This window comes from Seriola dumerili, unplaced genomic scaffold (assembly GCF_002260705.1).
Source record: "Seriola dumerili isolate Sdu_G_001 unplaced genomic scaffold, Sdu_1.0 BDQW01000017.1, whole genome shotgun sequence".
Taxonomy (NCBI): Eukaryota; Metazoa; Chordata; class Actinopteri; order Carangiformes; family Carangidae; genus Seriola; species Seriola dumerili.
Genome location: NW_019174272.1, coordinates 12,789,718 through 12,861,806, shown reverse-complemented (window position 1 = coordinate 12,861,806; position 72,089 = coordinate 12,789,718). Strand labels below are relative to the sequence as shown.

General features: G+C 41.0%; 3 protein-coding genes across 6 annotated transcripts; 1 reads left to right on the top strand and 2 right to left on the bottom strand.

The window, feature by feature from the left end:
- Positions 1-37,018: 37,018 nt before the first annotated feature.
- ccdc125 (coiled-coil domain containing 125) lies at positions 37,019-50,505 on the bottom strand. 3 transcript variants are annotated; one of them, XM_022756461.1, is made up of 12 exons: positions 50,360-50,505; positions 48,888-49,158; positions 46,467-46,528; positions 46,293-46,379; positions 45,285-45,362; positions 43,546-43,631; positions 43,385-43,467; positions 43,046-43,158; positions 41,186-41,290; positions 40,435-40,585; positions 39,814-39,932; positions 37,019-38,159 (listed from the first exon to the last, which is right to left on the bottom strand). In XM_022756461.1, the coding sequence occupies exons 2-12, from the start codon at positions 49,138-49,140 to the stop codon at positions 37,767-37,769; spliced, it is 1,530 nt and encodes a 509-aa protein (XP_022612182.1). In that variant the 5' UTR covers positions 49,141-49,158; positions 50,360-50,505; the 3' UTR covers positions 37,019-37,766. The 3 variants fall into 3 exon arrangements, with proteins under 3 accessions (XP_022612182.1, XP_022612174.1, XP_022612184.1); XM_022756453.1 differs by having other exon boundaries at positions 50,403-50,505; XM_022756463.1 differs by lacking the exon at positions 46,293-46,379 and having other exon boundaries at positions 50,403-50,505.
- Positions 50,506-51,056: 551 nt separating this feature from the next.
- Positions 51,057-66,408, bottom strand: rad17 (RAD17 checkpoint clamp loader component). Of its 2 annotated transcripts, none has more exons than XM_022757295.1 (17): positions 66,250-66,408; positions 65,803-65,883; positions 63,693-63,923; positions 63,004-63,078; positions 62,634-62,775; positions 62,214-62,350; positions 60,542-60,594; positions 60,140-60,265; positions 57,945-58,014; positions 57,737-57,848; positions 57,458-57,634; positions 55,739-55,842; positions 55,501-55,647; positions 54,637-54,765; positions 53,276-53,396; positions 52,941-52,998; positions 51,057-51,804 (listed from the first exon to the last, which is right to left on the bottom strand). In XM_022757295.1, exons 2-17 carry the CDS (start codon positions 65,842-65,844, stop codon positions 51,618-51,620), a joined length of 1,911 nt encoding a protein of 636 aa, XP_022613016.1. In that variant the 5' UTR covers positions 65,845-65,883; positions 66,250-66,408; the 3' UTR covers positions 51,057-51,617. The 2 variants fall into 2 exon arrangements, with proteins under 2 accessions (XP_022613016.1, XP_022613024.1); XM_022757303.1 differs by having other exon boundaries at positions 51,058-51,804; positions 62,634-62,772; positions 66,250-66,406.
- A 52-nt stretch (positions 66,409-66,460) lies between these two features.
- Positions 66,461-70,412, top strand: ak6 (adenylate kinase 6). Its single transcript, XM_022757316.1, has 6 exons — positions 66,461-66,563; positions 66,643-66,717; positions 67,509-67,601; positions 67,842-67,900; positions 68,218-68,363; positions 70,082-70,412. The coding sequence occupies exons 2-6, from the start codon at positions 66,681-66,683 to the stop codon at positions 70,269-70,271; spliced, it is 525 nt and encodes a 174-aa protein (XP_022613037.1). The 5' UTR covers positions 66,461-66,563; positions 66,643-66,680; the 3' UTR covers positions 70,272-70,412.
- The last annotated feature ends 1,677 nt before the right edge of the window (positions 70,413-72,089 follow it).

Sequence of the window (72,089 nt, the reverse complement as noted above, 5' to 3'; positions counted from 1 at the left end):
AAATAACATTGTTCATATTTTTAGAGACCTCCCCCAAAATTTCAAAAATCATGTTTTCAGAGGAGCGCATGACTTACCGAGGGGAGCCGAGCTCCCCTAGCGCCCCTGTGGTTCACACACTGCTCTCAGTTACTCAGAGACTATTTGTTCTAGACCGAGGTCGGAAACCCGCGGCTCTTCAGCCCCTCTGCAGTGGCTCCCTTTAGCTTTGACTAAAAATAACATGGAAATAAATAACAGTTGACAATCTGTCAAAGGGAACACCTCTTATCTTCGAGTTCAAGGTGATACTGTGACACTGAAATAAAAAAATGTTTTAATATTTCTTCAATAACTAACATCCTACTACGTTTATGGCCAGCGTTTTTCCCTGCAGGGGGCTAGTCTTGAATTTCCAGCCCCCGCCCTGGGCAAGCTAACCATGGATATAACCAAAAAAGAAAAGTCTCATAGGAAAATAGAGTGCTTAATTCTGCATGGACAGATTCATTTTCTTTTATTGCCAACGATGCTGGCTTACCTGTATGCTTGATATAAGGCAAACAATAAAAAATGTTGAAAGACATTTCCAGAACGAGCACACAGCATTTGCTGAAAAGTATCAAGCTGGAGAAGAGAGGGAAAGAGCAATTTCACATCTGTTGCAGAAAGCTGAGCGGAGCAAATATACTTTCAAGAAGTGGATCAAGTCTCCAAACTCAACTACTGCCGCTATTATTGTGGCAGTTCAGGAACTATCCTCTGACTTCAAAAACAAATGTGAAATTGTTCCGAAAGTTAGAGATATGTCTCTCTCTACAAACACCATCAAGGACAGGGCCATTAAAATGACCACAAACATCATCCAGTCAGCAGATTGAGGACATCATTTGAGCTTCAGCGTACTCAATCGCCTGCGATGAGTCAAGCAATGTAAACGATATAGAGCAGACAGCACTGTTATGCAGATGCGTGAACTCTGATGGGCCGCAGGAAGAAATCATTGAGTTGATACCGCCAAGAAGTCAGGGGGGAGGGCATTCGTGAGGTTGTTGTGAATTGTTTAAAAGCCAAAGAAATAAACAGCACCCAGTGTCAGTGGCTACTGCTGGGGCACCTAGTGTGAGAGGAGTATAGAGGGGGTTTGTGACTTTACCTGAAGTCGCTGAGCACGAAGGAGAGCACTCCGTTCTCCACACTTATATGAACATGAAGAAGTGTGCATTTGGAGTCCCGTCCGTCTATGGATCAACATACTTATGCAAGCGGGTTTTCTCAAGCACGAATTACATAAAAATGCAAATATCACTCCCGCCTCTCAGATGACAGCCTGCAGTCCTGCGTGAAGATCAAAGTCACGTCTTACGGCCCTGATATAGAGAAGATCTGTAGCTGTGTTTTATGCTGAGGTGTGACAGTTGATTGCTGTACGTGGCTGAGGGAGAAACAGACTGGCCTATTTTCTATATTTATTCTTTTTAAGCTGTTAGGCTGCAGCCATATGTGTTATTTATGTCAAAGTGGGCTACTTATGGGGGTTACTTATTTTTTTTATATATTCATTTTATATGTTCTTTTTTTTTTTTTTATTTAATTAGATTTCGGTGGTCCAAGGTCAAGGTTGTGGTGACGTCACAAAACTCAGTGAACATGATATCTCAGCAAAGCCTTGAGGGAATTTCTTCAAATTTGATGAAAAAACATTCACTTGCACTCAAAGAGGAACTTATCAGACTTTGGTGGTCAAAGGTCAAATGTCATGTCTCACGATAAACAGGATTGTAATCTGTTTTTTTATTTTTATGTTGCCATTGCCTTTCTCATGGACAAACCTCCCAAATCTCAGCCTGAGAATCACCATGGCTACACTTTGGCAGTTATTATATATGATTATATTATTTCATACAAAAACTAAACTGACATTTCTTACACTATCTCATAAATAGTGGAGTCTTTTATCTTTTTGTTTTATGTATGACCTGTGAACAAGTACGTTCTTTTTGCAATAAAGTCAATTAAATGGCATTTTTTGCCAGCATGTGACTTTTTTTGTATTGTAGCATATTGGGGATAAGTGGGTGGGATTTCCCAGCATGCTCTGAGGTGCTTGTGTCTATGGACATAAAATGAATAGATTGCGTTCCTAATGTTAAATGTTATCTGTGCATGATGTTACTGGTAGTTTAAAGTTTCTTTATGGGAAAAAGCATGTCACACCATGAGTGAGAAGAGTTGTTCAGTTAATGACCTGTTTGGAGATGTGATACATCCCTGATGGCTGTGTGTTGTTACAGACCAATAACTATCTCTCAGTTATTTCCACAGTACACCTTTGGCTCACTACATTATTATGTTTTGTTATATTATCATATCACTTGTACATTGTCATTTTATATTTTTTACAAAATAGTATGAATGTTTTTTTCTCAGCAGCTTTCGTTAACCAAACTAGACTTCACCGATTGTGTAGCTTTGCTTTGCTGTTCAACCTCTTCCAGTGTAAAGTCATTGGTAGCTTTCAAAGTATTTGAGTTTAGACACAGTTCAGATCTCCTGCTTGGTCTCTGTGTGTTAGATTGATGTCCTATTTTTTTTTTTTCCACATCTAAATTTTTTTTTTTTTTACGTTTTTATTGACGCCTTCATTAGCTTCACTGCTGGTAAAGCTCGAAAATTACAAAACTTTAAGTATGTTAATCAACAGTACCCCTGGAGGGAAAACAACAGGCATCATGGGAAAACGATCTGAGGGGAGGCTCTATCAGTGTCTCACAGGTTGTAGATGAAGACAGAGCATTTGGTTTACTCCATCAGGGACAGAGGCTGCTGCTGTTCAGGAAATTATTTGGTCCCTCTGATTCCAATCAGTCCCCTGTGTTTACTTTCTTCCTCCTAAATGAGTGTGTGATTAGTGAGTGGAGGGAGACGCACACACACCCTCCGAGAGGGTCCACGTGATTAATGACCTGGAAACATCTTATCTTTTCATCTGATTAAATAAAACTGAATGGATTTTTACATTTTATAATAAAGTGACTCCACAGGGCTGAGATGACATTGTGACATGCTTGAAAAGCTTTGTGCGTGTGTGTGTGTGTGTGTGTGTGTGTGTGTGTGTGTGTGTGTGTGTGTGTGTGTGTGTGTGTGTGTGTGTGCGCTTTGCATCTTTGCATGCATGTGTAGACCCATGTGTGCATGAATGACTGCATGTATTCTCATGTATTTGTGAAGGGCGTGTGCAGAGACGCGTGTGTGTGCGTGTGTGTGTCTGAAAGTGCTCCAGGCTGCTGGTGTTGTGAAGCAGAAAACAACAGTTTGTCATCTCTCAGTGACACTACCTGCCACAACCATTTGAATGCCAAACGAGCCCTGCTGGCAGCATGACCAAACTTTCTTTTCAATTTCCTCACAGTCTAATTGGGCACTGGAGCATTCTTGTGTGGCACTCCATCTTCAGATTGTGTGTGCATGTGTGTGTGTGTGTGTGTGTGTGTGTGTGTGTGTGTGTGTGTGTGTGTGTGTGTCCGCGCGCGCTTACATAAGGATGTCCGAATACTTTGTTCATTATGGCGATCTGCCAAAGTGACAACACACACAGTGTTTGTTCATAATGAAATGAGAATCTGGCTCCTGTCACGGTTCTTAATAACAAAGCCTGATGTTTATTTACCGCTGTAAACATCGCAGAGGGTAAAGCAGAGACTATCCAACAAGCAAACCTCCAAGCAGGTGGTGAAACACTTCCTACAAAACTTTTACATTTTCGAAACCAAGTGTGGAAAGAAGGAGACGTAGTTTCACACCTGTCTTGGGAAGTGCAGAGCTACACGTTGGAGCCATTCATGTTTCGGTCTGATGCCTTTAAACACAGTTTCTCCTCGTCCTGACACTGGATCCTCAGAGAAGACTTTCTGTTTCTATCCATCATCATGTTTCTGTGTATAATAATAGTCAATATTTCTCATACAATCATTCACACATCTGCTGTGAAAAACCTTCTTAGTGCCATGTAGCAAAAGTACAATTAAAAACATACATCTACTTTTATTGTTTCTTTATTGCTGATATTGTGTTTAATGTTTAATTCAGTCCAGTTTTACCTGCTTTACAGGGGAACAAAAGATTGATAATAAATGACATAGTTACCTGCTTTATCTTCATATTCTGACATAAATATGATCCACAAAAATTAAGATTTTTATACCACTGTGAAACATGGCCTGTCTCACATCATCATGTCTACCTGTCCTGTACTGAAACATACACAGCTCCAGATGTTACTTTGGTCACACTTGATGAGGATGAGGTGCACAGTGTTCAGGATGGAGACACTGTGGAGGAGAAAGGAGCAGTTGTCCTGAAGGAGTTAATAACAAAGTATTAACAAATATTTTTTTTCTTTTGTTTTTTTATGAGACTGTGTGAACAGTTTTCAGTCAGGATCCGACATGTCTGTTGATCTGTGGAATAATTCATCAAAAGGACAAGTTTGATCTGCACATGATCACAGAAGTTTATGTGATTATTTCACAGCAGTCTGCGCAAACTTTAACCAATGGATCTGCTATGTGTGATTGCGTGCCACTGCTGTTAGAGACTGCAGATGGAACAGATACCTTTTTTCAGGAGAGTCACCAGAGTAAAGAGAAGGTCGTCAGTACAGAATCACTCATTAATATTTATTCTTTATTCTGGCATTAAAGCTCCATATTCTCCTTCCCCCTTTTATCTATATATTTTACATCTCCTCTCTCAGGTTCCTTTCTGGAGCTCCAGCAGTAAGTGAGCCAATCAGAGGAGAGGAGGCTCTGAGCCTCTTTTCTGATTGGCTGACTGTTTTCTGAGTGATCTAATGAAAAGTAAAGCAGATTTCAGGTAAACACTCAGAGGAACCAAATCCTGCAAGATTGAATGCTGGGTCCAGGTGGGCCCATAGGTCGTCTGTGCAGCAGGTTATTATGACCCATACTTAGGTTTTGTTGCTAGGTGACATCTAGTGGTTGTAGTAATTATGACAGGAGCAAAGGGAAAGGTGCGGTGACTTAGTATGAAGAGAGACAAAGTCCACGAAAGAGAAAGGTTGTGGTGGATGGATGAATATGACACATGAGAGCGGTGTTCCATTCCCATGTGAAAGTTGCATTTTATATCGTAACTATGACAACAAAGTTCGTCTAATTTTGAGGAAGTACTTATTTTAACCCAAATTAACAATCTTTTCCTAAACGTAACTAAGCCATGACCATTCTCATAGTAACCATAGCGACAAAGGTAGGTATGCTGCTGTCTGATTATTGTTGTAACCATGACAACGAAGGTCTGCCTGCTGCCGTAAGCAGTGCTTGAAGTGGGTCAGTACCAAGCAGCAACCTCCGAGGCTGTAAATGAAGCCAACCAGAAACCGCTCAAAGCCGGCTCCAAATGTGAGTCAATCTCCAAAGACTTCCCGCGTTAAATACCCAACTCTACAGCAGAAATAAGCAAAGCCCTGGAATGTACTTTTAAAAGCTGAAACTGAGTCCCTGCCTTCAGCTTCAGCATATTCATGACCATCTGCTGGAGTGGAAAATGGAGCACAGAGGACAACTTTGTTCTCCATCTTTGTGGAAGAGAAGGGCTCCACCTTTTCCGCAGCCTCCAGTGGAGGAATAACTACCAACCTTCCTGGAAGCATCGATCAAACACTGTGCATCACTGCACTTTGAGAAGAAGGTCTCTCCTCATCAACATCAAACCTATTTGAGCAGAAAAACTGCAGTGTCCAAATGATGTTTACACTTCTGCTCTGATGTCCCTACTTAGTGATATAGCTGCTCTACCCACTGTATTTCCTTCACCCAGCATGCACAGGAAAGATTAATGATTCTGTGCTGCCAGAGCCCAATAACATTATGTGACATTTACAGAAGGCTAAAAAGCAAAGGCTTAAACACAGCAATTTTCAAAGGTCAGCCATTTGTGAGTTTAGAGGGAACACAGCTCAGTGAAGAAAGAAAAATCTCCATTTTCAAAGGCTCACTGTCTTCATCTGTCAGTGTGGAGCTCTGCTAATCTCTAGATCCTCTGGTCGGCATTTCATTCACTCATTCACTGTGAGCTGTAGTTCATTCTGAGCTCACAACAACTGTCTCATGTTGAACAATTGATATATACTTTAAAGGCATTGTAATTAACTATAGACCTGTCTGCTCATAATAAAGACAATGACTAATTTAGCTTAGACTTCTTCTCATTGTGCCAATTTGGTCTCATCATTGCGCTGCATGCACCAACATGGATTTATAATTATAGATATATAATCATCATCCATTTGGCACAGCAGGTTGTGACTCTACTGAAGCCAGAAGAGGTGTTAGTGGTGCAGTTACACAGGTATATGATGTAAGTCTACCTTCAAATGACCACAGATATGCCCACACAGAAATGTAATATACTACATATAGGTCAATAGCGACCTATATACCTTATAGTCACCTATAAGGGGATATAATTTCAGCTCCGGCCCGTGGAACAGGCAGTATAGACGAATGCTAGGGGCGCCGTCATCCATGGTGGGCGATGCAAATGGGGGAAGAAAAAAAAATCTAAATGTTTAACTTTTACTATGTACTTATACTATTACATCTATTTTTTTGAAATATTCCAACAACAACACACAACAACATAACTACAAACCAAAGCCTATGAAATAATGAAAAGGCCTTTTTTTTCCGGGCCCCCCCCCCCCCCGGCTCGTTACACTGTACTTGCTCTCTGGGGAGGATGCGCAAGTTATCTGACGTGACCCGAGAAAAGACGCTGCATCTTTCATCATGTCAAAACCACCAAAGCTCTCTGGCGCCCGGGGAAGAAAAAGAAGAAAGGAAGAGGAGGAAAAAACGGGAAAAGACAGAGGTACGGTAACGTGATGAAATGAACAGTCTGTTGCGTTGGTAGTTACTGTTGTTGGAGCAAAGTGTGAACTTGCTAGCTTACTTTTGGGCGATAGTAACATGGTTTGCTAATCAATAAATAGATAATAGAGTTAACGTCAGTTAGCGTTACTCCCACCTTAAATTCATCAGGGAAGAGTATTCAGGTGTTGTTTTCACCTGCTGGCTGTGTCATACATTTTTATTGACATCTGGTTTGCCAACGTTCGCCCTGCTTGTAATAGTCAGTTACTAAACTGAAATGAAATTGTTTATTTATGTTCCATCTTGATTTACTCCTAGCCAGTAACATCTGATGTCTACATGTCTAATCTTCAATCTTCTTGATCTGTCTAAAGAAAGGTAACACTTCTGAGATTCATCAAGAGGTGTAAGCATCAGCCCAGATGTTACTGGCTCTGAGTTTTTTTCAGTGCAGTTCTGTTTGATATTATGGTTAGCTGCTATCAGCCGGTACATACAGTTTGTCTTTATGTAGAAGCAAACTGTGTCAGAATCATGTTTAATACACATGTCTTCATTGTGTCATTCACAGGTTGCTGTACTGACCCAATCAGCAAGTAGTCTTCCTGTTCTGTGGAGAGGAGAACGTGCCGGTCCGTAACCTCATCATAACCTTATTAAACATCACATTCACTCATCTGTCAGACTCTTTCAGCCAAAGAGACTCACAGTGAGGGACTTCACTAAAACGTCAGTGCAGTAGGAGACCTTGGTGTAAGTAGTATTTAAGATAAATAAACTGACTGTCTTTCCTCACACAAGGGGTTAAACTGTCCAGGGTCTGCAGGTCTTTCTCCTGTTCAACATGTCAATGCTCTTGCTCACTCTTCCTTCAGTGTATATTTGTTGAGGTGTTTTTTTTTTTTTTTCACGTTTGATCATATTTGAACAGGTAAAGCTGAGCACTGGGACTGAAGGTGCTGTGCAACCCGCTGGCTTAATGGCATCCTGACAAACAGCTGCTCGTCCTCTGTCAAATATTTGCTCACTCTCACTATCTGCCATCATGTCCCCGTATCACTACGCAAACAGCTTGTATAAACACCTACAGCATGACCCACAGGTTGACCACACCACTGAGGATGAGCTGTTCCAGGCTTCCACACTTAATGGGAGCAGGACGTTTAACAGGTCAGGGAGCAGCGTGAGTTCATGACAGCTGCTCAGACTGGATGGCTGGATGGCTGGATGGCTGGATGGCTGGATGGCTGGATGGCTGTATTGGAGTGGTCGAGTCCCTGAATTACCATGAAGCCCGGGCTGTAATTTATTCACACCTAGCGAATGTGTAGGAAATGAGAGGAGGGTGATCTGTGAACTCGAGCCTCAAATTTATCAAGAGCCAAACAACTCCAGCCAACTCCTTCTCCTGGTCTGCAGCCAGTGGTCTGGCCAACACCAGTTGGTCTGTTTAGTCGCAGCTCATGTGACCTGTTCAGTTCCCCTGGTGTTTCCTGCTCCCATTCTTGTTCCTGAGTTTCACCTGTTGCCTTTTTCTTGTATCTTGTGAGGAATAGTGGAACTGATACATGAGGCCGGAAGCCTGGACTTTAGAATTTGTTTTTACCTGCAATTCTAAACCTACAATAACCTTTTTTTTTTGGCCACTTGAACACAACATTGTCGTATCGTCACATTTGAAGTTGATATGATGAACTGTTGACGCGAAGTTGTTTATTTCCACATCACATCCAGCACTCAGCTGGATGGACCTTTCCAACTCTTAAAAGCTGAAAACAGTTTGGTCAAACAAAAACAGTTTTTTCTTCAAATGCGCTAATGCTAACACTGAGGAATCCAACAGAAGTTTTCTTCTTTCTTTCCAAAAAACAGAGTAAAGTTAGGAGCTAGGATATTATTGCTATGTTGACTGCACCTAACTAGTAGGGTTGCCACCTCTGACGTGTGAAAAACTGGGAGACTCAGACTCAGGAAAACGTTCTTTCTATCTTTCTTTCTTTCTTTTTCTCTGACTTTGTTGCTATGTCCTCCTTGTCCATCTCTCAACCCTATCACCACACAAACAATATAAACTGATTATTTTATTTTGTTTTGCGACATGCAGTAAAGGGTCCGGCCAGCAGGAAGTTGCTGAGGGCTCATTATGCCCTTATGGTATGCGCCCTAACCACTCAGCCAGTCCTCTCTGTTGTACCCAGCTTCATACAGGATTGGACATAACCAGGAAGACAACAGAACAGCAGTAGAAGCAAACAAATTCAGTTTTACTTGAAACTATGAAATTCTAAATTAGAAGTTCATCTGCACAAAAACCAGTTGCTTAAAAAAAGTGAGCTGGTTAGCTTACTGACAGTGGATCAGTGGATCTGTGAGACTAGATGAACTGATGCTAAAAATGATTTCAACCAGTCATTTAAAGCAGATGACAATGAAAGCACATTTGTAACACACAGTGGCGCGACTAGACTGTCCCATTTCAAAGTCTCCTTTAAATGCGTCCTTCTTTTCCTGGGCAACAAAGGCTCCAACGGGTGGACTGTTCATTGCCCAACAGAAGGTTGCTAGGCGATAAGAGGCGATAAGAGCTTTGCAATGCAACAGTAATGGCGGGAACAGATGACGCAAAGCGACTGTCTCATTTTGGTTTGTCCTTGACTTCTTAGACCGTGTTGTCTAAAGGATGCAGGACACAGCTACTGTGTTTGTTGCAGAACGCTCTACTCCCTGTCATAGAGAAGAGATAGGAAGAAAACAGTGACGGAAATGCTGAGGAGCATTCAGTGGTCTTTAATTGTGAAATCAGTTGTGGCCAGAAGACAGAGATCAGAGACCTGAACAGCCCCTTCTGAATTTGAGGTCTTCTGTGTCAAGTCAAACACTAGAGGTGAAGTTCAGCAGCTCAGAAACACGATATATATATAATATCTGTATTAGCAACTGTATTAGCAGCGTCCATCCTGTCTCATGTTGTGGTGATGGTGGACATTCTGCTCTCTCTGCACCACATGTGAAGTATGAGGAGGTTCCTGATTTCAGCTTTAATCCCATATCATCTACAGCAAAGCTCTGCAGTTCAGGGAGCAGCCATCTGTTCTATAGAAACCTGACCTGGACCAGACGACCTGGTACACTAGTCCCCGAGGTCGTGACTCAGAGCTGCCTCCATGTTCTGAGGCTAATTTATAGAAACAAGAGGGATGTTAATACTTGGGTTTTTATAAATCACTGGGAAGCAGATTTTTCTGACTGATTCCATTAAATAGAAAACTTGCTCATCCATAAATGAAAATATGTAAATACGTCATTCTTTTACTTTTTTATATTTCTTCCTCTGCTATCTGAGATTAATTTTATTTATTCATCCAATCATTAACCATAACGCTTATCCTTGTAGGGTCCTGGGGGATGGAGCCAATCCCAGCTGACAGTGAGTGAGGGCAGGGTGCATCCTGTACATCACTGAGCTGAAACAATCATTCACATGCACATTCACATCTACAGGCAATTTACAGTCACTAATTACAGATATATTTATTGATTAACGTATTAGTTTCATATTATTTAAAGGAGAAGAAAGTTGGCCCTTTCCAAATTTAAACTTTTTGTAAATTGAAGTTGACTTGTAAACCAACACATAATTTAGTAGGTCATAAATATGTTGTATTGCAAGGTGCATCATTAATTATCAGATACCCATCTCCCAGTGACCCAGCTGGTAGTCCCAGCTTGCCCTCCAGCAGCAACAATCCTCGGGCACGCCCCCCTTTATCCAAACCCTGTGGTTTCAGTGATGGAACGTGTGGCCCCTCCTCTTTTATGGCATAAATGTAGCATAAGATAAAATTTAATGACACCAGGGCTTTGATTTAAGATTGCTTTATATTCCAACAAGCACTATATAAGGCAGATTGATGGATCATGTAGTTACTTGAATTCAGATGGTTAAATATATTCTCTGTTACAGCTCTAATGAACAGATGGTTGGATGTTGATAAGCAGGTTTCAGATGTCTATATCCAGTCCCATCTTTTTGTGTCTTCACAGTGTTTTACATGATTGTGACCAGGATGGTTTCACATTCAGACAAATGAAAAAACACGGTCCAAGATATTAACATGGCTTTAAAATAATCCCATCTTCTGTTACATGCCTTTTCTCATATGAATTTTGATGTAAAGCTGGGATATTAGTGTTGAAGACAAACACACGCCTGACTAAAAAACAACCTCCACTGGTTCCAGACCTCATACATTTATTATAAAAGCTGTGAAATATGTAGAAATATGGCAAAGTTAGACAGACTGAGGCACAACATGAACATGTGTAGTGATTTTTGCTCCATGCTTATGAATCCTACAGATCTGCCTCTGTAAACATCAAACACCACCACCCCTCCCCCCCATCTGCTCCTGATCTCTCCCACTTTAACCTGCACATCTTCCAGCCATCAGCAACAGATGCTGCTCCACTGTCAAATGGCCTACAAAGCAAACTGCACTACTTTAATCCTATGTGTAGCCAGCATTAAAAATTGGATTGAGACGGATAAGATTAGATTATGCCTGCAGGATTTAAAAAAATGTAAAAGCCTCATTTAGGCTTTAACATAATCTCCTTTCACTCCCGGCGAGCATCAAGCCTCCCAGCAGATGCCAGATACACTTTGTGTGGATGTTGTCTTATTTTATCTGCTCTTCTTTCTGGATTTGGTCCTTTTTTATTATGACTACAGTAGGTTTTCTTTTCATGGGGATTGTGCAAGTTCATATTGGAAAAAGCTTTGGGGCGTCATAAGGCAACACGACTGGGTTTAAACCTGGTGTAGATCTGGACCTAAAACTGTTGTGAAACTGCTGTAAACAACTGACATGGCAATGTATCATCATTCCTCCTAGTATCAGCTAGTCTCAGGTTTTTATCTGCTCTCTTCTCCCCTCCTCTCTGTGCTCACATATACAGTATTTTAATACGGCTGAATTCACAATAAAGCTGTTCTCACTGACATGTTTTTTTGTTTCTGTTGTCAGGCAACGGAAGTATGAAACAGTGACCGCTGTTGCTAAAAACTTCTGGATGTTTGACCTCCACAGTGCAGGTCCTATGGCTGAAGCTGTTACTCTGATTTATATTTCTTCACAGCTGGAAATCTGATTCATATCAAGGATAGCTACATCGCCTGTAACCAAATAAAACTGAGTGCTTTTAGGAGATTGCCTTCTCCCCCATCAGAGAGCAGCCTGCACTGTGGGGCTTTGTGTCTGACCGAAATACTATGTTCATTTTCAAGCAGGTCTACTCTAAGATTCCCATTGTGAAGAAGCATAGACATCTTATACAGCCAAAAGTTAATGTTAATATGTTAAATTAACATGTTAATGCTCAAAAAGTTAAAGGTCCATATAGTCTAAAGGTAGATGTCCATGTATTGTTGGATTATAAAGGAGGTCTAGGTTCTATATTACTACTGTGAAAGTATCAAAGCCTCAGTCCACAGAGAAATGCACACAGCACAGAAACTGAGCCTTAAAACCAGCTGTCAGGATTTCTGTAACTTTGTGATGTCACAACAAAGCAGTCACCACCCCCCAGCCATGCCCCAAGCCCTGCCCACCTGGACCAACCACCCAGCCTTTACAGGGTTGGTTTCTCTGAGTGTTTACCTGAAATCTGATATATTTTCATTCAATCACTCAGAAAACAGTCAGCCAATCAGAAGAGAGAGACTCAGAGCCTACTCTCTTCTGATTGGCTCACTGACATGTTGTTAATGGAGCTCCAGAGAGAAGCCTGAGAGAGGAGATGTAAAACCACATTGAGATGGTTTTTGGTTCTTAAAACCACAAATATATCTTCTTATGGATCAACACTTCTAATAAAACACAAGAGAAGAGGAAAATATGGAGCTTTAAAGATATAAAATATAAATCATATTCTGTATTGCTACATTGAATTAATAACATGTCAAAATAAAATAATAAGTCATCAAAATAATATTGGATCAATTTTATTGGTTGTTCAACAAAAACATTTTTGTCGGATAAAAAAGAGAATTTTAAAACTTCAGACCATGCGTCCATTATAGTAGACATCAGATATTTATTAATAAGTTAATGGCAATGCACAGCTGGCAAAGTATAAGGAATTACAGAAGAGCAGTGTGGCAGACAGATCAAACAAGAGTATGAAATAATTTCACCTTTTAAACAATAGTTTAAATACCTGCAGACATCTCTGTCTTAAACAGTATGAAATATAAACAGACTGTATCCATCATATTAAAGGTTAATTTAGAAGATATCCCCAATATGGAGAACACTGGATTATTTCAGTGGACATCAGGTCTGGATGATGTAAGAAGGTGGCCGATGACATCATTAATCTGTGGGTTTATAAAATGTAGGACAATCGCTTCAGTCATGTAACATGTTGTTTTATACAACAAATAGCACTTTTAGATTTTATCAAGTTACACAGTTGAAGAGATTAATGGGTTACGGTCATTTACAGCCACGCCCACAACTCCTGAGTTCATACAAGTGTTATTTCATGTGTCAGCTGTGATGTTTGACCTGATGAACAATACATCTGCTCTACTGACCTTAAATAAATAATAAATAAATACAAATATAAAGGCAGGACACAGCAGCCCTGCCCATGAGAGAAGGTAACAAATGAAATAACCTTCAGTTGGAAGTGAATTGTAGCTGTGTTTACTTTCTCAAACATTGATTGTTGTGGACATGAAAAAGTCAAAAAAATTTAATAAAAAAAGTAGTTTATTATCATAACGATGAATGAGAGTTGAAGTTGTAAAATTTTAAAACATATTGTTTTCATTATATACTTTTCTACACTATACACTGTGATTTGTGCCCAGTTTATTAGGTACACTATTAGGTACACGCCAATACATAAAGGTTCAGTCTCTGTTTCAGAGAGGCGTTGATTCAGCTGGATGGTCTGGATGTGGTCTGTGGTGCTGTTCAACTGAATTACATTTTTTTTTTTTTTTTTTGATTAATCAACATCATTAATATATAAAATACACAATGTAAACATGCCAAATTGTAGCAAAAATGCTGATTTACATTGTGTTTCTGTTATTTAGTGTGTGTGTGTGTGTGTGTGTGTGTGTGTGTGTGTGTGTGTGTGTGTGTGTGTGTGTGTCAGATTACAGAGCTGCTTTCATTCCCACACCAGATCTTATAAGAAGCTCCAGTAGCTCTAAGTAGGACTATGTGAAAGTGGCCTGCTGGTAATGCAGTCAGTACACAGTAGGACAAAATCTCTCGATCTCTCTCTCCACTCAGACACATACACACACATACACCCACACACACACACACACACACACACACACACACACACACACACACACACACCAGGCAGTCATTTGTTGTTCAGGCCTTAGCATGTGCTCTTGGGTAACATCTTTATCCTTCCAGCTCAATCTGGCCTGCATCTGCCAGGGAGGCATTACACTGATCTACTGTCACACAGTCCCCCCTCCACTCCCTACACCCAACCCTACCCCCACCGCAACCCCCTCCCCTACTATTATACCCATAGAAATGCACTTCTCTGAAGACACAGAGCAGTCACCAACACTCTGAATCACAACATGCATGTCAAACATACCACATGACATATGCATATTTGCATATACAGTATGTTATACACAAACCTATGGTCATTACAGCACAAAGCAACAACATGATACAGTTTATAACTACAGGAATACTGGCAATAATAGAACCAAACCACAAAATGTTGACTGTATTTATCTATTTTTCATATATATTTTCATTTTTTTCTATTTGTTTTATATTTTTTGGCTATATTGTTTTTTCACATATATTTTACTACTACAATAATAAATGTGTGAACATTATGACAAAATCTCAGTTGAATGAAGAAGAGGATACAAAAAACAGCACGAGACCAAGCTGAGATAATAAAATGAGGCTGGTATTAAATCAACATACATGATTAGTGATTTACCAGTGAATTTTATTTGCCTGTCCTGCATTTTAATCTATTTTTCATAAGTATCGTCACAAATACATAGAATGGGAGAATTTATGTAAACTGCTATCTGAACTTGTAAAAACAGCTGGAACATCAGAAACCTAACAACAGGAATGCACTGACAACAGTTTGGATTAAAGAGAAATGTGAATTGTAAATTAATACTATAATTATAGACGAATACAAAAAAGAACATTAACTAATAATAAGGTCAAAATGAAAGTTCCTTTATTAAATTAAATCAATTAAATTGTTTTTATTAAATTAATCCTGCCTGAAAACTAAGAAGACAAAAACAGTTATTGTCTTGCAGAGCATATGGCGAGTAACTTCAGTTAATAACAGAATTGCTCATGGAGACGGGGGCACTACTGACACAGGCTGTCTCACACCTAAAGCAAGCTGATATTATATTAAGTGTTCCAATGTAAATAAAGTCAAAAAATAAAATACATAAGCACTAATAAGATCACATCATAAATAAAATGATTAATGAAAATATTACAGAGTAAATGTTTTTATGACACTGTCTAAGGTAACTGACAACAAACGCTACTTACACATTACACATATGCAATAGGACTTTCATCAATATCATATTATACAAATGACTACAACTACTAATAATAATAAAAAGAAGAAGAAGAATTCAAAGCTCTTGCAAAATCACAACACAATCAACAACTTTATTTGTTAAAATTTTACTCAATGACTAATACAAAGTTTGCTAATGTTGCAAGAAATCATGTTTATCATATTTATTTATTTTACTTAACAAATAGATGATAGATAGATAGATAATCACACATTATGGCAAACGTCAAGTCATGTTGGATATTGTTTAAAAAACACACCAAAAGTAAACTTAGGTCAAATAAATAGTTCCTGGAATGTGTTCTACTGTTGAGAAAAGAAACTGTGTTTTTGATTGTGACAGAATTTCTCAGTAAGCCATCTGAGATCTGAAGGATTGGGGTTAGTTTTCAGGAGCTTTCCTTGCAGCTTGATATGAGCCGGGATAAATATATCCACACTTTCTCTCTTCATCTATAGCTGCTAATCCACCAGCAGCAGCACTCTGCCATTTAGCAGCACAGGGCGACCTCTCAACCTGAAGAGCAGCATGCTGCGGTGGGAGGGGGGGGGGGGGGGGTGGGGGGGGGGACCAGCTGCTTGTGGAACAAGACTCTACACACACACACACACACTCACACAGACACACCACCCCCATAGCAAGAGGCCAGATGACAAAACCTCAGCCAGGGTCACAGTGGGTACTGACTTATCTGTTTTCATGGGTCCACTCGACAAAGGATTAACACCACATTGTTTATGTTTTTTATGACAGTGTTTTTTCAGTTTGCCACAGGAACAGACTGAGGACTTTAGGCCTTCTAAAAAGACACAAAATATTCTGAATGAACAAGAATAGAAATAACTGTTATTCTGTTGCTATTAGGTGTAGGAAATACGGATAATATTATTCATTGGTATATGTAATATTCAATCAATACTTATACTAGATACCCCAAAGCCACTTGGTTCTGACATCAGTCTGCCGGTCCCAGACAGACAAGTCACCCTCATGCAAGAATCCAGCTCATACCTCTACCAGAGCCTGATTCTGGCTCTGATCTTGCTATTCTGCCCCCAATCTTGTCAGGCTGGACACAGTCAACCAAGTTCTGTGGTCCAAGGCTGCTGCTGAAAAGTATCCCTTGACCACTGAAGCAGAACACATGCAACCTACTTGCTAGTTTATATTCTGACCAATGTCTTGTTCAGGGATGCTGATTGACAATTTTTTCCACAACTATGAGCTGACATGCCTGTCAAAGGAGAGCTGAGAACTTGGAGAATGTCCTCTTCACATTCCCGACCAAAATGAGCTCCATTTGCCCACCACAAGTCGTTACAGAACAAAGTGATCTGCAACGATGCCCTGTGCACTAAGGTTGACATGATCATGTACACCTTCGTGACTGAGCCAAGAGACATAATCCTAGGTGGTGATTAAACCAGTCCCGACCAGAGGAACCTTATCCACGGCTTTGAGTCCAAGATTAATCAGCAGCTTGCGAAAGCAGATGGAGGACCAAAGAAACACGCTTCAACAAGATATTCTGCAACTTGCAGCTGTTCTTCTCGAAGGACTCCCATGACTCTCCACACTTTGTGCATTCCCACCAACCCAAAAGCGCCACCAGTATTTGTTCGCCAGTACAAAATCTTGTTGGCTGCCTACGTGTCAATCCTAGAGATTCTCAACAAGCTGCTGGAAAAGCAGATCATTTGGGAATGCAACTCCACTTACAACTTGCTGATCTCGTCAGTGTTACAACCAACCAGGAAATGGTGTCCTACAATCGACTACCGCCCACTGATTTAACAAGTCCCACTTTCCCGCTGGTCCATGATGCACTAGAAGTGAAGAACTATCCAAGGTAAGAGGGCCCAGTTTCTTCTTAACTGTGGACAGTTTCTGGACCATGAGGCTTGATCCAGCTGACGACTGCTCTTCATCTGGATGACATCCTCATGAGGAGTCAAACTTTCAAGATCCAACACATGTTCAAATAGCTCTGAGGTCAATGCACCGCGATTGAGTATGTGGGTCTGACTGCGGGTGCCAATGGCATTGAGTCCTAAGCTAGGAGGATTCAAACCATCCAGGACATCAAAGTTCCAACAGGTGTGTTGGAGATCAGAAGCTTCCTGGTTGTCTGCAACCTGACAGTTCATTGAGGACTATGCAGAGAGAGCTAGACCACCACAGAGCTCCTTCACAAAGACAAGTCCTTCAAGGGAGGACTTCTTCTGTCAATTGAAAGAGAAACTCCGCTCTGCAGTTTTACCTCACTGAAATGAAGTTTTGCAGCTGTGAGAAAGCTCCTTGCCACCGTCTGGGCTGTGGAACACTTCTGCAGTTAGATTGGGTTAGGCAGCTACAATAGTCAGGGACCACAGTGGGGTGACGACCCCCCACCAGGGTTAAAGAACAACCCTACAAAGCCTCCAAAAAGTTACCAACTGGCCATCAATGGCCTGCAACACTAGCTCTTCTGTTGAGGGATGGCTAATCTGCTGCCACTTAGGATCTTCTTTGTTCTGCGTTGCACGCCTTTCACTCTCTCTCTCTCCCTTTTACTCACCCACAGCTACACACATTGGCACACATTCACAAACACCCTTGGTGTGCATATAGTGTGGTAGCATCACCCAATTTGCCCTAGGACACATGTTAGATCACATTTTCCCCTTTTGTCATTCACTTCCCTCTGTGCAAATCTCGTGGTCGAGCCCACCATCTTGATGTCTCACTCACGTGGTCTCATTTTCCGTCGTTGTCTCTCTTTCCTTCTCTACACACCCACACACATCACATGTTGCATGTCTGCTGGTTTGTCTTTGATTGTTTGGTAGCATAGTTGCTTGCTGTTGTGGCTGTTTTTGTATAACAGATGTTTGTTAATTATGGGCAATATTGATTGTTGATTATATTGATTATATTGATATCACTACAATTAATAATTCTGTCATTCGTTAATTGTATATACTTCCTGTGATAACAGCTGGAGCTATATTGATACTGACATATATGAGTGAATGCATATTTGTGACTGCATTTACAGTTTGGTTATTGGTCCCTGATACCAGGGTGGCACCCCTGAATTATTAATTCCCATTAATAAGATTATGAATATTAATTGTTAATAGTTTGCTAATAACCAAACCCGCTCCTACCACAGCACAACAGTAGAAACTCATGTGTAATTTATAATGAAGACTACCACAGGGACACACTGTGATCCTGTTTTAGCCCGTGTAAGTCTTGATGTCATCCATAGAGATATCAAACAAGCTGCTCAGATTAATAACAACCTGTCAGTGCGACCAGATCCTGGATTTATGGGATACAGGCAGAGCAGAGATGTTGCCTGTGGCCATGGGTGCACTGGGAGCGCTGCCATTACTTTGAAGTCGATCTTGCACAGAGATTAGTCCTGGACAAAGACCAGCAACCAACGACAACGCGTCCCACTGCTACCTCAGTTGTGACAGGCAGATTTCTCCTGTGATTAATCACTGCCTGTTAGCTGACAGACAGGCCCTGTGTGCCTCTGTGCAGGATCCTGTACACAGATTCTATCTGTAATAATGAGAGCTGCACACACCATCCCTCAGAGACTGATACTGCTGGTAGACTATATTTTGTTCCAGTGCACAATACTATTAAAATCAATCAATGTTATGATTTTAAAAAGCAAGTATTAATTAATGGCCTGTGACATGCAAAATCCAGCTTCCTACATGAAGCCTCAGAATAAATCTAGTCTAGTATGAATGTAGGTCATGACAACTGTCAATTGTTTATATAGAAGTCAGTTCTATTTTTTAAATCAGTGTAACTTTTGTAACTCTAGTGGTATGAATCATGCCCAGATTTCTGATAATGTATTATGTTATTGTCATGTTTTTTGGAAAATGTTTACCTCTGTAATATGTTTATCTTTTGGAAAAAAGTTATAATATAATAACTAATTATAATAACTGAATAATGACGAAATGAGAAAGATGATAATTGGTGGTGTGACGTATGTGTGCGTATTTATCACACCTGTGAATGCTCTTGTAATTTTACTGAGTGAACCTGAAGAAGCCACGGGTGAAACATGTTTGTTCTAAATAAATCTCAGTGGTGGTTAAGTTTGATTTTCACTTTACTTGTTCCTGCAACCAACCAGCACCTGACCGCTTATATTGGCTATGCATGGGGAGTTTTGTTCAAAATCATAATTCCTATTAAGAACTGTGGCATAAAGTCTAATGTCTTCCTAGCCGACTGTAAGGCTATAATACCTTAACACTTCACAATAATTAACTATCATATACTTACAGTACTGTACTTATTATTTTTATGGTTGTTCATTATCACTCCTTTCCTACAGCGGCCACTCACATTGGACCCGAAGGTTTGGTATGACCTCTAGAACCTCTAGAAAGAAACCAGCCCCCTCTTCAACGTGTAGGTGCCGCCCCAGGCAGTGACACCTGTAAAAACCTTTAATCTTCATATTAGCCCAAAAGTGGGATGTGGGGGAGGGAAATTAGCATTGGACACAACAGCTGCTGGTTTTATCAAGTTTAGTGTCATAGAAGAAGACAGCAGCATCTGGAAGGCCTCACAACTTCCCGATAAAAACACCAGTGTGTCTGGAAGTTTGATGACTTCTACAACGTGACAGAAGCACAGCACTCTCTCAGTTGTTACCATGGAGATGGTGGAATGGAAGGAGGAATGAGGGTTCATTACATTTCAGTGTACCTCTGGAATAAGAGGTCTGTACGCTGTGATGTCACAAAACTTCCTGCTCAGATAAGACTGAGATGCTGGTCATTACTAACTTTCAACCTACATAACAGCTAAAATTCTGTCTTTTCTGTCCATGGCAGATGCTGAAATCCTAAATCACATCTTTGTTTCATCCAGACTTGTTTATTGTTCACAAGCTGATCCATAAGAAGATATGTTTGTGGTTTTAAGAACCAAAAACCATCTCAATGTAGTTTTACATCTCCTCTCTCAGGTTTCTATCTGGAGCTCCTGTAACAACAGGTCAGTGAGCCAATCAGAAGAGAGGAGTCTCTGAGTCTCTCTCTTTTGATTTGCTGTTTTCTGAGTGATCAAATAAAAATAAAGCAGATTTCATGTAAACAGTCAGAGAAACCAAATCCTGCGAGGTTGGATGGTGGGTCCAGGTGGGCGGGGCTTGGGGCGGGGCTGAGAGCGGGGACTACTTTGTTGTGACATCACAAAGTTACAGAAGTCCTGACGGCTGGGTTTAAGGCTCAGTTTCTGAATACAGGCTGTGTGCATTTCTCTGTGGACTGAGGCTTTGATACTTTCACAGTATTAATATAGAACCTAGACCTGATCTATAATCAAACAACACATGGACATCTGCCTTTAGACTATATGGACCTTTAAGTTTCAGTTGGGACTTCATTAATTTACTATTTCATACTTTGTACCTGTTACTATTCTCCCAGTGAATCCAATAAACCCAGTTAATACAGTAGAGTCCATGTGGTTTTGCTGATGAGATTAATCGAAACTTCCTGAAAACCATTGCACCTCTCTAACTCAGTTTGCTTTCTCTCTCTCTCTCTCTCTCTCTCTCTCTCTCTCTCTCTCTCTCTCTTTCTCTCTCTTGGTACCAAATTAATCTCACCTATGAGTGTGATGTTAGCCTCCACACACATTTATGCTGCTCAGCCTCACACTCTGTCCACTGATTGGAAGGGAAGAGAAACAGTTCACCTTCACTGCTCAGTGACCATGAGTGATTCCAGCTTCACTTTCATTCAGAAAACACTGGTAACAGAAATATTTAGTGTCGGTGCTGTGAGATGGAAAAGTGAAGTCAGCCCCTGGCACCTCGCTGGTTGCCTCCATACAGCCAGCTACATACAGAATTAATAACAGGCGTTGAACGTTTAGTCCGTCATGTCTCTGAGCCAAGTAATGACCATCTCAACAGACCGGCATTAGACTGAATGAAGAACCACGGAAGCTTGAAAGTTCAATCAATTTCATGCACATCTACCTGCGAGGTTATGAGGTATCCTATGTGCAAGTGGAGTTTGCAGAAAAGAGAAAAATGAAAATCAACAAGAAATGTCATGGCAACATAGACCACTATTAATAATATGGACCAATGTTTGTGTTTAGGGACAGGTTTGGTCGACAAGGGCAAGCATGCTGCAACGGCCCAAAACACTTCCATTAGGAGAAACATGTTGCGAGTTCGGAAACGATGCAGATTGAAAAACACGTACGAAACTACAAAACAAATACAATAACAGAAACGTGCTGCAAATGAAAAAACAAGCAGCAGGAAGACAGAACAAAGACATGAACAACAAACACGCTGCAAATACAGAAACGATGTAAAAACAAAAACACATGAACCTCCAAAACAAATGCAGCAGAAAAAAAACGGTATATAATCAAGACAACACAATGGAAGTGCACCGGGCCTCTAGGGGGAGCGCTGAGTGGAACGCTCCTAGATATTATAAAATAAAAACTACAGCCACATGTAAAAAAAAAGAACACAGACGTTTTTATTGCCATTAATCACCTTTTTATGTCACGCCCTTCTTTCTTTCAGCAAATTCTCGCGTTTGGTCCGAGGTCAAAGGTCTGGTCGTAGATCTGGCCTCTCTTGAAGCTCAAGCTACTGGTGAAAGTGTTCCACTTACAGCTTCCCCTAGAGGCCTGCAGCACTTCCATTGTGTTGTCCGGATGTGCAGCGTTTTTTCTGTTGCATTTTAATGTATTTGTTTTGTAATTGTATTTTGTATTTTTGTATGTGTGTTTGAATCTGCAACGTTTCTGTATTTGCAGCTCGTTTCTGTTTTGGGTCATTGCACAGTAGGTTTGACTTGACAGAGGCACTAAAGGAAAACTAAAGCTCCTCTTGGGACTATAGGTATCCACACCACATTTCATGACTGGTCGTAGTGAAGATATCTCTGTCTGGACCAAAGAGTGAAACATCAGACTGATGCTGTCAAGGGAAAAAAAAACACTCCCTGAATTATTACTTACAAAAAAAACTAAATTATTGAGTGCATACATTATATATGCAAAAATATCCAGACTCCACCAGTGAGTGTGGTCAGACAGGAGCATCCATGGATAACGTGACTGGCCAGCATGCAACATTTAACAAAGGCCCAACTTCTCTATCAGCCCAGCACTGGAAGTGTCTGCCGGTCAGATCAATAATCACATCCACCCGGCTGGAAAATTCACTCATGTCATATTCAGACAGGGCTTCAGACTGCCTGGACCAACTTGTCATTTCAATTTAATCTTAATCTGAAATTCACAGGCACCGGCTACTGCACAATTATTCTCATGGTGAACGGTGAGCATCAGTCACATATGCATGCATATGCATTTTTGTAGCAGCTTCTGTAGGCTTCTCTACAAGAACATGGCCAAAACCCACACAGAGAGCAGATTCTTCAAGACCGACCTCTCCAGAAAACAACTACAGCACTGGTCCAACCCAGCAAAGGATCATGGTCCATTCATCTAAATTACAAAACTAAGAAAATAATTCCACGCACCTCCAGTATGTCGGGTGTAGGAGAAAAAAAGAGGCAGTGAGTTAGTCAAACAAATACATTCTATTGAAAATATTTATTCTATATTTCTTATTTTATTCTTGCATTCTCTGCACGATGCCAAGTCTCAGGAAAATAACGTCTTTTTCGAGACAACCCAGAAACTGTGTGTGTTCAGAGTTTAAATTTCCTATTTAATTTCTTTATTTTAACATCAGCTTTTTAAAAATAAAGCCTTTTGAATTTAAATAGAGACCTAATTATTATCATCATTTCCTTTATTTTACCAGGAAGTTCCACTGAGATAAAAAAAAAAAAAATCTCCTGGCCAGATAGCAGCCATACAAACACATCACATATTGAAATACAGCATGACAGCAATTTGAACTCAATGGCTTCTCACGAAAAACAACCACGTCTCATTCACCACATTATCTATGATTCCCTTTAAGTTTTCAGTGAATATAAATGTATGTAATTTTAGATCTTTCTGCAGATTATTTCGTGTCTGAGGTGTTATAATAGGAAAATGCAGTTATCCCCAGATCTGTTAAAACTGCGGTTCATCAAAAAGCCACGATCTAGAGGAGCATAGCTGAGAGCTGCTGAGGTGGAGGAGGGTACTGAGGTCAGATGGAACTTTTACCCAGTATCCCTTTGTAAATAAACATATATAGCAGTGCTGTTGTATTGCTTTAAAATATATGTTTGAAAAGCTCTGAAAAGCCTCTGTCGTCCACCTGCTCTGCAGCAAACAGCACACAGACACAGGCAGAGAGCAGCTGGAGCATTTAGCAGCTAACGAGACAAATATTTTTCTTTCTATTTTTATTATTTCAAATTTGCCATATTTTCCTTTTTTCTACACTCACATTAAACTGTAGATTCATGATCAGTGCATGTGCTTTCTTCTCTGTTATCCACATGATGATTCCTGCAGATTTAAAATGTTGTGCCCCATGTTAATTATTACCATCAATGCAGCTGATTTACAGACAAATTGCTTTGCGTTTCGCCACCTTCCCTTCACGCTGCACCATTTGCCGGCTGTGTTTATGAGCGATGATAGTGGAAAGAACCTTGATGTGTGCCGTCAAAGTGACATCCAGTAAATCATTGTTGACCTTTGTGTTTACCTGTGTTTTAGCTGGAGCTTTTAGTAAAGTGGTACAGTCCAAGGAGCGGAGTCTTTGATTGATGCCATAACTGAAACAGTCAGTACTGAGACTTTCAGAGAGCTGCTCTGGACTCACTGCTGGAAGCTTCTGGAAGCTGTCCAACCACCCAACTTATTGATGTGAGAAAAATGAAAGCGTAACTGTTATTCAGCTGGTCTTAAAGGACCCAGCCTGTGTTTATTTCTCCATATTTTATGGCTTCATGTTTTATGGATTGTAGTTTTTCCATTTCTAGGCAGCAATTAGTTCCTGTTCATTTCAGAACACGAGGAAAATGAAGTTGGAGACACAAAACACTGCTTGGAATCAAAGTCATACTATTTTGTGTGGTTACCAAGGTTATCAATATACATTAAATAGCACATACTAGCCCTACACATACTAGGTTGTTTCTACGATGACAGGTGTAGTTAACCATCAAATCCACTGTATTTTACCTGAACCAGTTGGGATCAAAGTGTTGTCTGTACGGCTGAACAATATGTAAAAAAAAATAAATAAATCATATTACAATTGTGATATGAGTCATGATTTCATTTTTTCATTAAAGAATATGTATATAAAAATGATGATGATGTGATTTCTGCCGGGGCTTGTACCAAATAACCATGTTCCTTTACGTCTGGAGGATGTGATGTGCGGGTCAGAGCGTCTCTGTAGCACCACAGTGATTCAGCTCCTGTGATTTGGATATTGAAAGATGTGATTTTAATAATATTTTGATTAATTGTTCAGGCCTAGTGTTCTGAATAAATATATTTGTGGTTTGAAGACAGTGAACAGGTGCTGCACTTTACCTGTTGAAGTCACGTTGTTTACCTGTAAATTCTACCTCTTACTCTGTCTACAAACAAAACGATGAAAAAACACACACGCTCAAATTCATACTTACTGTGTGCGTGTATGTCTCTGTGTGTGTGTGTGTGTGTGTGTGTGTGTGTGTGTGTGTGTGTGTGTGTGTGTGTGTGTGTGTGTGTGTGTGTGCGCGTGTGTGTGCATGTGTGCATGCGTGTGTGCGTGTGCGTGCGTGCATGCATGTGTGTGTGTGTGTGTGTGTGTGTGCATGTGTGCATGCGTGTGTGTGTGTGCGTGTGTGCATGCATGTGTGTGTGTGTGTGTGGTTCCCCTTCATTACCCCACAAACTGCTGCAGGGAGGATTCATCTCCTCTCTCCCTACATGGATGAGGACGTTCAAAAGAGAGATGCCTCCAAGGGAAATGTTTGAAATCCACTCAAACATACTCCGATACATTAGACGATAAACATGTGGCAACCATCTCTATTCCCTCACCTCAGCACACAGGCTCTGTGGGACACGAGCCCCCCGTGAGGTGTGGGGTGCTACTGCCCCCTCTTGGTCAGAGGCGGAACTGCAGCACTTCCTGCGAAGGTGAGCAATTTGCTGATGAACAAACAGCATGATCACAAATTGCAGCTTGTGACACTTGGTTTCTCTAATTACTCTGTTTATTAGTTTTCTCACTTCAGTTCATCTGAAAGCTTCATCAGCAGCAGGACGTGTCAGCGAAGGCGCAGACCAATCACACAACACCAACTCCATTAAACCAATAACCAGCGGAGCATCAGGGCTCAGTAATGAGAGGCACGGGTATGTGGACAGGGGAGAGTGTGTGTGTGTGTGTGTGTGTGTGTGTGTGTGTGTTCATCAACATGTTTATAACAAACTGATGATATAGCTGGTTTATCATATGCAAGATAAATATACATATGTGTATTTATCTTGTTGTATCATGATGCTTTTCTGTTTTGTTCATGAGATCATGTCATTATAACTTTCCAAGGTTTTTTTTTTACATCTGTATAGACAACCCCCGAGAGGCAAGTGATTTTTTTTTCTGGAAAGAAAGAAAGAATAAAAGAAAGAAAAAATTCCCTTGCCTCCATACGGACATAAAACAACATTAAAAAACCTCAGTTCAATTCATTTTCTCTGTGATTGATCTTCAATTATATTTTTATTGTGTATTATTTTAAGACAAAATTGTATATTTTTTGTAATTGTTTTGTTCCCTGGTTTTATTTTGTACTATATATGTATGTAAGTATAGGTCTACACAGTCTAACGTCTGTTTGTTACCCGGCAGCTGCCGCAGCAGTGGACTGGCTGAAGGTTTTTGTTTTACACCTCAGACAGAGCAGGGTCAGCTGAGCCGGAGCCACTTTGTGTTTCCAGGAAACCAAATGCAAAGAGAGAGAATCACTGTTACCTAAATCTGTGACACTGCACACCACATCCTATATAGTGCAGCAGATGAGCTTGTATATGGAAGGTTATTGTGCATTTTTTGAGTAAGGCATGAAACTTTCGCTGCTCCTTCTATAAACCATGGAGTTTATTTTCAGATGTGGAGACATTTCAGATGTGGCCTCTGGGACAAGGGCAGAGCCCCCTGGAGCACTGAGGGTGTCCCAGAACAAACTAGCGTGCTAGCCTCTGATTAGAGTGTTTGCTAATGTGCTAGCTAGTCATGTGAATCCATAGAACACACAGCAAGTTGTCAGTGTTTTTAACAAGCTATAGCTACCTTAGCACCTGGAAATGGTGGTGTCTGCAGCCCCCCTACAAAATTGGTGCTCTAAGCAAAATCATGTTACATGACCACGGCAGCAAATACGCATCTTTATGCAATTTTGACAAAGATATACATGATTATAAAGGAGAAATGGGGCAAAAACTGGAAAAATGCAATGACATCATCAGTCAATGACCTCTCAAGGTCAGCAGAGCTCAGATACAAATTGCCTCCACATCCGAAATAAAACCTTGGGGTATGTAGATTATACACTGAAACTTTCATGCTTTAGTCATAAAATGCACAATTGTTTTGCCAACCTGCTGCACTAGTAGTGCTTGTCTCCCCTCTTTAACTTTACCTTATTTCTGTCTGGCTTTCTGTTGTTATATTGCCTCCTGAGCCTTTTGCCTATTATTGCTCTGTGAAGTCTGTTTTAAAAGGTGCTATATAAATAAAGTTATTATTATTATTAGTAGTAGTAGTAGTAGTAGTAGTAGTAGTAGTAGTAGTAGTAGTAGTGACTCCCACCTGACTCAATGCTGCTGACTTCAAGCAGCTGTTTTCACACTGCTGCAGATCAGTTAAATGTCCTATCAGTACTATTTTGACAATATAAATTAAAGTATAATCAAATACTGTGATGCTCTGCTGTTTTCAAGGCTCCTGTATTAAACTGAAAGTGAGAGTAGGCTGATAGAATCAGAGCTTTCTATCCATCAAGTCAAACAACTGAAACCTCGAGTCAGCTCCAGTTAATCACCAGTCAGATCCTGATCTTTCAGCTGTATGAATACAGGTATAAATTGTTCTGGGGTCACTGAATCTCTGAACGCTTTTGCTTTATTTTAATGTATGTATATGTTATTTCATCATTATTATACTCATCATTTAGTGCACACATATATGGACAATGTGGACATCGACATATTAACAAGAGATGATTAGTTTACAAAACATATGACGACACAGACAGAAGACAGGGGACATACAACAAGGAGAAAATAAAAATTAAAATTATTAATAAATTGCAAAAGAATAGTTTGAGTACATTTCAGATGAGCTACATTTACATATGCATATAGTTACATTTGAACTTGTGGCTTTAGCTCGCCGGCAGCAGAATAGAGCTGAGAATTGTTGAATATAAGTTTTTTGTCGATTGTTGTTCCATTAATATCTGTTGTGTTAGTAGATCTAGCCATTGAGAGATGTTGATCTTTTTCCTTCTTTTCCAGATCAATAGTGTTGTTTTCTTCAGTCTTTCAGTCAAAGAAAGTGCAAAGAGCCCCACACTGTGGTAAAACTATTAGAAACCTCCCCAGTTTAATGCAGCAGAAATCACTTTTTAACCTGGTTTCCATTTAATTATGATCCAGTACAATAACAGATATTTTCATATGAGTCAGTTGTAATGAACGCATCATGTCTGGGTCTCACTTATATCAGGGAGTGGTCCCAACTTTTCTTATCACTTTGACATGTGGCAGCAGTTCTGATGTCTGAGGCTGGTAATGGACAGTATGCTAAGACTCAAGCAGAGGACAGGGGGACAGGGGGACAGGGGGGACACAGCAGAAATCACTTTTTAACCTGGTTTCCATTTAATTATGATCCAGTACAATAACAGATATTTTCATATGAGTCAGTTGTAATGAACGCATCATGTCTGGGTCTCACTTATATCAGGGAGTGGTCCCAACTTTTCTTATCACTTTGACATGTGGCAGCAGTTCTGATGTCTGAGGCTGGTAATGGACAGTATGCTAAGACTCAAGCAGAGGACAGGGGGACAGGAGGACAGGGGGGACAGGGGGACAGCGGAACAGGGGGGACAGGGGGGACAGGGGGACAGCAGAACAGGGGGGACAGGATTACAGAGACTGACCCGTCCTGCCCCCGGCTCTCACTCAGCACTATACAGAGAAAAGTCAGGACTCTCTGTGGAACTGTTTGATTCACTGGGCCTCTCTCCAGCTCCTATTGATTTATTAATCACTCCACCAATGAACTAACAGATACTGACCTTTTCATAGTCCCTGAGAAACCCCCCACCCACCCCCAAACCAGCTGAATCGATCATTTAATGGAACATCAAGGCCATACAGATTATATGTCAGCGTTTTGTCATGCATGCCCCCATATCCAGATAAGTCAATACATTGACCTTCCCTAAGAAGAAGAGTGTAAACAACAACAGCCGGGGCTGAGTGCCATTATTAACCTCCGTCATCACGTTTAACAGCTATTTAGACGGTAGGCTAATGAGGACAGTCTGGCTGGGGGGGGGTCGCTGCTCCGATACTGAGCACACACACATGTAACAGTTTGTTTGTTTTATTCATGAGGTCATTAACATTTCAAACTAAACATCTAATTAATACAAACTGGTTTTTACCTTTGTGTGTTTTCACTTGTCATAAACAAACACTGGAAAAACGGTGTCATTTACATCACTGAGGTTTGAGTTTGTCCTTCTTAATGAGAACCAGAATCAGGATCAGGATCAGGATCAGAATCAGGTTTAGGATCAGGATCAGGATCAGGATGAGAATCAGAATCAGGATCATGATCAGGTTTAGGATCAGGATCAGGATCAGAATCAGGATCAGAATCAGGATCAAAATCATGATCAGGTTTAGCATCAGGATCAGGATCAGAATCAGGATCAGAATCAGGATCAAAATCATGATCAGGTTTAGCATCAGGATCAGGATCAGAATCAGGATCAGAATCAGGATCAGAATCAAAATCAAGTTTATTGCCAAGTAGGTTTTCTCATACAAGGAATTTGCTTAGGTGTTTTGGTTCATAACAATAAACATAGTAAGAAGAAAAAATATAAAGAGAGTTAAAGCAGAGCTGGTATTGCAGGTCAGATAGCTTCAATCTAAATAGAAAAAATATGAATATAATGCAAATATGTATAATGTGCAATAATTACAGTATAGAAAACAAGAATGCAAGTGATCCAACATATGAGTCAGGTTGGGGAGAAAGTATAAAATACATGTTTAATGCATGTAATTGTTTGTATCCATGCTAGCTGCACAATAAATTGAAATATTATCAAAATTTATTTCAATATGACCAAGTGCAAATATCCAAATCACAGGAGCTGTCAGCAACAGACCATAAATGAAGGGATTTTTTATTTTCAGTGAAAATAAAATGATCTGTTTCCCAGACTGAGGCCTGAGACAGGACACAAACTTACTCCAACTGTAAGGAGTTTTGAGTTTATACAGTTGTTAAGTTCCAGAGAAAGAATGACTGGAATATAAAGCAAAGTATACGTAAGAACAGTTGGCCTTTCTTTCTTTCCCTCTTTCTTTCTCCTCCCTGTCAGACTCGGAACTTCTTTTCCTTCCTGTCATATCATTTAAAAAGTGTAAATATAACTCGTCACATATCGTCCTGTAAACATGACGTAAACAGTCTACAGTAAATCCTTCTGATGGAGGTAACCCAAGTCTGTAGTGTCCTAAAAAAACAAAGTGGAAACAGGCCAGCTGGAGCTTACTGTGGAGCACAATGGCTGCTGTGAGGGCTTGGAGGCTGCAGTATTGTCCCCTGATTACTGCAGGCATGAACTCGACTGGATGCACAAGGAAAAGAGAAGGGGGGCCTGGAAACACAACAACAATGCGGCTGTATCCTACTCCGAGCATGCCACGCTGGCCCTATCAGCCAGCCTGTGTCAGAGAGCATTGGCTTTCTCAATGGATGTCAGTCACTACTCCACTAATGGCGGATGACATGGAACATAATGCACCAACTAGATCCCGGGCCGGCAGGAGTAATGGCTCATAAATTCAGCAGCCCCGGAGCAGGGATCTGTCAAAACTCAGCAGTGCATTGTGGGTTAATGTTTTTCATACACCTCCCCTCACCCCACAGTCACTGCAGCGTGCCAATCAGCTTGTGTTTGTGTGTATGTGTGTGACTGTGTCTGTGTGTGCGCCACCCCCTCCCCCTGCTCTCTGCTGCTGCCACTCTCCATGCAGCCAGCCATACTAAAAACCATTTTCTTTTTAATTAATCACGCCAATACTATGGAGCAGCTTTGGTCGTGGTCTGGCCGTGAAGCTTAAGCTCCAATCAATGGTGTTGGGTTGAGAGCTCAGGGAGTGTCAATATTTTCCAAAGAGCAAAAAATAAAAAGTCCTGGAGGCTCCGGCTGCCCCAAATAAAGTGCCCTGGGGAGGCAGGCGGCCCAAAAAGCCCCTGACTGCAGACTGGGTCCACTGTGCGGCTCTGCTTTTGTTCCTGCCGGCTGGGTGCGAAGGCGCAGAGGGGCTGTGACCCACAGAGCTGAGGTGGGTCTGCCTGTGGTCTGCCTTTCAGACGCACCCGCGGCACATTGCATCTGACACAAAGAACATGAACAAAAGTCACATTACAACACACTTACTTGCTTCCATGTGATAATGTGGGATAATGTGACATTTAAATGGAATTAGATGTTAAACTCTTAGATCCTGTTGCACCACTCTGTGACTACATTTTAAAAAAAACAAAAAAAACAAGAAGAAAGGTTCCAACTCACTGAATCACATTTTAACAATTTTAACATTTTAACAATGTCCCAGTGTTTCTATAGACAACACCCTGCAAACCAGTACAACAGCTGAAAGGACTTTTACTCAAGGACTGTATTTAAGCAGTTTTAAGGTACATATTTTAATCAAATGTTACATTACTTTACTACAGTTCAAAGGAGAAATATAGTTTCTATTACACTACAGTTACTATAGTTAAGAGTTATTTTACAGAAAAAAATGTCTATACAGTTTAGAAAATAAATGAGCAACAGTTTTAGTAAACTAATAGTTTTAGTAAACTCTCAACAGAATCTAAAGTAATTTGGCACAAAGAAAAAACATCTTAACTCAAGGTCCATTTACTATCTTTTTCTGGAGCTTTTGATCTCACTGCCTTCATCAGTGCAGTGGATGGACTGGCAACGACATTAAGGTAAGAGATAAATAAATAAATTATATATATACATATATATATATATATATATATACACACACACACACACACACACATAGTGCATTCAGAGGGTCTTTTATCACGCTATGTTGCAGTTTTATGCTCAAATAAATATTATTCCCACATCAATCTACACTCAACACTCCATAATCACAAAACTGAATTTTAGGATTTTTCTCAACTGGATTAAAAATCAAAAACTGAACTATCACATTGACATATGACTCTGTAAATTTAGCTCAGGTTCCTCCGTCTCTCTGGATCATCTCTGAGATGTTTCTACACCTTGATTGGAGTCCAGCTGTGGTAAACTCAGCTGATTGGACATGATAAAGACACACCTGTCTATATAAGATCTCACAGCTGACAATGCAGATCAGAGCAGAAACCATGAGGAGGAAGGAACTGCTGCTGCATCATTCTGACATGAAGAAGTCTGGAACAACCAGGACTCTTCTAGAGCTGGACCCAGACTAACTGAGACATCAGGGGAGAAGAGAGGAGACCAAGAACCTGATGGTCACTCTGAGCTCCAGAGATCCTGTGTGGAGATGGAGAAACTTGCAGAGGGAGAACAAAATAACAATGTAAAAAATTGTAAAAATAAAAAAATACTTTCTGAATGCACTGTATGTACATGATATTTTATATATCTATTCATTTATTTATCTATGTAGAGTAAAAATAAAAGTTTTGTCAAAAAACAGTCAAGAAATATAAACGTCATTGTGCTTTTTATCCAGAAAAACTGCAGCTCCTCCGTTTACTTGTGCTTGTTAACATGGCAGTCTAGCCCGGTCTAATATGGCGGCGATGTTGGCGTTCAATCCAGCGGCCAAAGCAACGTTTACGTATGTGTGTCTGCGTTCTCAGTATTCTCTGCAGAAACTGTGTACAGTTCCTGTAGCAGACCTAGATGCAGTGAGTTAGGATGCTCTCAATTAAATAATCAAAAACCTGAAAAAAAATTATAGAAATATTTGATTAAAGTACTGAAGATACAACACACAAGACAGTGATGATGAGAGGGACCAGGCCCTGCTGCCAGTGGGCTCAGTCTGAAACATCAGAAACTCTAAGTTATTTTTAGTTTTCTGTCACATTGCTCTTGTTGATTTAATGGTCGAGTCAGACAGACAGAACACAGAGATTTGGGTTTGAACATTGTGGAGCTGTCAGTGTAGGAATATGTTTTTTTGGTGATTTAAAGCTTTTGAAAAAAGGAAATCTGAAAAAGAAAAAGAGGTTAAATGGAAGGAATGAGGAAAGTATTTGCGCACTATTTCCAATGAAACACAGCTGGTGATATATTTTCCCTCCAAAGACAATCATAAGTTTCCACTAAAAATAATCACATAATAGCCTCCTGACAGTTCCTTTCCCCAGCAGTTCCACATCAGTCATTTCCACTCACTAAATGCTGCCACACACTGATATTACTAACACTGAGCATACAGCAAATTGACATTTATGAATGTGTTTGGTCATTGGCCTGAGCTGCTGTTGCTGTTCACTGCTCATTCTGTGTATCCCCTCGCTGTCAGTCCAATTCCCAAAATGCCTGCAATCAGTGATGCTGAGCGCTTCAAGGCCTAAAGATGCAAATGGATCCGGTGGCTCGTGCACCATTCCAAGTGTGAAAAGCTTTGCCATTATCTAAAGCTAATGGGGCAGATGTGGCCAGTGAAAATGATCCAGTGGACACGGTCCTGCACTTCACTCCCTGTGTATCAGTTAAGGAACTGTGCAGCTGATTAAAGGAATCCAGTCACTGCTGGTGTGACTGGTGACCTGTGATGATCCGCATTTGTCTTATTGACTTCAGAGGGAAGAGCGTTCACAGCAGCACTAGAAGGATTTGACCATTTGTTGGTTTTGTGTGTGTGTGTGTGTGTGTGTGTGTGTGTGTGTGTGGTTCAAAATGTCTATTTTGATGTCTGCGTTGATACATACATAATGTGTACAGAAAATGCCGTGTTAACACAGCAGTTTGGAGCATCTTAAGCTGCTTGGACCACCATTGCTTCCATGCTATTGGTTGGTGTCAATATACCCACCCCTTTATGATGGAGGGGCTACGTTAGGATGTATGTATGTCTATGTTGTGTTCATGTGGGCTCTTGCTCGTCCTATACTGTGAATCGGTATTTGGAACAGTCCATTTGTGCGGAGGGGGAATCAAGAATTAAGCCACTAACACCTTAACGGAACTGCTTCAGATTTGGGACAAACATTCACTTGGATTCAAGGATGAACTGAGTAGATTTTGGCATTGGACAAAAGTCAGGTCAGTGTGACCTCACTAAACACTTTTAGCCATAACTCAAGACTTCACACAGACCAAGTGCCATAAAAATGGTTCATATTCTATATGACTCTGGACAAACAGGGATGTAACCTGAAACTAGTCTGAATGGCGGAGGCAGACAATGAGACGGTAATCCTAGTTTGAACACCTCTTTGGTTAGATGACTGAAATAGGGTCTGTGGTCAAACACAAACTCAAGGCATTTTCACGTTTTATTCTATGACATAAAATACATCAGTAAATACCCCGGCCCTGATTCCTTTCAGCTTTTGCATCTCTTAAAAAAGGCCGGTTGTTAACAAGTGTCTGAATGAGACTGCAGAAGTTGTCGGGGACGTTAAACATCATCACAGAGAGCATGAACACTCATCTACTCACCAGTCCACCTGCACAGCCTCGTTAAGATTATACTCACGCTCTTACAAACTGTTACTAGCTTTGTAAGTAAATCAAACTACAAGTTGAAATTTAGCAGTGTTGATGTTGAAGTCATGTGACAGTGGCGTAGTTGGTTTATATGTTCGAAGCTGTGATTCAGTTTTATTGTTGCCAAAAGGAAAAAAGGTGAAGATTTTATGTTGTTGGGGTGTGTCACTGTGGACAGTGGTCTCTTCAAAACCTGTAAGCTTTGATGTCGTTTTTTTAGATGTTGCTCAAAGTGAAGAGTAGTTGTATGAACAAGACCAGATCTAAATCTAGTCTATGTCTGGACAAATCCTGATTTTATAACTGAGACGTCGTCTGACAAAAATCACCAAACACATAAATGAAAGACAAAGACTGAGCTGTGATTTCAGCTGTGTTTACTGTAACATGATCGCTCAGAGAGACAGTTAGAAGAAACCAACTTTCTTTCTTTCTTATTGTGTCTCTCTCACAGAGAGACAGCCTCTGTCTGCGTAACAAACCGCTGCAGCAACAGCCAAAAGAGAAGTGCAACACTCTGCCGACCAATGGTGTAACTTCATCACAAACTCAACTCTATCACTCAGTCACTTAGTCATGGACAGTTGGGGACGAAGCACTGGACCAGCCAAAAAATGAAAAATATAAATCATTATGAGTATTAAAAGTAATTCATGAAAACACTGTATCCTGTCAGAGTCTGGATCCTGTCAGAATCTGGATCCTGTCAGAGTCTAGATCCTGTCAGAGACTGGATCCTGTCAGAGACTGGATCCTGTCAGAATCTGGATCCTGTCAGAATCTGGATCCTGTCAGAGTCTGGATCCTGTCAGAATCTGGATCCTGGATCCTTTGGATGTTTGTTCTGTTATTCTATCGATGCTGAGTAACACAAAGCTACACAGATGGATCAGATGATGCACTGTGATGGTTTTCACTGTATGTGCACTGACAGCAGCCACTCTGGTTTGTGCAGACAAACACTGCTCTCTGTTGGTCACTTCCTGTACAACATGCTATCACAGAACCTCACTGTCATCTAGAGGAACACACCATTCTGTGGTTAAATTAAGGTAGAGTTCGCCCAAATAAGAAAAAGCAAACAAACACATAAAAGAGATATTGTTGGTGGCTGAAGACTATAAAATAATTATCTCATGATCCTCATCTACAAGTAACAAGATCTGCCAGTCCAGTGAAAACACCTGCTTCCAGTTTATGCTCAAAAAAATGAAGGGAAGATTTAATCATCACAATATAACATCAAGTCAGTGAAATTTCAGGGATATTAATCTGTCCATTTAGGAAGCACAAGTGATTGTGAATCAGTTTCACCTGCTTTGGTGCAAATGAAAGTGACAACAGGTGCAATGGAGAGGCAAAAGCAAGACAACCCCCCCAGTTGCTCTCTCCTGATCTGTCCTGACTGATTCTTCTCTAGTTCTGTGTTTTGCTAGTGTCCTTGTCACTACTGGTAGCATGAGGCGGTACCTGCAGCCCAATCAGGTTGCACAGGTAGTCCAGGTAGTCTAGAGGAGGAACAGGAGGAGCACATGATCTCCAGCAGGCTACTGGTGTGCATGTTTCTGACTGTCAGAAACAGACTCCAAACAGAGGGTGGCATGAGGGCCCGACATTCTCTAGTGGGACCTGTGCTCACAGCCCAGCGCTGTGCAGCTCGATTGGCATTCACCAGACAACACCAGAATTGGCAGGTCCACCATTGTCACCCAGTTCTCTTCAAAGGTGAGAGCAGGTTAGCACCTTACACTGGTGCAGTGGCCCTGGGTTCCTCCTGCTGCAGGACCACGCCCGGCCTCATGTGGCCAGAGTGTGTAGGCAGTTCCTAGATGACGAAGGCATTGATGCCATTGACTGGCCCTCACGTGAGCACCTATGGGACGTTATGTATCGGAGCATCCTACGCCGCCAAGTACCGCCACAGACTGTCACAGGAGCTCACTGATGCCCTGATCCAGGTCTGGGAGGAGATCCCCCAGGACACCATCCGCCGACTCATCAGGAGCATGTCCAGATGTTGTCGGGAGTGCAAACAGGCACACGGGGGCCACACACACTACTGAGTCACATCAGGAGTTGGATCAGCCTGTGGTTTTTTGCCTTTTGCTACTGAAGTTTTGCTGTTTGTAAGTTCTGAATCCAGACAGTCAATACGTCATTACTTACAGAACTTACAGGCGGTAATACTGTAACTGTTACTGAGTCGTGAATATTTTTTTTAGAAAACATAAAATGCCTTTACTCTATTACAAACAATAAACATTTCTGGAGCTACATGCTCTGAACACATTTTTCTCTGTAGTGTGTGAGGAATGATCGTAGTGTTTGTATTTTGATTGTCTTTGTGTATGATGAGGTGATTGTTTGATTTTATAAGAAGAAGTTTGGTGAATGTAGTTTTTACAGTTTAGAGTAACGCATTGACAGTTTCAAGAAATGTGTTTTAGCAACTGTAAAAAAAAAACTGTAATAGACAAAAAACAAGCCACAGCCTGTTCACCACTGTGTCCTGTTTGTTTGTTTAAGCACAAGTTACATATGAATTTATCACCTGCTAAATAAAATATTCATTAATAATCAAACAGTGTCTAATTTACATTGTAATGGTGATTCTGTGACGTGCACAGTTCAGTAGAGGGAACATCAGAGCTGATGAACTGAGTGTGTGATTGACACGGCTGGAGGTAGCTGTGGTTAAGAACAAAAATCAATCACGTAAAACATTTTATAAACTCATCCATCTGCTCGTCTTCCCCAGAACATTCTTCCAACGTCACACCACCTCTCTGTTTCCTAATAAACACATACTGTACATGAAGTTATCAAGTCACTCAGACATTGACAGGAACTCTTCCTGCTCCTGCTGTGGTCACATGACTGGGTAAACTGTCACTGGTATTCACTGTTGACTTTCAAACTGAACCATGATTTATTTTACATCAGTATCAGCTAGTCCAGAAACTTCCCCTCAGGTTTGGAAACTGATGGATGGACAGTATCTTCAGCTGCTTCGTGTGTTTTTCCTGATCTGAATATCGCAGTAAAAAACTGTTTGTGAGACGTAGTGGAGACGTTTGTGGGCTGAAGGTCTCAGCCTGTCCCTACTCTTCCTCTCTCAGGACCACATCTGGGTGCTGGGACAGCAGTGAGCGGTCAGGCCCAATCACATCCCTCCACATTCAGCCTCAGTGTGACATGACACATGCTACATCCAGGTCTTGCTTCTTTCTCTCACGGTCAAACCCTGGCTGCTGTGGCTGAGGTCTGGAGTCTGGTGGATCAGGACTCTGATTGGTCTGACTGTTGGATTTCAGACTCACGGCTCTTGTGGTTAGACAGGAGCTGGACTCTGGTCTGTGATGGGTCTGGCAGCTCCTGTGGTTCAGTCCTGGACTCAGACAGACATGGTGGTTCTTCTAGCTGGAGCTGGGAGACCGACAGCTCCGGTTGTTGCTCTGCTTGGACGTCGGACTCTGATTTTTTAGCTGATTGCTGAGACTGGCTCTGACTCTTTGATGGGTCTTGTTGCTTTGATGGGATGCTGGACTCTGGTGGATCCGACGGCTGGCAGGGTGAGTCTAGGTGCAGCTGTCTCTGCAGCTCCTCAGCACTGTGAGCCAGCATGATGCTCACCTTCCTCTGGTGGGCCAGGGCCTCCTCCTTATCATTCAGCTGCAGCAGGAAACACCATGTCAGAGCATTAGCTTCATCAAGTCCACAAACAAACACCAGTCAACTGTCAGTTTATGCCAGACAGTGAGAAACGTTTCAGATCATCAACACATGAATGAATCAGATGCATGAGATTTCCTACCACTACTGACAACCACGACCGAGCATGTGTGAGTGTGCTTCAAATAAAGTGCTTCTCGGGTTGTTTAACAGCATCTGACAATTATTTTACATTTCTGAAACAGACCCAGTTATTGGCCAGGTGTACGGTGTGAAGGTAAGCAGGGTTTGGCCTTATCTCTCTGCCTCTCTGTTTTTATGCCTCCACGCCGGCGACAGCCAGAGCCGGGGGCATGTTGTTTTACGTACGTACGTCCATCCCATTCCTGAGGACTGATGAGACTTTGGTGTTCAAAGGTCAAAGGTCAAGGTCATTGTGATCTCACGCTCTTGTGAATGCCATATATCGGGAACACCCAGAGGGTATTTCTTTACTTCTGTCACACTGTGACCCTTTTTTTATGGCCATAACTCACACATTCATTCACTAATTATGACACAATCTAACTCAAATATCTATAAGGATAAAATTAAGTGATAACATTTTATACCCAGAAGGTCAAAGGTCAACTTCAGTGTGACATCATAATGTTCTGCAAAAACACTTGTGGCCATTATTCAGTGCTATAACCCAGGAAGGAGAGACTGTGACCATGTTTCCTGCAACTTGGCTGATTGGTTAAACTACAATCACAACAACCATTTTTTTGACCACAGGAAATCCAGGTAGAGAGTAGAGGAATGACCTGCAGCAAATGGTCTGGTCGGTTCTGGAGTCAAACCTGGGACTCGCTGCTCAGGGCATTTGAGCCCATGTGGAATGCGCCCTAACGATTGGGCCATCAGGTCGCCCCTCAGCCTCTCTGTGTTCATACTTCACACAATTACTCCTATAACTCCTATAACCAAGATCATCCTCATTCATGTCTGAAAATGTTCTCCATTATTCCCATTTGTACAACTAATTGTTGTGACCTTGAAAACCAGGAGGCAGCAGGACACATTGAAACACTCTCTCTAACAGGAGGAAGCAGAAGCAGAAGCAGAGGAAGACCTGTCTCCATGTGTAGCCATTTAGCTCCTGCCTTTAGATGTGGTCAGACAACATGTTAGGAACTAGTTAAGTAAACTAGTTAACTTTAGGATGGCTTTCACTTTTCCACCTCTTAGCCCACTTGTTTCGTCCATATCACTGCTCTGTTATTGCTTTTACACAGTCAGCAGGCCGAGCTTTGATCCACTGAGAGACTCGCGACCCATTGGTAGATACAGACATGATCCTGCAGGTAGCCGAGCAGCTACGACCAGCTGTGGTGAGATGAGGCTCTACCAGCTGCGGTGCAACTGACGGATGTGCTTCATGAGATGAGAAAAGTAGCATTGGTTGCTAGGTAACAGACATAAAAGTTGATGAGCAATGTTGGTTTGAGTTTTTAGGATTTCCTAACCTGAGATGAGACAGAGTTCCTGAAGTGAGTCAGGATTTGCTTCTGTGATACCAAACTGGGAAAAAAAAAAAACCTTCAGGAAGTTTCTGTAATACACCCCCAGATCTCTAGACAACAGGTCTACAGATGTCAGAGGAGTTACTGACCAAGTCCAGCAGTCTGTAGAGAGTCTCCAGAAGATCATCAGGCATCTTCAAGTCCAGACCGGAAGGCAGCAATCCTCTCAGTCTCTGGCTGACACTGATTAAAGGACTCCTGTTAGCACCTGGAAGGAAAAGACAGATGTTTCTCCAAGCCTTTGGGAATCATGGTGGAACTCAAATCAAGGATTACTCACTTCAGCTTCAGAGACAGAGACCATCATTCCCTGTGTTTATTTTAGAGACATGTTTCTGTCATCCTTCCACATGCGGGGAAAGTACACCTGAATGAATTTATAAATCCCATTTCATTTTAACAACTTTAGTTCCAGGTGTCATATTGTCATCAGGAACTCAGCAGGTTAGTTAAAGCAAAAAACAGACATCAATTACAAAGATACTGAATAAATATTCTGAACAACCATAGAAGTGATTTCCTCTATGCTTCACATGTGATATGTTCACTGTCAGATCAGAGGGTCTTCTTCTTCTTCTTCTCTGCTTGCTTATCTGTTGAGGTCACCACGCACCACTGGTACCATGTGAGAACTACACCTCAAATTCAGGGCTGGTTACTGCTCGAGGGATGACTGAACTGTCCAGTTTGATGTGATGTAACAGACTCACCTTCAGCCTTGTAGTGATGTGATTTCAGGATGTTGGCCTCAGCCAGCAGCAGGAAGTGTTCACTTCGTTTCCTCAGCTGCTGCTCAAAGGCGATACGAAAAGCGTCCGCGACCATCATTGCCTCCTCTCTCCTCGACCGCTGAGCATCAAGCTGGAAAACAAACACACACAGATTTACATTACACGGCAGAATCATCTCAAAGATGATCCAGAGGAATGAGAGGCACTTGAAAAAACTAGAAGGTAACTGTGCTCCAGGTAAATCTTTCTTCTGGGTTTAGAAACAGAGACATTAAATATCAATTTATTTTCAAAAGTGTTTAAAATTACAAATATGTGGGCCTTATGAAATTATGTCATGGGTAAAATGGGGTCGTGTAGTGAAGACATGCTGGCCAGAAAGGTCAGAGGTCACCAAAAAGACTCAACAAACATCTGAGCTGTTATGCAGAGTTTCCTCTACAGTCACTCACATCCACTGTTTTCTCTTCTGTTGCAGTAAAGTGAGGGTGATCCATAAAGCTGCTGTTCATACGAACTCGACCGATTGACAGTGACAGTGAGATGAGCTAACGTTAGCTAAAGATGTTAGAAACACTTTTCTCAGCTCCTGTTGTCAGGACATTGGTTTGAAACCTTGTAAGGTTGAAACCTTGCTGTAAACAGTTTTTATTACACCTGAGATAAAGAAGAGAGGAACATCAGTGATGTTCTGAGCTCAGCACAGGTGAAGTGGTTGGATGTGGTTTACCTCCTGCTGCAGCTGTACGAGCTGCTTCCTGCTGGCAGCAGCAGTTCGACTGCATGGACATGCTTCTGCAACTCCAAAACACCGACAGGCCCCCAACACTGCCAGCTGCAACACAAAGAGAAGATGAATACCACTACTAGATCAACTCCCCTGCAAAAGAGCAACTTACTTATATAAACATTAAACGCACAGTATGTCACTTCTGCCTCTAGGCGTCTCTCAATCAAAACAATAAGAAAAGACGGTGTTCGGTGACATCATGAAAGAACATGGGATCATGGGAGTTGTTGTCTTCACCACCATTGCTGTAAGCTTCTCCTGGTTTGGATTCCTTCAGTGTCAGTGGTTCAGGAAATCAAACAGATTCTAACTGTTAAAAACACTGAATGAAGCAGTTTGACATTTAAAGTCAGTGTTTGAGCGACGCTGTACGGAGGACAGAGACTCAGGGAAGAGCTGGAGCTGAGATTGATGCTAACCTTTGTTCTGACTGTTTCTCTGATAACTTATGAAGCAGACGTTCAGCAGGTTTTTACCAGCAGCTGAATTATCCACAGAGGTGTCCTCCTCTCCACAACAAACACACCAGGGGATGAGAACCAGTAAACGAATAAAGCATTTTTGCTTAAAAAGAAAAGATTCACTGACGCTCTTCAGTGACACAGGACAGGACGTCTCCAGCAGCTGGGAGCTGAGCTGTCTAACATTTCCTCAGCTTGTTTCTCTGATAACTTCAGATCCAGACGTCCGATGACTAAAATACTTCATCTGGTTCAAATATAGAGCTGAAAACCACCAAGGTGTAAAAAGTGTATGTGGCTTTAAACTAGATGAAAGTCCATTTTAAGCTTCTGTCAGACAAACACAACGACCCATGCGCATAGAGGGTATGATGTAATTGACAGTCAACCAAAGGACACGGAGTGTTACCATGATTAAAATGACATATTTCTCTAGGCTTGAGAATTAGTGGAAACATTTGTCTAGTCATTTTTAGACATTTTAATGTGCAAAAGTTACATATTATAACTTTAAGTAAAAGTGAGAGAGACCTTATGCACATAATTTCATGTCAGTTTTCAATCTGAGATTTATTCAACAGATGAAATATGCCTCAACACAGAACTTTTTATTTTAATATATAAAGATCAAACATTCAGGACTGAACTGAGAGCAGGAGAATCATGTAGGAAGTTCCACAGTCTCCACAATGGCTCATCACAGTGATAAAAAAAAACAATGGAAGGAGTTTTTAAACTCCTTCCAATATCTTTGCAGCCCACCAGGGGGCCACAGCAAAACAGTTTATAAGGAAATATTAACTATTTTTTTATATATATAAAAAAATCTTTTATCATATGATATCTTTTTAATTTCATTTACATTTTATTTTGATTTGTTGGGATGTTTTCTGTTTGACTCGTGATGCCCTTTGTTACTTGTATTGAAAAGTGCTATAAAAATAAAGTCTTATTAACATTATATTTCAGGTAAAAAATATAATAATGTCCATAACTGTTCTTGAATGAAGGCAGGTGAGAAAAAGAAGCTTCTCACAGTGGAGGAATTATTATCAATGTAGCTGCTTTATGCAGTAAATGGCCACATGTTGGTAACAGCTGTGCTAAAAGCCTGCTGTGCTTTACACATAGTATATCATTTATCCAGTTAAAGACCTGGATATGAGGTCAGCATAACTTCCCCAAACAAACACACTAAAAACATGACCAGGAGAATGTGCTCAGTGTGTGAGGTCACTGATCTGAAGGTAAAGTCTTGGTCCTAATACATGACCTGACTACAAATATTCTCTCTCTCTCTCTCTCTCTCTCTTTATAATATTGACTGATGCTCTCTCACCTCCAGGACACTTGCGTCTCTCTCTGGGCTGTACTGAGGTTTGGTTCCTTGGTAAGTTCTCTGCTCCTTCACATTCAACATGGAGAGAAGCTCCACACACTGCCGACTCAGAGCTGCACGCACACACGCACACACACACACACACACATTCACACACACATTATGATGACTGAGACCACAAGATGCATTTAAAAATGCTGGAAAAAGACTGTGTCAATCTCTTGGAGCTAGGAGCTGTGTGAGGTTCATTAACTCTGCTCCAGTGACTTCACATGTGGAGATAATATGTGTGGACATGTTTAGGTCACTTCTCATTCATCTACATTATTCAGAATTTACCATAATTCTCTGCTCGGAGCTGCTGGATCTCACTCTCTCTGTCCTGCAGGTTGTCAGTCAGAGTCTTGTTCTCACTCACAATCCTGAAAAACAACAATAAGGTTACAATATAACCCAGGAAGAATCCCACAGACATTGAGTGAAAGTGGAGTAAATCTGACCTGTTGTGTTTCTGCTCCCAGGACTGGTCAGACTTCTTCATCTGGACCTGGTTGAAGCTGAGCTCCCACTGCAAACTGTTCACCTCCTGCAGGAGACGGAGGCAGCAGATCATGATCACATTTTATCTAGTATTTACACTCAATGAGGTTCACTGAACTCACTGTCATGTTGGTGAAACCAGTTTGTGACCACTTTAGCTTTGTGACATGGAGCATTATCCTGCTAGAAGCCATTAGAAGATGATGAACATGGTCAGTAACAATACTCAGACTGAGACATTCAGACCATGACTGACTGGTATTAAGAAGAAAACATTCCCCACACCATCACACCACCACCACCAGTCTGGACTGTTGACACAAGGCAGGTTGGCTCCATGGATTCATGTCCATTTGTTTAGATACGAGCTAGCACACACAGCATCAGGTGAGGGAGAGCCATGTGTGAAGCCAGCACTGAAACAACCACTTTGGGTCTGACTGAAAGGGGTTCAGCTCTGAGATAAAGCTTTGCAGGAGGCCAAATTTCACTCCTTCGGATGTTGGATAGTAAGTCTGAAACACATACTATATTTCTACATTATCAAACAAGTGATCAGTTCATTTTATCAGTCAAAGATCATCTTCATCCATCTGTTTGTTTCTGAGCTCTTTGTTATCTGTTTATTATTAATGCCTCATTTATTCAGTTACTGATAGACATATAAAGACTTGTAGCCATACATAAATCCACAGGGTCTCTGCTCCCATGTGTCATGTAGACACTGTGGGAAATGTAAGTAGCAGTAGATAACTATCTAGCTTTTTTAATACACTTTGCTTCCTTACCTTCAGAGTTTCTGAAGTGTCAAGTATCTACGGATGAACACTCATGTTAGCTAGTGTCCAACTGTAGTCTTAAGTTACAGTTTAGCTAAATAATGTTAGCTAGCTGATAGCCCTTTAATGTCCAATGTTAGCTTGTCATTTCATCACCAATATAAAATGCCATATATGATCTAATGTTAGCAAACACTGGTGCTCAGGCATGAACAGTGAATACAATGGAGGATTAGTAGTTGTAGAGATACGTTCATCTTGTTCACTATTTCATGTTAACAGTCTTTGTGTGTCTGTGTGGTTTAGCTAGTCTTTTACCTTTTTGATATTAGCTTCTATAACAGACACCCCCTTTGTTTTCACTCAGGAATTCAGGGGTTTTACCTGTTGGGTCATTGAACAATATTAAAATCCGTGTGTGCTGAAGGCTCAGTAATTGTATTAGCAGTGGTGGAAAGTAATTAAGTACAATTACTCTAAGTACTGTACTTATGTACAATTTTAGGTACTTGTATATCAGTTGAGTATTTTCTATTTTATGGTGCTTTATACTTCTACTCCACCACATTTATTTGGCAGCCTTAATTGAACAAGTAAGACATTGTAAGGACTGTAACACTGCAGTTCACTGAAGCTCTGCCTGTGCTGTACTGGACTCCCTTTCGCCCTGGAGAAAAAGTTGACCCCCGATTGTCATTGTATAATTCACTGGAATCAGTCGGGATGTGACTGTAAACAGAGAAATGTCTCTTTACCACCACTTCTTGTGGTGTATCGTTTGTCTTTGATAAACAGGTAAAGAGCAGTTAGTTCCTGCCTGTTGAGCAGAAACCTGCTGAAGCATGTTAAAGCAAACAGACCAAGCCCTTATTTGAGCAGCCTGCACTGACTGGAGCAACAGACCAGACAGAAGCAGTTACCTTCTCCAGAGCTTTGGCCTTCTCTTCACTCTTCTGCAGCAGACTTTTAGTGTGAATCGTGGCTTTGTCGAGGATGGCCTGTGTGAGAAAGAGGCATGTTCAGTTGTTCAGTGGCCGAACAAAGCAAAGACTCAGACTGGTAAGTTCCTTCTCTCTCACTGAAGGCCACTGCTCTGACACTTCAGAGACAAAGACACTTCAGACAGAAGGACTGGTCTTCACAGGAAGTCTTTGCTTTGTGACGGCAGAACAGCAGCTGTGTACTACTGTCCAAGACTAAAATCCATTGAGGATTAGAGGGCAAATAATCTGCAGCAGCTTCATGCTGATAAACCTAAATTGTTCTCATCTCCCATTAAGTCTTTACACTCTATAAGAAATTCATGTACAGTAAAGCAAATAGTCAGGATATGATATTGACATCATTAGCTAACTTCTGAGTCAACATGGATATGAGGTTATTAAAGTGCTCATAAATGTGAAAATCTACATTGCCATGACAGCCAGACGACGACGATGATGTGATATGATCAAAGGGTAACCGATACGTCTGATTCAAAACACGTCAGTGAGTCTCACTGTTACACTGGGTGACATGTTCCTTCATCACCATGAACACACACACTAGTTAAATTCAATTTGGCTGAGTCTTTTTTTTTAAATAAAGCTATATACTGTATAATTTTTTTTGAAAGACCATCATCTTCAGGTTCGGAGCTGAGAGCTACAGACAGAGGAGGGAAGTCAGATTCACTGCTGGTTTTGGTCTTTTTAAAAATTTTAAATATCAGCGGCCTTCTGCACTAGGCACAGGCCGAGACTGACAGAGATGTGGCTGCTCAAAACTCCAGCAACACCTGGAAAATGAAGAACCTGGAGGTCTGCCAGTGGACACGGCTTCACTGTAAGTGGTCACAAGAGCTGTTATGACCATCTGGGTAAAAAGAAGGTTCTGGACACTCTTGATTCCTGTTGTAAGACACAGTACTTCAGCACGTGTTGCTCTACCTTTCCCTGCAGGATCTTCAGAGCTTCATATTTGCCTTCAAAGTAACGATGTGCCACCTCCAGCTCGCAGCATAACACGTCTATCACCTGTCAACACAGCAGAGGCATCAGTCAGTTTGTCAGGAGTCCAGCGGACAAACATCAGTGACAGTTGTTCTGTTTGATTCGTCCTACCTCACTTGCTTCCTGCAGTCTGTCTCTGAGCTCGTCTTTGGACAGGTCGACCAGGGAGCCTCCTGTTTCACACAGAGTCACTCATGCATCAGAAGGCAGAGACAAGATGTGTAGCTTTGTGTTTGTAAGACGCAGCTGGAGCTTTATACAGTCACAGCAGGGACATCTTTATAGAGGGACTCTTTAAAGACTGTTCTGGGGTCAGCACTCTTTGTGGTTCAAGTTCTTCACATCATTGTGGAAAAACAACTTTTGCATGAGCCACCTCCTTTATTTCGTACATGGTGTGTTGTAATTGTCCTGCACTGTTAAATGCAGATTGTAAACAATGACTGAATGTTATCACTTGCCCTGTGATTAAAGACGGAGGACAAATTAAGAGTTGTTTCTGGGTGTTTCTATAACGACACAATGACAATCATGATGAGATCAAACTGAAAACATCTGCTGAGTGAAATATGTGAACAGATTCAGTCAGTACGTCTGTTACTATTTGAGTCTCTACACTGATCTACAGGGTGTTGAGAAAGTCTCCAGACCCCTTCACTTTCCACACGTTGTTATGTTGCAGCTTTATGCTAAAATAATTTAAATCCATGTTTTAAATCTACACTCAATATCCCATAATCTCGAAGAGGAAACAGAGTTTTAAAAATGTTTGCAAATTTATGAAAAAGGAAAGAGAAGAGTGTATTCTGACACTCCTCAGGACTATTAGAATCACCATTAGCAGTGATTACAGCCTCCAGTCTTCGTGGGTCTGACTCTCTTTCCACACCCAGATTTGCGGATTTTCTGTCGTTCTTCTCCGCAGAGCCTCTCAGACTCTGACAGGTTGATGGGGACGTCAGCGGGGCAGACATTTTCAGCTCTCTCTAGATGGTGGACTGGGCTCGGGTCAGGGCTCAGTCAAAGAGTTGTGCCTGAGCACCTCCTGTGTTGCCTTGGTTGCGAGCTGAGGGTCACTGTCCTGTTGGAAGGTGAACCTTCAGCCCAGTCTGAGGTCTTGAGCTCTGGACCAGGTTTTCAATAAAGATCTCTCTGTACTTTGCTCTGTTCAGCTTCCCGTCAGTCAGGCTCCCTGTCCCCTCCACAGCCGGATGCTGCCTCCACCATGCTTCACTGTTGGGATGGTGTTGTTCAGGTGATGAGTGGAGCCTGGTTTCCTCCAGACATGACTGCATTACAACTGAGGCCAAACCGTTCAGTCCTGGTCTCATCAGACCAGAGAATCTGGTTTCTCTCAGTCTCAGAATCCTTTAACTGCTTTTTTACAAACTGTCACTGAGGAGAAGCTTCATCTGGACATTCTGCCATAAAACCCAGATCATTGGAGAGCTGCAGTGACGGTTGTTCTTCTGGAAGTTTCTCCATCTCCACACAGGATCTCTGGAGCTCAGAGTGACCATCAGGTTCTTGGTCTCCTCTCTTCTCCCCTGATGTCTCAGTTAGTCTGGGTCCAGCTCTAGAAGAGTCCTGGTTGTTCCAGACTTCTTCATGTCAGAATGATGCAGCAGCAGTTCCTTCCTCCTCATGGTTTCTGCTCTGATCTGCATTGTCAGCTGTGAGATCTTATATAGACAGGTGTGTCTTTATCATGTCCAATCAGCTGAGTTTACCACAGCTGGACTCCAATCAAGGTGTAGAAACATCTCAGAGATGATCCAGAGAAACGGAGGAACCTATAATTCTGTTTTGTCTTTTTATTTTTTTTAGCATTAAGCTGCAACATAACAACATGGAATAAAAGTGAAGGGGTCTGAAGACTTTCTGAATGCAGTGTATGTCCAGCGCTCCCTCTCTGTTAGCTCTGTGTTTGGTTTCCACAAGCTCCTGGGGGAAATCTCTGGCTCTCTAGCTGCTAAATGCTCCTCTATGTTCACCAGATGCTCTCTGACTGACTGTCTGCTGCAGGTCTGCTGGAGCCCTTTGCCTCTGTAATCAGCTGCTGATGCTGCTGCAGCTGGAAATGATGAGACTGAACCCAAACATTACATGTGATGAAAAACCAAAGCTATGAGCTAAAGTGGCTAAAAAAGCTCAGTGAGTTGATGACACTTCTCTGTGATTTCTGCATTACACGCAGTCAGTCACCCAACATGCAGCACGAGGACTGGCTGCATAGCACAGGTGGGAAATCATCTTATCATAAAAATCTCCATATATGAAAACCATCTGTAAGTATTTGGAATTACATATGTTAATTAAAAGGTTCTAACCTTGAGCAACAACATTATAGAAAGATGTTCACTAATATTTACCAAATTAGACTCTTTTTTAATAATGGAACAATAAATAAAAATTATTTCCTAACTACATTTATTTTTTAATCTAAAACTTCAGAGTATTGTGTATTTATTATATATCAACATCATGACGTGATGTTAAAGATAAAATAAGCCTTTATGGTGTGACTCTTACCACAGCGTGGCAGCGTCCAGCGCACTCTCTGCTGGGTCTCTGTAGTCTTCAGTCCAGGGATCCGGACTGGCTCTCCTGCCTGGCTGCTGTGCCTGTACAGGGTCTCTGAGAGACCAGTGAAGCTTTGGCTCCTCTTACCAGTGGAACTGGGCGCTGACCTGACTCCCACCCCATCACCCAGGTCTCCGTCCAACATGTCATCATCCAGGCTGCAGGCCTCACTGACCTCCTGCATCTGATCCAGGTCAGACATCACCTGGATTTGTTAAGCCTGAAAAACCAAACAACATATTGATTTGCTCAAATTTAAATGATACATTTAAAATATATTTTCACGCTTACCCCTGGAACTACTGCATGAGATGATACAAATCACCACCCATGAGAGACTTTAAACATTAAAGTCTCTCATATGCGACCAGTGTGGACAGGACTGCTTTATTATCATATTAGATTTTTATAAGTTTTGTGTGATGAAAGTGCTTGATTTGCAGCTATACACAGATCAAACCTCCATTCACAGAGTTCAGGATCATCTGGACAAATCTCAATCAGTCCGTCATGACTGAAAATATTCCGCTCAAAAATTCACAAACCTAGTTTTGAATGTAACATTTACTGAAAACACAGAGTCCTGTCTGGTGGTTTTTATCAGTAAACAGTTTCTTGGTGGTCTGGGACTCTGCAGGATAAGTCCACTACTCAGTACCTACAAGAACTGCAGCCTTTTGCTGTGGTCCAGGTTCCTGCTGTGAACTTATGCCTCACTGGATCTGTGTGGTTGGGGTTAGTCTGTTAACCAGAGCTGCAGGTTGTTTATTAATAGGAGGCAAAACGTGTTAAAATAGCTCAGCGAATATACAAAACACTGATAATGTTCATATATTAGATGAGATGATATTGTTTTCACTGTGTTTCTATTTGTTTCTATTCTCACAGAGACAAACCTCATGCTTTTACACTGAAACTCGTGCTCCTTTAAACTTAAGTCGACTTTTCATGACAGGACAGATGTGTGACAGAACATTATGATGTTTCTCAGATTGATTCAATTCATCAATCAATTTAATTTGTTTAGCAGATGATTCCAAACTAACTAAAAACAAACTACATGATTTAGAGGGTTTTTTCAGTCTGTGAAGAGCAGATTTGAAACATTCATTTCACTGAACATCAAACTGATCATTCAAACTGGCCAGTATTATCGAAAAAATCATCCATTGATTTTGAGTTCAGTTGTATCATCTAGCTGTGTCTAAGTATTGATTAGTGATCACTATAGTGTGGAGCTGATTCATTTGTGGATAGACTAAATTAACAAAAAAATAAAACATTTATGTTAAGACTTGATGAAACACAAACACTATTTGAACAGAAATAACCTGTAGATTCTCTCTCTCTCTCATATATATATATATATATATAATATAATATATATATATATATATATATATATATTAGTGTGAAATTACCCTTTAACGTTCCTAAGTCCTGGCTGTTTTCACTTCCTCTTACCTGTAGCTCTCAACCAATAAACTTGTTCCTCGGTTCTTTCCGGTTTCCACTGACACCGACGACAACAAAGTTAATCAACTACCTTTAACCACGATGTGAGAGATTAAACGAGTTATATTTCATATGAATGTTTCATATTAATCCGCTCAGAGCCGCGTTACACACTCCACTCCACTGTTCCAGCCGCGTACATCCTGAATCCCTGCTGTCAAGCTAAACCAGCACCAGTCAGTACTTCCGCTCATTACCTTCAAAATAAACCTACATTTCTAATATAAACCAAAGCGCGGCGCTGGAACGTCGTCTTAATAACGTGTCACAAAAATAATATAAACTGTTTTGTTTTTTTTTATAAAACTACAAGAACTTCTAAAACACCACATTTAACCTAGACAGAGGAGAGAAAGCTCTTCTGCGTTGTTATTCAAACTTTTCACAATTTTCAAAATGTTTATTCATTAAGTGAATGTGATTTGTGTTATTGGAACTTTAGACATTTAATTTGGTGTTTGAGGAAGAAGTGAGTGTTGTCGAATTTAAGCTGAAAGTGTATTAAGGAAGCTCCAGCTGCTGTCAGTCAGTGAGTCACCATCACTACAGGGAAAGTAGCTTAGTGTGAAACAGTTGAGTAAATATTGGATGTGAGGGTGTGTGAGGGGAGAGATAATGTTCAGGTAAAGAGCCACATGTTCAGCTTTTCACACAGTATTTTATTCACATGCTTATTTAGATTTAAACATTTTATCCCTTAATAAGCATTAACAAAATGTTTCTTATTCTCCACCCATGAGACAGAGTGAAAACAGACATCAGCTACAGGCTGGTTTACAGGACAGCTCTCCATTAACAAAACAAAAACCTGCACATAAAGACTAATAAATACTGACAACTGGTAAAACTGAATTGTTAAAGGTCACTTTGGGAGGTTATTATAATGATATCCCTGTGCTTTCATTGTTACAGGCACATAATCACATTCAGTTCAGGCTTGACCAAGAGGAGAATCCGCTTAGTTATAACTGTAATTAAAATTAAAGTGAAGGTGAACTTCTGAACAGCAACATGTTTCTCCTCGAATCAGAACTCTTTATCTCTTCACATTGTGCTCATCTTCCTCCAAAGTAAACCACAACTCAGTTGAGAAAATCATACACAAACAGGACAGTGAAAAAGTGAAAGTGAGTCACAGTATGACAGTGGATGTAAAGCTGTGTGTTAGTCACTGGTATACTCCTCTATGGTCAGGTCCTCCTCCTCCAACAGGACTTGGTGTGTAGTAGGTGGAGGCTGACTGGCTGGCAGACCTTCCTCAACTCCACCCTGACCTTCCTCTTTCTCCTCTTCCTCATTGTCTGTGTCCAGCTGGCCCGGCTCTTTGTCTGTCAGAGCCTCCAGTTTTAATCTATACACACACACACAGACAGATGGACACACACAAATAAATACACACACACACACACACACACACACACACACACACACACACACACACACACACACACACAAGAGAGAGAGAAATAAAGACAGATGACAGAAGTTACAAAAATATTACAGTCATAATACAGGGCTTTCTTATGACGGAGTATTGAGGAAAAACAAAATCTGAAATTTTGAGAATAAAGTCATAATATTAGAAGAAAAAATTGTAAAAAGTAATATTACAACTTTATCTCACAATACTATAACTTTTTCTCTTGAAATATTATGATTTTATTCTCAAAATTACAACTTAATTCTTGTGATATTATGGCTTTATTCTCGGAATTTCAGATTTCTTTTTTTTCCCCTCAATACTTTGTCGTACTTTCTGTTTATTTCAGCACAAAGAATTGATAACAGCTTCACTATGTGAACAAGCTCTTGCAAAAATGTATTTAATAAGATATTGTTTACTAATTGGTTCAAGAGGTAAATATGGAAATGAATTGTGATTCTGTCTTCAGGTGATACTGCCCTGCCCCGGATCAATCAATCAAGTCCTCTCATTAGACGAGTCTGATCGATCATCAATCACTGTGACAAACGTGAACTTTCACACACAGTTTGTAACCAGCAGACATGTCACACTGTGGCAGCCATTTGTGGTGTACATTGATATCTATTAGGCTGATCGGTGCTGGTTATTGGTGCCATGTTTGTGAAAATGTATTGCCGTCTACTGACACCACTGCGGATGCCCTGAGAGCTCAACACACTGCAGCTTAAGAAAACACATGCAAACAGGCAAAAACACAAACAACTTCAGAAAACAACTTCATGGATTTGACACACGTGCTGCAACTCACATCACAACGGAAGTGTTTCCAGGGGACAGAAAAAAGTGATGAACCCGGCTGGGACGCACTTGTTGTTCAACGCTTTTACCTTTAAAAGTATTGAACAACAAGTACATCCCAGCCGGGTTCATCACTGATTAGTATCCGCATGAAAGACTTCTGTTGTCATCTGTGCTACTTGCAGCTTGGGAGTGATTTCGGACACAGCCACATACATTCTTTGACCTAACTGCATTGTTGGTAGATAAAATGAGCGCTGTACCTGCTGGAGAACCTCCTCAGTGGCATCTGACCCACGTCCTGGATGAAAGCTATCTGAGCTGCGAGACACAGTGAATCACAGTGAAGTAACATGAGTTCACAGAGCTCAGCTGATTATCGTGAGATGTCAGATTATCACAGCAAAAGGGTTTAATAATAATTGAAACAGATTAATTAACTTTGTTCAGTTAAAATGACATCCTCGTGCTTCTAGTCTTAAGGTTAGAATCAGGTTTAGGTTAGTTTAGGTTGGCCAAGGTGAGGGTAAGGGGCTAGGGAGTGCGTCATGTCACAAGTGACCTCACAGCTGTACTAAGACCAGCAGGTGTGCGTTACCTTGGTTCCTCATGGGGTTGGTGAGCTTGGCCAGGTATGGCAGCAGCTCAGTCTGCAGGCTGACTGGAGCCAGACAGAAGCTCCTGAACAGAGACTGGGCCGCCAGGCAGTTCTCCCGGTGCTGAAGGAACATCAGTCTCATTACAGTCTGTTTCTTCTGACCGCACACGACACACATGAAGAGCAGCTAAACAACAACAGTCCAGACAGTCTGATCTGAGACCTGTTACAGTGGTTTTATCATCATATCATGACTGATGACTTTGCTGTTTATGATTGATCCACCTGCTTTTACAAAATTTATTTGGTCCTGAAGTCAAACAGTTGTAGTCTGATACTGCATCATATATACATCTATATACATCTCTTTATGGCTAATGTTGGACGGCAGAATATTGTCAGCATATTTATCACCTGCTTTATTATTATTTCCGACATTGCCTTGAGTGTTCTGTATTAATGCATAATATTCCTAGCATATAGTTCATAACCTGGCAACATAATGTGATATTCTTTGCTAATGTAGCTTACTTCCCTTGTTTGTTATGAGTGTTATATCTTGCCTATAATATTGTGTGTAACATGATGATCCTTTGATAATTATGTCAGACCACATATTCATATGATTACCGTGTTTCGCCATGCGGCCGTGTTTGATACTGTATTTCCGCTGTTTCGCCACCAGAGGGCTCTGTTCACCACAGAATTGTTTATTCTGGCAAGGAGTTGAATTGTAGTGCTTTTCTCTAGTAATTTAGTATCACCTGAGCTAGCACCTAGCTACAACGCCCCTGCTTAGCATCTCACCTACCTGGTCTTTACTGGATGTTCTGAATATATCTGTTACTCTGGAACATTTCGCTGCTTTTTTCTTTTTACTTCTCACCTTCTCTGCTCCTCCTCTCTCCTTCATCTTTTTGCTGCTGCTCCAAACCAATGTGAACAGTGCGCACACTTGTTCCCTGGATAACACCAGCACGTCCCTGATAACTCTGGACGAGTACAGCCTTGTGTAACTGCTATTTGTTTACGGTGTTTGGGGAAGTTATAATAACATTACAACCAATCAAAGACCTTTCAAAAGGTCTTTAACTGGATATAACCATTCGTTATTATAGAGAAAATTGATCAGTATGTGCAGTTCATTGGCTGATCAGTAACAGTAGAGAAATGTTAAAGACGTGACTCTGTATCTTGTATCTGGCTCTCAATCTGACTAACTATCACCACCTTTAAACCAGTCTTAAACCAGAATATACCAGCTTTAAGCCAGTCTTAAACGAGCTTTGAAAAAGTCTTAAACCAGAATTAAACCATAAACCACAGCCACTGGTCGGCTAACCACAGAGCAACAGCCTCACCTTCTTACTGATCAGCAGCCAGCTGGGTTTGTGCAGAGGTCTGAAGCCGACAGAAACCTGCTGAGAGTTGGAGTGAAGGAGCCCTCTGGTGGCAACTGAACACCCATAATCCCCCATGGTGCTGCGGCTCTGAAAACAGCACAGCACAGCCCTTTATAGTAATAATAATAATAATAATAATAATAATAATAAAACAACAACAACAACAATAACAATAATAACAATAATAATAATAATACAGATCACTTTTCAAGCAACAATGTCCGAGGTGGATGAGCATAATTGATTGAATGCTAGTAACTGGTCATTTGTATCTGAAAGAAAAGGCAAGTTGTCACATGCAGCTTTACAAAGTGCAGAGAGGCTGAGCTGTGTGTTTACCAAGTCCACGGAACTGGATCTTTTGGTTTATTGGTTTTGTGGTCACTTGGAAAACTGTATTAAGCAGGGTACAAATATGGTCAGACACAGCAAGATCTCTAATGAAGAGGCTAACTAAATTTAAACCAAGTGTACAAACTAGGTATAGTGTGTGCCCACAGTTGTGGTTTGGACCATGCACATGTTGGGCAAAACTGTAGGACTCAATAATATTCAAAAACTCGGTTGTGGCCCGATTTGAAGGGTTGTCGACGTGAAATTAAATAACACTCTCAGTCCACCACTGGCCAATCTTGTTAATGCACAGGCCATGTCAATACTAAACAGATACATTTAATACAGTTGTGTAAAGTAAGACGCTTGTCTGTGTTATAAACCACTGAGCTGTATTTGGTGTCCAATTAGACTTAAGGGACAAGGAACTGGTGGGATGTTATATTAATGTGAAAGCAACAGGAACACTAGATCTAGGGAAAGACTGACCGTCCAATCAGCAGTGAGGAGGTCAGCGTCCGACAGGTACTCGCTGGCGCGGTCCACATCCTCCACCTCAGAGAAGAAGTCCAGGTAGTTCTGGTGGAGGTACAGGTTGAAGAACTCTCCAGACATGTGTGAGCGGTCAACGACCAGCTGAGCAGAGACACAGACGAGTTCTGAGTGTTAGACCGAAATCAGACAGGTGTTTGTTACCTGTCAGAGCTACAGAAAATCATGTGTTCACCTCAGGGTCCACTAATAACGCTTCTCTGTGGTGATGAGACAGGTGAGATGATAGACCAGGTCCAGAGGCTCCTTCAGCTGCTTCACCACCTTCATGAGTCCCTCCTGTTGATGACAAACAAACCAGCATTCAAACTATTTGCCTTCATGTCACTCAGTCAAAGCCACAGCAGCGGCAGTCATCCTCCTCAGTCATCACATCCTTCCTGCTGCACAGGACCTTCAGCAACGAATCTGAACCAAAGGCCCTGTATTAACCTGCATCTTCAGTGGGCAGCTCTAAGTGCATCAGTTCACACCTGATTTTATTGCGTCTCAGTGACCACTTGTGATCAGATATCACTTCCCCGCTTCATATGCAAATAAACAGGTATGTGTTGTTGTTTTTAGCCAATCTAACAGACAAGTCTGTTGTTGATATGTTTGTGTGTGAGTGAGTGAGAGAGAGCGAGAAAGAGCATGGCACAGAGCAGTTGAGTGAATCATTGCTCTGATCACAGCTCTACAGTGAAATCAGGTTTTATCCATTTGAAATAGTAGAATACTTTGGGTTCATTATAAACTGTGTTGGGACTAATCAGACTGTGGCAGGGGACATCAGTAGAGTAGGCAGTCCTTCAATGTGGACCAGGAAACAGACACTGCTAAAACAATGTGGCCACATGTGGCTGATGCTCGTAAAACCACTGGTTCCTACTGAAGATAGAAATCTTTAAAAACAACTCACAGATGTATAATTTCATTTTTGGCTGGAGCACAACAGCAGAGCAAGCTCTGCGAACATCCTGTAAATGTCTGTGACTGACTGACCAAGTTACAGCATTGGCTGAGTGTTGGGGTTTCCCCATTGGTGATTGCTCTCAAGCACTGCTGCCAACTTGTCACTATATTAACTGACTTTGACCTGGTGACAAATCTAGCACCTTTCTGGACAAACGTTAGCCACTCTCCACAGAACAGAGTCTCCACATTAGACTGAAAGCAGCTGAAACTAGACTGGATGATGATAGGACGTGATGATGTCAGCTGATTCCTAAAACAGCTGAGTGAGTGTTTGTGGCAGCAGGACAGTGTGTGTGTGTGTGTGTGTGTGTGTGTGTGTGTGTGTGTGTGTGTGTTTGTTTGTGTGAGTCTAAATAAACTACAGTGTGTATGTTCATGGTGATGAAGGCTCATAGATGTGAAGATGTATCAGTACTTGTTATTAGTGTCTAGTCACTGTTGGTTTGACTCTTCACTGCAGACTGAATAGAACTACGGTGGCTCAGAGAGCTCATCGAACTGCAACTTAAGAAAACACAGAGAGACAAACGTGCTGCAAATTCAGAAAACATCTCCATCAATTTGACAACACAAGTGCTGCAAAAAAATCACAACACATGCAAATAAATAAAACGCGCTGTAAATTCAGTCCTACAACACCACAGAAGTGTTTCCAGGGGACACAAAGTGATGAACCCGGCTGGGACTTGCTGTTCAATTCCCAATTGTAACTTTTGAAGTTAAAAGCACCGGATAACAAGTGCGCCACAGCCGGGTTCATCACTTTTTTATTTTGAAGTTATTTTTTGCCTTGATTCTGATAGAGATCTTGTGTTGTAGGACTAAATTTGCAGAGTGTTTATGTCTTTGCATGTGTTTCCTTAAGTTGCAGTGCGTTCAGCTCTCAGGCCCACCATACAGAACAGAGGACAGGCTGGAAACTGGAGATCTGACTCACGTTTGCAGTGCAGGATCTTTCCCAGAGCTCTGAACAGGAACAAAGAAGCATCTTTCCCTCCAATCGCCTTCTCTTCTTCATGCTCTTTTGTCATTTTGGACCTCTTCCTCCGGTTTGTCCTGGACGTCACAGGTCTGTCCTTCTTCATCGTCCACAGCCTCTTTTCCAATGACGTGTCTGCAGAGTTACAATGAAGACAAACAGGAAGTTCTTTGAGGTCATCTGATGAGACAAACATCTGTCTTGAGGGATTCACAGGCGTGTGGATGAACCTCTGACCTGGGAGGGAGGAAAACTGGAGGCTGTTGATGGCGCTGCGAATATCTCCTGAGCTTCCTGAACACAGCGTCTCCAGCACTGCCTGGTCTGGGACACATATCCTCCCACAGCTCTGCTTGGAATTATGGGAAAATAGTATACTGTAGAAACATACAAAAAAACAAAACATACTGAAATGTGTAGTCAGCTGTAAAGGCTTCCCCCTCACCTTTCCTGCCTCCAGGGCTGAAATGCGGCTCAGGACCTTCATCATTGTGGTTGGAGCGACTGGATTGAAACTAGAAACAGAAAGAACAAATTCAGGAAAACTCAGAGGTTCCTTTAATGGACGATCTATACATATGAGCAAGATGAGGAATAATTTCATTTAACAGCCTGTTAATCTTCACAGAGCAGAGGTGCAGCAAGAAATTCTGTTAAAACACACTTTTTGCAAAAATCTGATAATTCCTGTCTCCTACTGACCTAGACATGGTCATGCACACTTTTATTTTCTTGCATCTTGACTATTGTAATGCACTTTCTGCTGCATTAGTCACAGCTTCCTCCACTACTACAACAAGTAGAGACCACTGCTGCATGGATGTGAACCGGTACCAAACGATATGAACACATCACTCCAGCACTCCTGCCTGTCACATTCTGCAAAACCTTTCTTAAAACATTCTTTTATCTGAAAGCTTTCATGAATGTTTGAATTTTATTTGATATATCTTCATGTAACTTCCTTCTGTTTTATGATGTTTGTTTTTCTTTTATTTTAAATTTACCCCTTTTCTTATTGGAAAGCACTTTGAAACTTTGTTAAGAAAAGTGCTGAATAAATAAGGTTTATCATTATTATTTTTATTACTACTATAACAGGAGGGGAAGTTAGAAACATAGGCCTGGTTCTCTTTACAGCTGATGTAAAAAAAAAACAACTCTGAGAATTTACTGTAACTGGAATCAATATCTCTATATAAACTCAGACTGTGACAGATCTACAGATTCACTGAGGATTTTAAACAGTTTTTTTTCCAGGTGCAGATGAAACTACCTCATAGTTGTTGACACAGTTTGTGTCTCATTTGTGTCTGCATGATGCACCTCTGTCCTCACTGTATATGTGAGGGAGGATCCCAGTAATAATAAGAGGAAACCGAGGATGAATATGTGTTCTGCTGGATTTACTGTCTCACTGTGCCGCAGGAGAAAATCTCAAACCCCGAGGAAGATTTTCCTGATTATTAAAAGAAATGTGAATGAAATATTGTCTTCTATATAATAACAATGAAGCAAACAGGCGGTTTTAAGCAACACAATATCTAACGACTGTAACACAAACAAACAGTTACAATGAGTTTTGGACTTGACCATCACTCAGCTCTTTTCCTTCTCTTGTTGAGACACTTTTTGTTCCCGTCCTCTCAGACACGTGTTTCAGTTCATGTCACTTCACTGGGAAGAACAAGGCTTTTAAACTCACCTGTTGAAAGTGGAAAGTTTCACTAAGATCTGAGTTCAAGGCCTGAGTTTGTCCCTGTGAGCAAGACTTGTGACGTTACACAAAGTGTGATGTGGGAACGTGAAGCCTGCACTGCACATCCCTGGTGCCTCTGTTTGTCTTCTGAATACCTCATCTCCTTTGCATCTCTCCTCATTATGTATATTTGAAGTAACAGTGAGGGTTTTTTCGGAGAGTGAGTTGAACAGAGTAATTAAAGAACTCATTGACAGACGGGACATTCGGGGAGCTAGAACAAAAGCGGCTCAGAGAAGATGCTGTCGTGATCTGTGTAAAACTGTGCAGCAATGATACATCTATAAAGTCCAGAGAGGCAGCTGCTAAGACACCTGCTTGACTCTAACAGAATTTGAGAGACTGTTAGTATGTTTGATCTGATGAAGATCTAACACTACGTGCTGCACCAGGTAGCGTCAGCTTCACGCCGCAAGGGTCGGCTCGATAAATTAACCTCTTAGTACATGTGTAAAAATATGCTGTTTATGTCCAAGTTCTTTGTTTATTGATTGTAAGTTATAACAAGCCTGATGATGTTTGATGTTGTCAGCTAGAGGCATGAGTTAATTTTTAATTGAGAAAACAAGGTGAAATATTAATAATTAAACAGTAACTAGTTGCTTTAGCTTTTGGACAGCATGTTAAAGGCTTACAATAAAAAAGGGTTGTTTAAAATACCTACATATTTATTAATAAATAAACATGATTATAGAAGGCTAAAATGTTAAAATGCTTTATGCTAAAATGTTTGGGTTAAAAATGCCATAAAAGACTGATACTGATATTGAGCAGAAAAGCTGAGAGTAATGAAAAGCATTATAAAGCATTATATCTATTTTATCTGTGGGGAAGCTGCACACATCCTTAAAGCAGAACTATGACAGTGTGTCACTGGGAACCTGATGCTGCAGATGTCCAGCTCCTCCTGGATCTCTCTGGGAAACAGAAAGCGTGAGCTGCTGTCTCCACTCAGACTGTCTGACACGATGAAGACCAGGGGACAACGACCGGTCTTCACAAAGCGCCTGGAACACACACAGCAACACACAGTCTCACACACGGCATACACACTGTAGAGTTCAGAGCCAGGGCTCCAGACCTCCTGTCATTCTCCTTCACACAGATGGAGACAGTAAAAGCTGCAGGATGTCTGGTACTGGTCACAATGATTCTGAAGTTACTATTAAAGTTGATTCAAATCTGTGTGTCATCATACAGTCTGAGATCATGTGGTGGGAGGTTCTGTTTTTCTGTGTGAAAGTATGAAAGGAGACAGAGGCTGAAACCCGAGCTGCTCTCACCTCAGGTTATCGTGCAGGCTGCCCGGCTGCCTGTAGAACTGGTTTGGCAAATCCTGAAATGAAGTGACGAACATGATGATGATGTTAACTCAGGTGTACAACCAACTGAATGTAAACAAAGCAGCTTCAGACCAGTGTATCAGTTTAAATACAGAGTACCATGTCAGTGAGTTCAGCAGTTTAAAGAGTGACAGTGTTACTGAGATAAGACATCATCATGGTGACAATGGTTCTCCTAATTATTACAGCAGCTCATACACACATCTCTGAAACATCTGCATCCAGCTGTGGCGATTTAGTTGTTTCAAACTTTAGAAGCTCTGAGGATGAATCTTTTAACCAAACCTGTGTTGGTAGAGCCACATTAGAGACATAATCAATCACTTTCTAACCACATGTCATCATACTGGTATGTTCAGTAGATTCATTCCTTAAGGCTGTCATCTGTACCACATACATTTAATCCACCTGAAAATACAGTAACTGACTGTCCCACTGAACAGTTTGAAGGGACATAATAAACCACAGGTGTTCAGTCTGACTCAGAGATACAGCACAGGTTGCTTGGTATGGGCACATTTTAACATCAGTGAACATAAATACTGTTTCAACGGTGTCACGAAATGTGGTTTTAAGATGGACAGGGGCAATATATTCATCACCTAAAAAATAACTTACTAACTACAAAGCACATTTCAGATGCAGCGGTCACTCTAAACTCCAGAATGTCACCACAGAGAGAAAGAGATAAGAGAACAATACAATACAATTTTACTTACTTTGAAAGTTTCCACAGATATGAAAAAGAAACTGTTTTTCCTATGATTTTCTGTTTTAGCTAACAAAGAAACAAATAGGTTCTTAACTACTGCATATGTTAAATAAATGTAATTCAAAGTAATAATCAGCTATTTGTTTTGTTTTATTTCTTAGTACAAAGACTTTAAGACACCTTTCAATAAAAATCAAGTTTTTTTCCTTGTTTCCTTGTTAACATCCATATGATTCAGACAGCCAGGGTTTCATACGTCACAAACCTAAGGAACCAATCCTGTCAACTTGTGGGGACAGGGGGCGGGGCTAAATAAACCTGAAACCTTGTCAGTACAGAGAGAGAGAGTTAGCATAACACAACCACTAACACTGTGTCAGCCACTGCCAGTTACAAGCTAACTAACAACATCAATTAACAAGCTCACCGTTCTGATCCGTCTGCTAGTCTCTGGTTCTGGTCTCAACAGACTCCTCATCTGAATCTGGGTCTGACTAAGGCTCAAACATGTGGCTGAGTCTCTCTGATGTTTATTTCTTCCTCTAACCATCTTAATACACACTGATGTTTCACCTGTCAACCTAGCGCAAGCAGCAGTGGTGGATCCAACTTTATGCATGAAAGCCATCTTAAACAAAAAATGATGTGTCTGGAAGGAACTTTAATAAGAGGTCCACCTGAGGACAGGTAATCACAGGTGTATTTAACAAAATATGGTTTCACTTATCCTTACAGAGGTAAAAGTGACAATAAATAATGATGGGTATTTCAGGCGCTGTTGATCAGCTCTGTGGCAAACAATCAGGACAAGTGACAACTACACAGAACTGAGCAACTGTGCTATGGAAATGAACAGGAACGACCCACTGGGGTAAATACAGGAACAGATGTAGTACATACCTCCACCAGTATGAGCTTCTTGTCTGCAGCTCCTCCATCACCTGCCATCCTCAGGCAGTTATACTTGTTGGCTCTGAGGAGGAACTCCTGGAACTGGGCCACCTGGGAGCTGCAGGACAAACCGTTCATCCTCCACTCTGCAAACACAGGACACGGGACAGTGGTGTGGGTACCTGAGATTATCTATCACAAGGGAACGTTTCATCTACATTCACCTAAAAACCATTCATCCTCATTTACGAAAATGGTCACGGATAAAATGTTAGTAACACCTTTCAAAATAAAGCTCTGACATAGTCCAACAGAAGCATTTTTTTTTTAAATTACTTTTACATCAGAAAGATAATTTTCATTTATATCAATCATCATCCTAAAAAGGCAGGTATGAGGCAGGTATGACAGACAGGGGATTCTCCTGACCATGCTGACTGCTGCTGTATGGCTCCACGTTGGTGGGGTTGATCCACTCCTGAATCCTGAGGCCCAGCTCCCAACACAGAACCTGGACTGTAGCGGTCTTTCCACATCCGGACGGACCCGTCAGCAGTAAGATGCCACCCTGCTTATGACAACAGGCAAGTGAAGCTTGATCCTCCACAGACCACATTTTGACAGTTTAAGATCAGACTGTAAGATTAGTCGTGGACAGGACTTCGTCTCAAGATGGGATGAGCTTCTTTTATCACTAAATAAAAAAGGTTAGAACTCAAAGACAGTGCTGCAGGGACAGGTCTGTGGGTCAAAGTTCAGTTACGAGGCTCTGATTATTAAGACGAAAAACTTGAATTACCTTTGATGAGTTTGTGTGAACTCTCATCCAGTTCTCCACCTCCTCTATCTTCTTCTTGTGTACAGCTAGCTCAGCCTACACACACACACACACACACACAAACACACACACAATGGCCATTAAAAGAGAGTAGAAGGAGATGAACATGACACGACCCTTCAGCCTCCACACACTCAAATCAAAAATCCACTAACTCCCGTCAGCAGTGGTGATCAGGGGTTTAAGGTGATCAGCTGTGAGAACATCTGCTCACATCTGTCCTACACCTGTACCTCAGGGTTAATAATAATAATTATCTGCTGTACACAGACTCAACACAAGATGTTGTAAATTATTCATCAGGACTGTTTTATGGATTTTGTTTGACAGGATTTTTTAAATGAATGTGAAGTAATATTTTGATTTGTCAGGTAGTTACTAGAGTCAGGTAACTAGGGCTACGTAAGTAACCTAAAGATTTTAATCACATCGTCCACATCAACTTTTGAAGACGTTGTGTATTTTTGCTTATTTATATTGATATTGCAAATAAATTGGCAATATGAATTCTGTTTGGAACTGTAGAGAAAACTACTCTCATAAGGTCTATAGAGTGGGGGGGGGGGGGCATTTTGATTCTGAACAGCTATTGGCTGAATCCAAACGTATTCATTGATACCGGAACAAATGTCTGTAGCACTGATGCTGACCTGTGAACGGGGCAAATATCTGTCCACCCAGGGCTCATCCTGGTCCCTCTGGACTGACTCTTTCAGCAGGCAGGACGTGTGGGGGTCTAAGCTGCCCGTGTCTCCTTTCCTCTTCCTCCCTCTCTTGGGTTTAGCTGTAGAACATGAGGCCTGGCTGCCCTTTCTCCTCCCAGACAGAGAGAAGCTTTCCCCGGGCAAATCAGTGAAAGACGGATCCACCCAGCGGTTTACCTGTTGTAAATATGGTTGAACAAAAATGATTAAATATTCAGAAGGAACAATTTTACATTTTAAGTTTATATGACAGAACCAGACAGTGAACAGGGGGAGACAAAGGTCCCTGTGTGCTCAGTGAAGAGCTGGTAACACCTGTAACTAAGGCAGAAATTAAGTTATTCTTGAAGAAATGTGGCACATATGTTATATGTGGTAAATATGTGATATAACTGAGAAAAGAGGAAAGGTGGGAAGCTGTAAGAAACAAATGTTTAGTAAAAGCTTAATGAGAGAATGTATTACATTCATTTTTGAAAGCAGCTAATTGGAGGTAAAAATGTTTATAAAGTGTAAAAAAGAAAGCCATGCTGTCCTTCAGCACTGAGTCTCATGAGTCTATGTTCAGTGTTAATGCTATCATATGCACATGTACAACGGTCAAAAGGTTTAGAACACCTCCTGTTTTCTAGTTTTTACTGAAGCAGTTCAAGTCCAATGGAAAACCTTAAATGGTATAAAGGTCAGTGGTGAACAGACCAATGTAAAAAAATAAAAGTTCAGGTCATCAAAATCTGAATTCTCTTTTAGATTTGATAGAACAGGTCTTCATCAACGATGAGAATCTGGTGAACTTCCATCTTTCCTGCAGCAATGGAAGTAAATGATGCACTTCCTCCAGGTTGACTTGACTGACAAACCCTCTGTCTGTACAAACTGTACTGTCACTACACCCGCTGATCAGATCAACATCAGGACAACACTGTACTGCAGGAAGTGGGACTGTAACATTGGAACAACAGAACCAGATGATAAAGACCAGCACAGTCTCCAGCCCTGAACCATAATGGAGCTGGTCTGGGATGAACTGGACAGAAGGTAAAAGTGACACACATTAGAACAGGGGTCTCCAACAGGTGGCTAGCGAGCTCCCAGTAGCTCACCTCCTGTTTTAAAGTAACTCACCCAAAGGTTCTGAGAATACAGTCTGTGCAAACCATGGATGCATACTTCAAACTTTAAGCAACACAACTTCATTCAGTAAATCTGCTCCAAATGCAACTAAATCAGATACACCTAATAATTATTTGTCAGTTTGTTTACATCACATCAGCTGTAGGTGACAAGCAGTTATAGCAACTCTTCTGATAACAGAACACATACAAACTAAACCTTTCCTGCAAACAGGAAATATGTGTAATATGTTGCCATGGATACAGTAAGTTAAGCTGTGGGCTTCAACTTGAGCCAATTTGTTTTTTTAGCATGTTTACCATGTGTGTTTACATTTTGGAAAATGAAGTGTATTGAATTATCTATTTTAAGTTCCTGTTTGTTATGTACCATTTGAAATTATTATTATAATTATTTTAAATTATCTTCTTCATCTAATTTGTTTTGGAGATCAGTGTGCGTGCGTGTGTGTGTGTGTGTGTGTGTGTGTGTGTGTGTGTGTGTGTGTGTGTGTGTGTGTGTGTGTGTGTGTGTGTGTGTGGAGTGTTTTCATACAATGTGTGAATACTACCACTAATGTAAGACATGAGGAGCTCTCAGCCCCTTTTATTTTGTCAAAGTATCTCTCAGAGGAAAAAAGGTTGGAGGCCATTTATTACAACAGTCCTGTAATAAACCCTCCTTCATGAAGGTTATAATGTTCAGTTTATAGGCATTATAGGTGCACAATGCAGTTTGTGGTGCTGTGGAACTGTGTTGTGTTGTACTGAAGTGTTTCTGTTATGTAGCCTGCTCACATTGATATCAATGGAGTGGAGAAAATAATAAAAACACCTGTCTGTGAAACTATATAAACCAGAGATCCTCACCAGATAGTTTATTGAAGACATCTGTCTTCTAGAAAACAAACCACGTTATCTAATTATCACGTATATGAACTTACTCTGCTTGAAGCAGCTTTATCTCCCAGAGAAAGCTTGTTCATCCTTCACCAGGGGAGCAGCTCAGCGGAGGAACAGGGAACCTAAACAGCAGTGGGGGCAGTGGGTGATGATGATGCTGGTATAAAGACAGGGTGGTGGGTGTTTCACGTTTCTGTTGCTTTATCTTTAGCTGAACTTCTGTTTTCCTTGTTATTGTGCTGGGACTCAGACTCAGACACACACACACACACACACACACACACACACACACACACATATATATATATATATATATATATATACACGTCAAACACATACCTGAAACTTTAAAGTGTCAAACACCTGATAACAGTACATTTAATCTGTGGACGATGAGACCTGTTATTTAACTGGCTACAAACAGCGAGATGGTGGAGTCAGTTAACTAGTTTCAGTTAAGCTAACATGATGTCTCTGTCTTAACTTACCGTGTTCGACCATTTGATTTGTCTGAACCCGAAACCCGGTGGTCCCGTCGCTTCCAACCCGTCTTCGGGTGTAATAACAACTAACTTGTGACTCAAACCGTGAGTAACGTTGGAGTTAGTGAAGAGTTAAACCCTATTTAAACTCCGTGGACTCGGACTGCCGCAAACTGGTTGATCACTGACGTAAAAGTGGCGTGAAGTCTCCGTTGGCGGCATTGTTTGTGTGTATAGGTCTGCTGCTGCTGCTGAGGCCGTTGTGACGACAACCAGATAGTTGTACAATTCTCTCATTTTGTCAGCTTTTCTTTATACAGGTTTGTTTTATTCACATATGAGTATAGAGAGTCGGTGTAAAATGGCGGGAAGAGATAACAGGACTGCTCTATGTTTCAGGTGGCGTCATCCAGACACGTGCTGGCTGCTGGAGAGCTATGAAGATGAGGAAGAGACCGAACATTCTGCTAACAGGTGACACACGCCTCCCTGCTAGCTGCTAACGAGCCGCTGACATTAAATTAAGTCACATGAGAGTTGCAGTAAACTAGTCAGTCAGGACTCTACAGGCCTTTCACTGTGTTACAGTTCTGAGCAGGATGTCTGTCAGTGATGGCAGCTAGTCACTTTGATTTTCACCTCATCAACCATCAGAACATGATGGAGATGGATGTAACGTTAAGATCCTTACAGTACTTATGTCAAACCTGAACAATACTGTAGTGTACACTGTAACCATCAATACACACATAAACCACAAGGCATGTGCGATAACCAAAATGTAATATCTGGATACAGTCAGACCAAATATTGCAACATATATTATCGCAGCCGGTGTTTTGTCAACTTTTCTAAAAAAAATAAATAAATTTTTAAAAAAAATCACTTCTATTTTATGCAAAACTGCAATAGAGACATGGTGACTGTGGCAGGCATTTTTCATTATTCTTGGACGTTTGATAAACCAGATGATTGATGCATTAGTCGATTAAATAAGTGACATCTTAATCATTGGTTGCAGCCCCAAAGGAGTTGATGCTGAAATACCATCATCTCATTTCTAACCATAAATGAATTATTAAATGCCAGGTGGGTAGTTGTGGGGATTTTCATGGCATTGGTCATTGGTGCTGTTTAGCAGCGTGATCAAACCTCACCAGATTATGTTGTATGCATGATTTCACCTTTAAATTAATCCAACATTGATTGTGCACTATGGAATGAAACCTAATCTTAATCTCAGATGTTAACCCTCTCTCACACAGGAACCCCTGGTGTTGGAAAGACCACTTTAGGAAAGGAGCTCGCCCAGCGGACAGGACTAAACTATGTCAACATAGGAGACCTGGCCCAGGAAGGTAAATACCTGAACCGACAGAAACACACACTGAAACAAATGTCTAACACTGAATAGGATTCCTAGAGGATGGAGCACCTTCATCCTTCTGATGAATCCCATAGTAAAACCCTTATTGGTCATTGTCCTTATGCTGTCGGAGCTGGACCTGCTTTGGATCTTCACTGAGGTTTAGACTTTACAGGAAGTACACAAATAAATGCAGATAAAAAGTCGTCCTCACCTGATTCTCTGCCCCCAGGACAACTTTATGACGGCTACGATGAGGAGTACCAGTGTCCGATTCTGGATGAGGACAGGGTGAGTTGTATTACACTTTGAGCTTGGTTCTGAAATGTTGATTGTACTGCACAGAAACAGAAACATGCTGCTACAGAACAGGCACTGTGCTGGGACATGTTGGAGAGAAGTAAAGGAAGAGGTGCTGTGTTCACGTTTCCCCCCCCTGTATTACTCTATATACTGTATATAGACAAGTTATAGTCTAAATTATCATCATAACTGAGCAGCTGAGTCCATCTGATCTGTGAGCTGAAGTTTGTTTTTATCACGATAGACTGAATTAGGTTGGCTGGATGTAAATATTTTAAATACTGTAACTTGCTGTGATCCTGCAGGTGGTGGATGAGCTGGATGAAAAGATGATAGAGGGCGGTGTGATTGTCGACTATCACGGCTGCGACCTGTTTCCTGAACGCTGGTTTCACATCGTCTTTGTCCTCCGCACAGACAACACTCAGCTGTTCACACGGCTAGAGAACAGGTAACTTCATTTCAGTTCTCGTGTGTGTAACAGAGTTCAGTCTATATACTGTATACAGTTTACAACATTCCGTTAAGGTTCTAACTGTAACCACCATCAAAGAGTTGCATTGTAAATTATTAGATAAGACTAAAGATGGATTAATACACATAGATAATCATTCTGTAGGTCAATATAATGACTATCTCTCTCAGATTGGACATACATTAATTATTTGTTTAATATATACATATAAATAAAACATATTTTCATTTAACAGTCAGACACGCACCTGGGGGATACAAGCCCAGTCTGACCTTGGATACTATGTAACCTAGATCTAAAATAACATCATGAGAATATGAAAATAACACAAATATGTAGACTTTGCAATAAACAAATAAAATTAATGACAACATTTAATTCCATATTACAGGATTTTGCTGTTGGATATAGTAACCATTTAAAGCTCAAATTATGTTTTAATGTAACATACTAGAGGCACATGTTACATGTGCTGAACCTCAGTTAATGTATGACTCCAATCTGACTTTAAGACGACGGACCAGTATGTTCAGCAGCCATGACAGGCTGATGTTTTCACCTTGTACCTGAGTGCTCATGGGTTGGAACGTCATGTATGTCACTGTTGAGCAGCTCGCTCCATATGTCACTTAAAAAACATCACATCAATCAAGACCCACTAATAGATATCACATGCACTGATTCCTGCTGGTGTATGCACCTGCTTTAGTAACATTATGGCTGAATGGCCTGTGCCACTCAAACACTACATCATTTATGTTCCACTGTACAGCCTCTTCACTGACATGCAACTTGTTACTGCAACAGTTACAAACTCTGTAAAAATGAAAATACTTTTGTCATTCAACCGTGGTGCAATAAACTACACCCACTATATGAGCCATACAAGCCTAATATATACACTCACTACAGCCAGCCCTAATACCTTATCTAACATTACTACAGAAGTGCTAAATTATTAGGAGTGGTTATCTACTAGTATTGTATTATATTATAAGCTACATGGTACAACAGAGTATTAGGGCCACATTAAGGGAAAGAAAATCTGAAATTTCAAGAATAAAGTCATAATATTACAAGAATAATGTCATCATTTTACGAGAAAAAAAGCTGTAATATTACGAGAATAAAGTAATAATATTATGAGAATAAAATGGTAATTTTAGGTTCTGTGGTGTTCTCGAGGGGAAATATCAGAAGCTTTAAAATGAGGAACGTGGAGCATCCTATGAAGTTATACTGCAGCTGAGGTTTCACTAACAAGGAGATACTTCATCTTTAGGTTCATCAGTATCATCATCATCATCATCATCATTAGGACACTGAAAACATTGGGAAGAAATTGAGTCTGTTTGATTGTTAGACTGACAAACAGCAGCTGCCAGAAGCAGCTCAGGCTGCCACTGACTGTCCTTTCACCTGTTTGATAGGTTGTTGTAATATTCCTAAAAATTATGTTTTTTTCTCTCAAACTTTTACATTTTTAATTCTTGCAAAATTACGACGTTATTCTTGTGATATTATGACTTTATTCGCATATCATTATGACTTTATTCTCAAAACTTCAGGTTTCCTTTTTTTTTTTTTTCCTGTTATGATGAGGTTAGTTTTCACTCCCCTTGTGATCACAGTTGTTCCTGTTTGTCTCTCTGGTCCTGGTCTGAAGTGGACTGTGTCCTCTGTATGATTTACAGGGGTTACTCTGGGAAGAAGCTGCAGGACAACGTGCAGTGTGAGATCTTTCAGACAATCTATGAGGAAGCCATGGAGGCCTACAAAGAGGAGATCGTCCACCAGCTGCCCAGCAACAGTCCTGAAGACCTGGATCACAACCTGGAGCAGATAGTGCAGTGGACTGAGCAGTGGATGAAGGACCACAACTAGAGGCTCAACTCTGTCTGCTGGGCTCCAGTGGCAGGATTGTCAGCAAACATTATTTGGACAGTTAAACATGAATTGTTATTATCTGCATCTACATTATCTGCAATCTGCATTTATTTTCATAAATTTTGATGACAGAAGATATTAAGTATGAGCTCTTTCTTCAGGGGCCTGTTTCACCTGCCTGGAGTGTGCAGGGAGATTACTGTTTTAAACACAGTAAAAAAAAAAACACTGGGACTTTGTGACACTAGCTGTCTGATTACCTATTGTATGGATTTTAAATAGTGAAAGCTAGTGTCATATCAAAGTATCATGCACTGCTGCATGCTTGTCAAACATTTTTGTAAATAAATGAGCAGTGAGAAACAGAATCTCACTCTGTCCTAGTGGTAATTAGACAGTGGTCAGAGTACTGACAGCTGCTGTCAGTTACCAATAATGATAAATAAATATTCAGTATTTACTGTATCTAACAGTAATAAAGTACTTCACAGCAGAAAAACTGAAAAATGTACAAAAAAAACAGATTAAAAAAATAAACAATGAAGAAACTAAGTCAAAAAACATATTATAGAATAAAGTTGGGGTTGAATGTTACATGATTTTTAACTAGTACATGCAGATTGCCAATAGTAAGAATACAGTAGTTACAAAAGCTGGCACCAGATGTCTGGCCATATTTGATCAATATCCATCCAACCATTAGCCATACTGCTTATCCTTATAGGGTCGCGGGGGGGGCTGGAGCCAATCCCAGTTGACATTGGGTGAGAGCAGGGTACATTCTGGACCAGGTCTCCAATCTAACAGGGTCAAGCAACAACAACGAGACAAGCAACCATTTACACCTATGGGCACTTTAGAGTCACCAGTTAACCTAATTTGCATTTCTTTGGACTGTGGGAGGAAGCTGGAGAACCCGGAGGAAACCCATGCAGGCACTTGGAGAACTCTATACAGAAAGGCCCCAGCTGGCTGGCAGGTCCACACTGAGGCAACAGTGCTAACCACTGCATCATGCGCCACCCTCCATTAGATATACCACCACAGCGCAGCCTGAGCCCTGAATGCATCAGGTGGAAAGTGACGGCGTTGGGCTGTGTGAGACTATTTGTTTTGGCCTGTCCCTGCTTCCTTTTCTCAGGTTCTTCCTGAGTGCCTGACTGGCGTCACCTGGTTGGTTATTTAGGCTGTGGGTTTCAAGATGGCCTCTCTGTCTCAGCCATCCTGGGAAGCCAGTATTTCCCCTACATTCATTCAGCAGCGGTGTGCTGCTGCTGCTGCTAGATTATGAGCGCCACTTCTAAAGCTTCACACGATTGTCAATATTAGCGGTGCAGCTGCTGTGCACACTCAAAGCAGAGGCCGTTTCTCTTCTGAACTAATTCGTCTGCGTCCATCTGAAGTTACTGTTACCGATAAAGTCACTTTGGCGCTTCACTTTTTTTTGCTCTCTTCTCAGTTCTATGGCACACCGATTGACGTGTTAAGATGTCAAATTTGCATAAAGGCAGAAAATGATGTTTTAGCACGTCAGGTACCTCTAAAGACGGTATAAAATGCCGTGTTAACATGCTAATTTTGAATGTCTTAAGGTGTTTAAAGTGTGTTGAGTGCTACTAATTCATCAGTTTCTGATTGGAAATCACAGACCTTATCATTTCAAGGGAAGAAACAATTGCCCATTTAACGTATGAATTGAGGTTAAGAATATTGACATTATGTCATATAAATAATGGCATTAATTTCTGCACTTTTATAGACTACTCCTTAATGAGAAAAATGTTACATTAATATCTTGACATTTATTTAATGTGG

Coding starts and splice junctions, on each gene's coding strand:
- ccdc125 (XM_022756461.1), bottom strand. CDS start 49,140: ATGTCTGACCTGGATCAGATGCAGGAGGTCAGTGAGGCCTGCAGCCTG. Junction 43,468..43,545: donor TGGGAGCAGAAACACAACAG/GTCAGATTTACT, acceptor GTTGTTTTTCAG/GATTGTGAGTGAGAACAAGA. Junction 39,933..40,434: donor ACATCACTACAAGGCTGAAG/GTGAGTCTGTTA, acceptor TTTTCCTTCCAG/GTGCTAACAGGAGTCCTTTA.
- rad17 (XM_022757295.1), bottom strand. CDS start 65,844: ATGAACAAGCTTTCTCTGGGAGATAAAGCTGCTTCAAGCAGA. Junction 57,635..57,736: donor CCAGTTTTCCTCCCTCCCAG/GTCAGAGGTTCA, acceptor GTAACTCTGCAG/ACACGTCATTGGAAAAGAGG. Junction 51,805..52,940: donor CTGAGGAGGTTCTCCAGCAG/GTACAGCGCTCA, acceptor GTGTGTGTATAG/ATTAAAACTGGAGGCTCTGA.
- ak6 (XM_022757316.1), top strand. CDS start 66,681: ATGAAGATGAGGAAGAGACCGAACATTCTGCTAACAG. Junction 66,718..67,508: donor ACCGAACATTCTGCTAACAG/GTGACACACGCC, acceptor TCTCTCACACAG/GAACCCCTGGTGTTGGAAAG. Junction 67,602..67,841: donor AGGAGACCTGGCCCAGGAAG/GTAAATACCTGA, acceptor CTCTGCCCCCAG/GACAACTTTATGACGGCTAC.